At 34.5% G+C, this 62,496-nt stretch overlaps 3 protein-coding genes and 1 long non-coding RNA gene across 4 annotated transcripts; 3 read left to right on the forward strand and 1 right to left on the reverse strand.

Moving 5' to 3' along the window:
• Positions 1-532: 532 nt before the first annotated feature.
• Positions 533-11,898, forward strand: LOC134848903 (uncharacterized). The gene is made up of 10 exons (XM_063866443.1): positions 533-1,331; positions 2,075-2,272; positions 2,509-2,732; positions 3,994-4,934; positions 6,966-7,201; positions 7,873-8,356; positions 8,632-8,781; positions 9,382-9,525; positions 9,837-10,179; positions 11,503-11,898. Exons 1-10 carry the CDS (start codon positions 931-933, stop codon positions 11,850-11,852), a joined length of 3,471 nt encoding a protein of 1,156 aa, XP_063722513.1. The 5' UTR covers positions 533-930; the 3' UTR covers positions 11,853-11,898.
• A 9,043-nt stretch (positions 11,899-20,941) lies between these two features.
• LOC134847898 (remodeling and spacing factor 1-like) lies at positions 20,942-30,456 on the forward strand. Its single transcript, XM_063865160.1, has 13 exons — positions 20,942-21,310; positions 21,680-21,873; positions 22,317-22,522; positions 23,076-23,379; positions 23,685-24,411; positions 24,577-24,701; positions 25,501-25,601; positions 25,814-25,889; positions 26,001-26,230; positions 26,851-27,251; positions 27,405-27,852; positions 29,332-29,525; positions 30,069-30,456. The coding sequence occupies exons 1-13, from the start codon at positions 21,106-21,108 to the stop codon at positions 30,143-30,145; spliced, it is 3,288 nt and encodes a 1,095-aa protein (XP_063721230.1). The 5' UTR covers positions 20,942-21,105; the 3' UTR covers positions 30,146-30,456.
• Positions 30,457-42,976: 12,520 nt separating this feature from the next.
• LOC134848065 (uncharacterized) lies at positions 42,977-45,018 on the forward strand. The gene is made up of 3 exons (XR_010162890.1): positions 42,977-43,164; positions 43,914-44,161; positions 44,523-45,018. It is a non-coding gene; the product is annotated as an uncharacterized LOC134848065 (long non-coding RNA).
• A 6,195-nt stretch (positions 45,019-51,213) lies between these two features.
• Positions 51,214-56,930, reverse strand: LOC134848037 (calmodulin-like). The gene is made up of 3 exons (XM_063865370.1): positions 56,626-56,930; positions 55,408-55,575; positions 51,214-51,604 (listed from the first exon to the last, which is right to left on the reverse strand). Exons 1-3 carry the CDS (start codon positions 56,782-56,784, stop codon positions 51,359-51,361), a joined length of 573 nt encoding a protein of 190 aa, XP_063721440.1. The 5' UTR covers positions 56,785-56,930; the 3' UTR covers positions 51,214-51,358.
• Positions 56,931-62,496: the final 5,566 nt, after the last annotated feature.

Genomic DNA, 62,496 nt, shown 5'->3' on the forward strand with positions numbered 1-62,496 from the left:
AGCGTTAAACCAATTTTGTGCTGCCATTTTGAAAAAAGCTTTAATTTAGAAAATTTTAGATTGTTATTTTCTGACTACTACTGAACAATGGTGTTAGTTTCAATCACTTTTTCAAATCAGTCGAGACTAGATTTTCTGTTTTTGTTCAGGCCTTGCAGTAGGGAGCCTTGGCATTCAGATGTTTCTTTTTCTGTCAAACTGAAATGTTGAACCATGTTTAGCGAGATGCGTGAGAAAAAATTTATGCCAGCGATTTTAACTTAAAAAATGGCGGAGGGTGGTGATGTTAGTTGCTTCAGTTTTTGGCTTGGATTGGGATAATTTCATTTGAGCTTATTTTTATTTTTTTTTAAAGTAATTCAATGGAAATATGTGAGCGTCTTGAATAATTTCAGCGTTCATTCACTTCTTACTTTGCTACGATAACTCCGGTCGGAACATGCTGCCCTTCTTGCTAAATTACCAATTATCATTCCTTGTTATTTTACCTGCGAGTAATCCACTCTTGAATTAGTTTTTTTTTTTCAGAATTGTAGATGGCAGATAAATGATAAGCTTTTTGTGGTATCCTAGCTTATGTCAAAGGGTTTATCGAGATGATTAATTTTGACAGCTAGTTATAATTACAGAAGTAGACGTGAAACTGTATTTAACAGCAGCAAAGATAGCAAATCCTGGCCACCATTATCTGAAGATGAAAAACGTGTATCTGTGAGCTGAGATGAAAGCAACTGAACTTCCATTAATTCCCAAAGGAGTCCATTAACCGTATCTCGCATATGTTGAGTGACTAGTGTTGTTACTGCAATGGTAGTCGCAGTAATGAAGTAAACAAACTTGGATAAAGCTAACAGACCGCTGTCGGTTCAAAGCGATCAGGCAAACTTCAACGAAAATAACTCAAAGTCTACTCTAGTTCTGAGTAACAAAATGATCACCAAGTTGACTTCGGAGTTTTTATGCGAGCAAACTTCGGATCCGGAAACAGTGACCAAATTCATGCTGGAGCGAAACAAGTTGCGAGATCTTCCCTTCGAGCTTGTAGATTTTATTAACTTAGAAACAATTAATTTGTCGTACAATAATTTCCAAAAGTTCCCCAATGTTATTTGCGAGCTGGTTTGTCTTCGAGAAATTATTATGGTCGGCTGTGAAATTGAAGCGCTTCCAACCGAAATGGATAACTTGATTTTTCTGGAAAAGCTGGTTCTGGATTTGAACCATATTCGCAAGATTGGAGACGTGCTGCTTTCGTTGGCGAATTTGACTACACTTAGTTTAGGAATGAACTACTTCTCTGTGTTTTACTCGACGCTTCCAGTTCAGATAAGGCGAGTGTAGATAGTTATAAAGAGTCGATGAACCTTGTGAATACAAGTTTTGGTGATTTTTTTTTTTCAGGCTTTGATTTTTGATATTTTGCTGATATTCTGTTTATACTGTTGGAAAAAAGGAAAATCTGCGGTCTACTGGCTTTTAAAAATGCTTTTATCTGGGACTGTTTTTGGACTGTTTTGTATTGGACTGTTTTTTTTTTCAAAAAAGAGTCAATCTTAAATTGTTCTTGAAATTCAAACAGCTTTAAGGCCATATTTTTTAGATGGAAATTCAAAAGCTGAAGTTTTTCAAAAATTAATCAGTGTTTTTTTTCCGTTTCCTTTCGCGTTTTTAAGTCTCTAGGTGCTTATGATGTCATTTATAATCCTGCATTTATAATCCATGAAGTATAATCCCGCAGTATATCGAATGGGTTGGTAATAAGTAATGACTTTTAAATGATTCTGGTCACTCAATCAGTGGCTGATTGAAGGGGCATGTACACTGTCCTCAGCAAAATAACAAACAAACCACTCAAGGTATTACCTTCGAGAGGGTGAGAGTGTTAAGTTTTAAGAACTGCTTTGATATTTTTCCACAAAATTATCGAAATAATTTAGCGGTAAAGAATTTTTGGTGAGATGAAACATGCCAGAAATTTGCCAATTTGTTTTTTTTTTTTTTTGGGGGGGGGGGGGGGGGGGATTGAGTCGACGTGGACGCTGAAGGTGAAACGCTAATGGGTTCTTTGTTCAAGGGTGTTGAATCTGGACAACAACCACCTTACTTGTTTCCCTGACTGCATCCTGACCCTGGAGAATCTGCAGCATCTCAATCTGAGTTTCAACAGGATCCGAGAGCTGCCCTGGGAAATAGACTGTCTGCGGAAGTTGGAGCAGTTCTCTATTGTGAAGAATAGATTGCAGTCACTGCCGTCTTCCATCAGCAACCTCGAGTAAGCATATTTTCTCATGCAATCTGTGGTCTTGGGATATTGTTGAGTTATTTTGAACTTCAGAATTGTAATGTATGTACGTCTATTTTATGAAACCTAAATCAGGCAAAAGCTCTGTTTTATGGACCGTTTTAAATTTCGTGCCTATTTCTACAAATACAATTCGCAAAAACAATTGGTTTCAATTAATTTTTTTACAACAAGATACAAATTGAAATATATATTTTTTTCAATAGCAAATTGAAGGTGTTGGACCTCAGCAACAACCAGCTAGAAGTTTTGCCAGGTAATCTGAGCAACATGGTTTCTCTGGAAGAGATAAATGTCATCAACAACCCCATGATCCAGCCTCCCAGACACATCTGCGAACATGGCATAGATGCAATCAAAGCCTTCCAAGACTGCCTCAAGAAACAGCTTTATGAACCGTGCAATCGTGCCACCAAAGTATTCATACTAGGTAAGGGAATCAATTAGAGGTGTTTCATTTTCAAGCGTAGAATGGTTAATATACTTAAGTGGATAAAGGTTGTACATTTAATGTTATGAAGCACCTATATATTTACCGCTTTAAATGGGTTAGTTAGTTGTATGTAGTTTATGCAAGGTTTTGTAATGTGATTTTCGGCGACATTTTTAGATGATTTTCAGCTTAATTAGGTGTCGGATATAATTCTGTCGACTTATTACACTTGCGAGAGCAAGTGTATTATAATCGGAACGGGAATTTTTTTCACTTAAACAATTTTTGATACAAATCTTGCTTGCTTTTCCTACTTGCTTTATCATTGAACCATTACAAAATACAGGCTCGTTCTCACTTGTCCGAATGGTAGCGTGGTTGCTTTTGCTCCCTGATGTTGGGGCTCAAGTTTTTTTTAGGATGTATGACGTGAAAGGGTTTTAATTGTTGATCGGACTATCGTAATAATTGAATGGTCGTACTTTCGTTTTGTCGGCTTAGTTGCCACATCAATAATTTTTTGTGCTGTAAGTGATTTTAATTATAGTTTCAAGTGTTCTTTTGGAGTTCAAATTTGTTATGTCGCTTTTGTTTTTTCACTCAGGTATTTTGTTCGAAAAGTTACCCAGTACTTTTCGAGTGGAATGTTGTATTTTTCTTATGCTTTGTGGGGACGGGATGGTATTTCGCTACTCGATAAATGTTTTTGATTACTTATTTCACACCGAATTTCGCATTGATCATCTCTCGAAACAAAATTATGAACTTTTGTGATTGTGGTTTTTCGACATGGTCGGTTTATTGGCTTTCGTTTCATCTTTTGTCTGACAATTGGTAATGCTATGTTTTTGTAGTATCGCAAGTGGTGCGGAGCGCCGCTTCGCCTCTGTGTCAAAAATTGTCGGTTATAAAATGTTCTTGAAGTTCAAAGAGTTAATAGTTTTTCGACCGTTGTAAAATTGCCAATCATAAACAATTCTTGAAATTCAAAGAGCTTCGTGGTTTATTTTTTGTCTTGAAAATTCGAAACTTGAGAAACGCTCAATTCCAACCAACTTCTTGGTTTCCTTGTTCTTTTACACTTTTCAAATTACAATTGGTTAAGTTTTTTCGTATTCTCTGAACTCCTCATTGGCACTTTAACAGCTGTCCGTTGGCTATGTTTTTTTGCGAATTATCAATATCTAGGAGTAGGACCCGAATTGTTTTGTAACATCACGTTTTGTTCCAGTAACATCACGTATATTGCATTGCTTAGGTGCAAGTCGTTCTGGTAAGACAGGCCTTTATAACTTCCTGTCTGGCCAAAAGTCAGAGATGAGTGGCTGTTCTAGCGTCAAACCGAACAAAACGGAGCCTGTCACGAAAAAGAAATTTGCCCATTATTGCAATAACGACTTTGAAAGTCTAGCAGTCACAGTTTTCAAACTCAGTGGCAAAATTGAGTACAATTTCTTGAGTCAAATATTCTTTACGCGCAACGCGCTCTACATTATTTGCGTGCAAATGGATAGATATAAAAATTCGAACTTCAGAAGTTCAGTTCTAAGTTACATTCAGTTGGTACAATCGGTCGTCCCAGACGCAATGATTTTGATTTTGCCTACATATTTAGCAAAAGGTGCTCGATCACCTATTACCAAATTGCAATTCGAGAAAAGTATCACCGATTTACAAAATAGCGCTAAAAATTATATCAGAATTTCAAATTCTAATTTATCAGATGAATTAGATTATTTACAATCGTTGAAAAAAGAACATGGATTTGACTTGTGGTTACTTCATAGGCAAAGATTCCTAGAAAACTTGACAAAATTTTCGCCGAAGATATTGAGTAGTTTAACACCGGGGCCCAATAAGAAGCAATTGGCATGGAAAATATCAAAAAACGACAAATGTGGCGATTTATTAATTAGTTACCTGAAAGAATTGACGCATGTTGAAGAATTCTTTGCTTGCAATTTACAAGACGAGATTCAAAGCTCATGGAAAACTTTGGAAAAATTGATTTCTAGCTACAGAAAGAAGAATTCGGGTCGATTATACTTGAACAGAAACGACATCTTGGAGCCAGCAGTTCAGATTGGAGTTAATTCAGCCGAGATCGATGATGTCATTAAATATCTGAATATCTACGGGGTTATTTTCGTGTTCGATCGAGTGGCGCATTTGAGACAGTGCATGTTTCATGATCCGAAGGTGAGATTTTTTCTATTTGAATGAGTTTAACATAATATAGTATAATTGACTTTTTTAAGAGTAATGAACGTAGTCAGTACTCTTATATAGGTCTTGTTGATTTTTCTGTTGTTTTTTTTTCAGGAAAAAGTCTTGAAGTTTGTTCATGCTCAATTTTGATTTTTCGCGGTTTGACTTGTGATTTCTTTTCAAGTTATGCATTTCCATAGTTAAAAATAAGGCAAACTCCACTATCGAACAGCAAAAATGTAAAATAAAAATTAGTTATTAAGAGTAATGAACGTAATGAAGACTCTTATATAGGTCTTGCTGTTTTTTTTTGTTTTTTTTTTCAGGAAAAGTCTCTAATAATTACAGATGTGCATTCATGCATCATGATGCATTTATGCACATAAGTATATATCCAATTTTTGAGTTCAATTGAAATTAGTCTGCTGAAAGTGACGTAAGTAACACTCTCCAAATATGAACATGAACATGGAAATGGCGCGAAAATTGTGAACGATTTTTAGTTTCGAAAGTGAAATTTATCTGCATCTATTTTTTTCTCTGAAATTTGAAAGTTGAGATTTTTTCAAGAAAGTCACTGTCTTTTTATGTACATTGCGTTCAATACTTTTTTCCAATCTTCGATTGGCTATGTCCAGATTTGCCAGCGAAATAAAAGTTATAGCTATTGATCCAGTTTTCTCGAATTTTGTTAATTTTTACAAACAGTGTCCATCATAAATTATTCTTCAAATTTAAAGAGCTTGAATGGTATCTATTTTTTTCTTCGAAATCCAAAATTTGCAGATTTTTTGAAAAAACTCGTCAGCTGTTTTTCAGTTTCCTTCAGTTCATTACTCTTGGCTATGTTCTAAACGTAGCTTAGAAGATGCTAGGTAAATAGGGCCCCCAAAGAATATATGCATGACTTTAAGGCGACAATTGAGAACAAGGTTAGCTGGTTGCTGTGCAAGTACCACAGAATGTTCCGACCATGTTCATAAAAATATAGAAAAAAAACTTTTTTATTTTCTTCTAGTTAGTGTCTTTTTAGAGGGTGGTGTGATTCGAGAAGTATAGGATCGCATGGAAAATTAATTAATTAGACAGGATTGACAAAATTTGGAAATCTTAATTGTAGAATAAGCGCTGAAAGAAACATCCAAAACTAGTTTTATTGATAATAAAATCAAGTTTTGTGAGCCTAATATTATACAACAAAATAGTTTATTTTCATATAACGAACGTTACTCGATCGCGTTTCTCGCTCGAAGTTGAACTAAAAGTTTTGAACCAGTTTTTTTCGACACTATGAGAATTTCTTGGACATTTTTAATGTTCGAATCACGACTGAAAGGTCTCTAATATGATAGAACACGCAACTCTCTCCGATGATTATTTGTGGTAGCTGATTTTGCGTGGAAAACAAAAAAAAGAAGAAAAAACTAAAATACCAGAACACAAAGCTGCTCCCAATTTTCTATGGTCGAAACAATTATAACATGTTAATTGAACTGTTCCAATACAAGCGAGTAATTTTTCTCAGAAATGCAACTGGAAAATTTGTGTGTAGCGTCATCTTAAAATCCTAATTAAAGCGGTTGTCGTCTTAACAGCTGTCGTCTTATTTGCCGGACACCAGCCTAGAAGGTTACGAAAAGTTCTTTCATGTTCAATACTACGACAATAAATGACTGTTCTTACTTTAACTTAAATGTTAATTAGAGCACGTAATCAGCTGACCGACTGAAGTTTAGTTTATAAGAGTGTTGAGTAAAATTTATCTATTTTTTTTGGGCGACCATTGCCTCGTGGAGAGCAAGTTACCATGGGCGATGTTCCAATTTTGTATCTGGATACTAAAAAATTTTCTCAGCAGCACCTTTATGACGTACCTTTATCTTTTTTTTGTTAAGACAGAAAATTTCGGCTTATAAGCTTTAGTTTTAGTGATTTTTCTTTCTAAACTCTAGTTAGTTTTGTCTGGAAGGCTTATCGGAAATAAAATCTTGCAGATCGTTTCAAACGCATTTTGGGTTTCAGACGCTGGTCGATTTCTTCAATAGTGTTCTAAGTGTATCCCTCCTAACGAACCGAAATGACCCCTCGTTGCAACAATTCTCGCCCTTCGAAATCCAGTCTACCAGAGGTGAATTGAGCCAGCATGGAGTGATTACTGAAGAAATGTTAGTGCAACTTATGAGAAACTCAGTGCCAGAAGCGGATTCTGTAGATTTCAATTACTTCGCGGCGCTGTTGAGAAATTTGTCAATTGCAAGGTAAGGTTGAGGATTCTATACGGATGTGCTGTTTATTTTGAGAAATATACAGTGCTGATTTAAATTAACCGGACGCAACGAACAACATTCGAAAGTTCTAAAGCGTTGTTCTCGAATTGAGTTAAGATTTGATAAAAGGTGAAGAAAACAAAAGTTGCTGAGAATTTCACCAGAATTAATATGGCACATTTTTTTCTCCGAACTTCTCAGCCAAAATTTTACCCCTAAACTGAGTCATTTTGGCTTTTAGAATTAATCACCAATTACGCGACACTACCTAGTTAATTGATGGGAAAATTATATCAAAGAAAGCCTCTCAAACAGTCCAACAAAGTTAGAAAAGTTTGAAAATTTAAAAAGCAAAGATTTCGTTTTTAATATAGTAAAAACGACGTTTTTGGCTATCAACCAAAATTATTTTCTCGTATAGTTTTTTTTTGAAATTTAACCCCTCTAGAACTTCGTTGGACTGTGTGAGAAACTTCTTTTGGTAGAAATTTCTCTCATTAATTACCTCAGTAGTTTCAGCATAATTCTTGATAAATTAAACAAGTCGAAATGACCCATTTTGGGGGTAAATTTTTGGTTGAGAGTTTCGGGAAAAAAATATGGGAATAGTATCGTTTTAAAACATTACGCAACCAATTTCATAATTACTTTTTTATTTTCAGAAAAGTTGACGCAAGCAATATAAAAGAAGTGACCAAATCTCGAAACACGAGATCATCGGCAGTGGTATCCAAACCACAGGCAATCGCTCGGAATCATAAATACCTCACAAAACAAAAATCATCACTCTTCAAGCGAGACCGCAACAAGTATAGCAGACGCTCTCTCATTGGTCGATCAAGTAGCCAATCAGACGAGAACGTGGACCCAATGAAAAAATTAAAAAGCAATCATCACAAGCGAGTGTTTTCCCACAGTGCTCTGCCATCAGATATGTACTATAATTACTCCGAGGAGAACAATTCGACGTCGAAAGTGAAGTACAAGACTTCGTACTTCTTTCCATGGTATATCGAGCAAGAGTATAGTCCACAGCAGCCAGTAGTGTCTGACGATAAGTCACGTGTTATGACATTATGGCCAGGGTATTTGAGGAGTTCGCTGTACAAACTGCAAGTGATATGTGTGTTCAAAAACTTCTCAGATGTAAGTGAAAATTTGAAAATGTAAGATATAGTCAATAATTGAAAAATAAATGTTTTTTTTTCATGAATAGTATAATTTCAGAGTTTATAAATGCATCTCGAGAGAATTGGTTTTCTAACTTGACAAACCATTCGCTGTGTGATTTTTAATTTATTGAGGGTGGGAGGGGGAAAACGGTGCAGTAGATAGGTTTTTCTGTTTTGTTAGTGATAATAGTTTTAAAAACATCAATGAACAGTCCTTAAACCTTGAACTCCTCCTGTAACCTCTTGTAGGCACTGTCTATTCTGCACCGACTGAGTGTGGCCCTGCACCACTGTCTGGACTATAGGGACGACTGGAAGGGAAGACTATCAGCTACAATGGAGTCACTGCCTCTTCTCGTGGAGATCGATACGATCCACAGGGACAACACTGCTACTCAGGTAGGGCAGCTCTATTTGACAGTTTTTCAGTTTGTCTTTTTAAACAGTGGATAGTTCATGAATTTTTGCCCAATACCCTTGCAGTTTGTGTTCTTCAATTTTGTCAAATTCATGTAGGCAATTGCTTAGGTAAACCAACAGTTTTGAATGTTTTGTGATTTTTTTTCATCAACGGGTGGATATGAATTTTTTCCGAAGACGTTTGCAGTTGGGATCTGTCAATTTCGACATAACTCATCTAGGCAAGGAGCAGAGGAAGATATTTATCATTTTAATGAAAAAAAAAGAATTTTGTGGGTCGCTTATCAGATTTGTAGAATACGCTGCTTTTGAAAGGTGCGATTCAATGCCTCGCTAAAGTCATTTTTCAAGGTGAGTCCTTGCAATTAAATCATAACTTTGCTCATTAACCTTTGGTTAGGCCTCTGATTGCTTAACTAAAAAAGTGTAAAAAAAAAACCTTTTTTACACTTTGCAAAATTTTTGCAAAATTTTTGTTCTTATATTATCAAATTAAGGGCAATATTTTCATAGCGTTGTTGTACTAATTCTAAAGATTGATGTGGAAAAATTAGGAAAATAATTGATTTTTTGGCACAGATGACTTCATCGACGATGCCGCCCTTGAACAATTCCTCGAAAAATGGTGAAAGAAAAGGAGGAAGCGAAGGCCTGCCATGTTTGTCCATATCTTCTAAGAGCGAAATTGTCTACTCTCAAGTCATGTGGACCATCATCATACAGGTCAGCTGGTTTTTAAACGCGGAAACTACTATCCAAACTCTTCTTGTTATCGAGACACAATGTCACTTTGTAAGAATTGTTAATCAGCTCTCAAATAATGGAGAGAAATAGCAAAAGGTAATACTTAGCACAAATTTGAAAATCATAATAAGCAACTATGAAAACAAAATATTTCATGATCAAACTAGAAATGCATGAGGTTTGATCCAGGCAATTTTGATCAAGGCATTGTTAAAATATTCGATATACTGCTGCTTCTCTTAAATACTATTAGTCATCTTCATTTCCAACTAATTCGTGATTTGCTTTAGGTCGTTGAATATCTGCTTAAACTTTTCCTTGAGTACCCAGGTCTTAACTACGAACTACAACTTGTCTGCCCGCATTGTCTGAAAAAATTTCCAAACAAGCAACTAGGAGACATGCAGAGATATCCTTGGGAGCAGATTTTCTTCAATTTGAGGGACCCCGATTCTATTGAAGATATCGATGATCTGGGGTTGAGTTGTCCTTACATGAACACAACCGAACGTCTCCCAACTTCGCTTTTGATGCCGCCGCCAATTGAGTTCGACCCCACGTTTTCGAGATACTTCGATGAAATTTTGCCGAGTTTGAGTAGAACGAATTGGAGACAGTTTGCCAAGCGATTAGGTGAGGAATTACCGTAAGAAAAAAGTGTTCCTTAAATGATTAAGAGTCGATCAACGTAGGTCAGACACTTATATAGGTCATGTTGATTTTTTTTCTCAGGAAAAGTCCTAAAATTCTCTAATAACTACAGAATGTACATTCATATATTTTAATGCATTTATGAATGCCCTTAGGCATGCGTGCGCTTTTTAAGAGTCGATGAAATTGGTTCAGACTTTAATATATAGCTCGCGATGATTTTTTATTATTTGTTCAGACTCAAATGTACTTTTTCGCGGTTTGACCTTCGATTTATTTTTGAGTTCTGTTCAGTTCTTTTGTTAAAAGGCAGGCAAAGTCCACTATCGTTTTGCAAAAGTGTGCAGGTCACAAAAAATGTGATCAACTTCTACTTTCGAAAGTGGAATTTAATTTTCAGATTTTCAAGCGAAATATAAAGTTTACCTATTGCTCTAATTTTTTTCTCAAATTGGGTTAATTTTAACAAAAAGTGTCCATCATAAATTGTTCTAAAAGTTCGAAGAACTTTAAGGACATCTAATTTTTTCTTCGAAATTCAAAAGTTCAAGAAGTTTTTTTTTCTGTTTACTTGCGTTCTTTGACTCTTTTGGACTGTCTGTTGGCTATCTTTGAGGTTAATTCAAGTGCATTTGTTAGTAGGTAGGTTGATTGCGCTCTGCAATTGTTAAAGCAGAAATGGCACAAAAAAAACTTGAACCTCTTCTAGTTTCCAAAGTGGACTATAATTTTAATATTTCCCAGCGGAATAAAAAATTTACCTTATGATCCAGTTTTTCTCAAATTGACGGATTTTTATCGAAAGAAAAAACAATCATAAAACGTTCTTGAAATTCCAAAAACTTTAAGTATGTTTCTATCTTGGAAACTCGAAATGGAAGTTTTTCAGAAAACAAGTCAGTGGGTTTTTCTGTTTCTTTGCGTTTATTGACGCTTTTCCAACAGTCTGTTGGCTATGATTTAGCCATTTGCCTTAGAGTTTGTATTTCAAGTATCATAGTCGTTTTGGAGTAAATCAGATGCAGATTCAAGGCTGCTATATTTCACGGCAGCTCTATTTTCAAGGCTGCATTTTACATATACACTATAAAATGAGCTTCGAAAAAAAAATGATTCTGCCGGCTTAATTCAGATATACTTGAAAATCACCAATTCCCGATTTAAAAGCTCATAGAACGAGCTAATGAAAGTTTTCTTTGGAATCATCTTGGGTATTTTTTATCTTTAGTTCACTATTTCCCGTGGAATTGGTGTGTTATTAAACAAGCGTAATCAATTTTTGTCATTAAAAAGTTCTGGGTTTAGGTCTTTCGGACATCGAAACTGACTGCATTAGAGATTCAGTGGCGGCAAGTTACAATTTCAGTCGCCAGAAAGAACTCATGCTAATATTCTGGCACAGATTATTCCTAGCAACTGCCTCGACAACCGATTTAATCGAAGCTTGCAAGAAGCAAGGATTCACTTTCTTAGTCAATAAGCTGACAGCATTACAATCTAAACTGAGAGTTCCGTCTGTTTTGACGCGGCCTCAATTGAGCAGTCAGAGCAGCTTTTCAGCCAATCACGTTGCGTCAACGAGCTCAGAGATTTCAGGATCTATGAGCAATGTTTCGGAGTCATGTCAATCGATATTCGAGGAGCTTCCGACCTAAATAATTTCACGCCTTATTGTAGTTTATCACGCCGAAAACGGAACTTCACGTTAGAAATTAGTTCGTTAGTGAAGCTCGGAAAATACGTTCACACCAGATTGCCAAAATTATATATTCTGCACAATTGTCGTCAATTAAGTAAAACTGAAGGCAGCTTAATTATTTCACATCAAAATCAGTTTCTGCAGCTGCTTTGTCATACATCGGTGCTTTATTTATGCATATTTTTCACAAATCGATGTCGAATTTCAGTAGATTAAATTAATGATTTTGTGTTTAGATTATATGGTGTGCTACAAATTTTTGAGAGATGAGATTATTGTACTTTTTCTGGATATTTTAATGATGAATGACACGCACTAAGTACTTAATGCAAGATCTATGTTTTGCGGAAAACTTCAGACACAATTAAGATCTATGATGACTTAACCGAGCATTCAAATGAGAAGTATGCGAACCTCAGAAGAGCGTTACAATTAGGAACTGCTTAAGTGGAGGAGGCGTCTCAGAAATGCATGGCGACAATTCGTTGCTTGCGAAAATTTTGATTGGATTAACAGAAATTAGATAAATGGGTTAAATTAAAGAACGAAACAACTATCTAAAAAAAATTGAACTAGAGGTCATCAAGTTGCTTGAGAATGTTGTTGTTTGTATAATGTTTAAGGAGTTAAACTGATCTGGATTGGCTTTTTTGTGTTTTGTCAGATTAGCTTTACTTTCTGCGGCAGTTGTTCTGACTAGCTTGTTCTACTTATTTTGCTTTTTTAAGAGTCGATCAACGTAATTTAAGACCAGATTTACTTTTCGCGGTTTGACTGGTTTTTTGTAGTAGTTAGAACATAGTTGAAAGCTGCCCGAGGGAAAAAGAGCCCGGCCTGAGGCTATTTTGCCCGAGGCCATCTTCAACTCTGTTCTAACTGTTGAAGAGTATGTTTTTGCTCTTTCTGAGGGAAAGATGCCAGAAAATTGTGAGGGAGCCCGGAAAATTGTGAAAGAGTCCGTATAAGTGCGCGAGTGCGGCTCTTTTGCCCGAGGCCATCTTCAACTATACTCTAACTGTTGAAGAGTATGTTTTTGCTATTTCTGAGAGAAAGAGCCCGGAAAATTGTGAAAGAGCCCTTAAAAGTGCGCGATGCAAATGATTTCTTTATCATTCATGCGTTCTAATATTTCATTTTTCATTGATGCCTTGTCGTGAAAGAACATTTGTGAAAGAGCAAAAACATACTCTTCTTAAGTTCCGTTCACTTTTTTGCTGCAATGAATACTGACAGCGAAAGTCTAATGGTCGCAAAAAACGTGATCGACTTCCAACTTCGAAAAAAGAATTTAATTTTCGGATTTTGCAGCGAATAAAGAATTCATCTATTGAGTCAGGTTTATCAAAAAGTCAGTCATATCTTGTTCTAGAAGTTCAAAGAGCTTTAAAGCCATATTTTCCCTCGAAAGTTGAGATTTTATCAAAAAAGTGTCTTTTTTCTGTTTACATGATTTTATTGACCCTTCCAACTGTCTGTTGGCTATGTTCTGAGCAATTATCAAAAGGTCAGGTATTACTTGTTCTAGAACTTGAAAGACCTTTGAAGCCATATTTTCCCCGAAAGTCGAGTTTTTATTGAAAAAAAAATGTTTTTTTTTCTGTTTACATGAGTTCATTGACCCTTCCAGCTGTCTGTTGGCTATGTGGATTGAGCACTTTTTTGAACGGTAGGGTGACCACGCTCATCCCACGTGAAACAACCTTTGCGATCTATCGACCGAGTTTTCTTCTTACTTCTACTTGTTGGTTTTCTGCGAAGGATGGTCCTAACCGAAGTTAATTTGAAATAGTCCACATGATCCAGAAAAAGGGCTCGTTGCTTTCATCGCATCTTTCACTGCATAAGGCAGCCATGCAGATTTCGAAGTCTTGAGCTCATGTATAAGTGCCAGAGCAACGAATGTCTTTAGAAACATGTGTTTGTAATTGGCATGAGCAAAATGAATTAAGAATCTTTTTGTGGTGACTCCATTGAAGACATTCTTAAAAGCGTTAATTGAAGCCTTCTCAAAATTTATCTTAATTGAGAGCTCTATACCTGTATTGTTTTTTTTATAGTTAACTGGCGGCCCTAGTGAATTGCTCTTGACTTCCTTCTCTTTTGAAAAAGTAAGAAAGTTAAAGGAATAGTTTATTCCTTAACTACAGCATTAATTTCAAACAATTGATAAAATAAAGCGGGGCTCGCATAAATTTTCCCATCTGCATGCCAGACTTTGTTGCTTTTTAAAATTTTCAACTTATCGTGGGTGAAAAATATAAAATTTGGTTTTTGTCATTCAAACCCGAATAAAAATTGAGGAAATAATCCCCACTCAGGTTCCTGTCTGAATCCAAAGGCACTGCAATATCGTGTTTAAATGGGCGTGATCAGTAATTCGTTACCATTGAAAAATTTTAGGGAATAGTTTGCATTTAAGCGAATTAACAACTGTTTCCAGGCTAATATCCTGGTTCATAAAGTTTATCCTGATTTCTGTTGTACCCTAAAATTTAGTAGTTTTAAAGCAGGCCAAGAAAAAGTTAAATTAGCATGTTTTTGTTCCGCTGATGGGGTGTCAGTTTCCTCATAAAAACGCACGCCTTGCAGTAATGCTACCTTAACGTTTTAATTCAAACTAAATTTAGAAGAATCCTATTTTTGAAATTAAGTCAGCACAATTTATTGAACAATTGTACGCACTTTTTGACTTCTTCCTCGACTTGATCATTTGCGTGACCATATTCTCCAGACAGGCTGACTATTTTATCTGCGATTGTGGCAATAGAAGTCTCAGGAAATATATTTTTTCGGGATTTTTTTTTCATTTCAATTGAAATTTTATTTTTAAAACTGCTACGAATTGTCGCTTGCGATGAATTGTATACTAACGCACTGGAGTTTGATAATAAACATAGATGCACTTCTTGAAACATTTCTATCAATCTACCTGTTTCGATTTGATAGCTTTTAATACTGCTGTCATAGAATAAGAGGTTTGCAAATGACTTCGTATGGAACATTAAACGTGTTTGTACGTTTAGGTTTACCATTTTTGCTTATCTCTATTTTTGAATTCGAAATTCTTCATGAGAATTTGATTGTTTCAGTTACTTTTCCGTAGTGAAGACTCTATGAACGTAAAGAAGACTCTAACATAGATCGACATGATTTTTTTTGTTTGAAAAAGTCTTGAAGTTTGTTGAGGCTCAAGTTTGACTTTTCGCGGTTCGGTGTTTGATTTATTTTTAAATTCACTTCTTTTCCTTGGTTGAAAGGAAGGTAAACTCCACTATCAAACAGCAAAAAGATTAATGTCTTAAAAAACGTGATCGATAGCTATTTTCGAAAACGGATTTTATTTTTAAGAGTAATGAACGTAGTGACGGCTCTTTTGTAGGCCTTGGTGAGTGTTTTTTAGGAAAAAGTTTTAAATCTTCTAACAACTACAGGTGTGCATTCATACATATTAATGCATTTATGATTGCAATTAGGTATATATGCTTCTTTTGAGTTCAATTGAAGTTCATCTGCTGATAGTTACATAAATAGCATTCTCCAAATGCGAATGTTGAAATGGTGCGTAAAAACGTGAACGATTTCTAGTTTCAAAAGTGGAGTTTAATTTTTAGATTTCCTGCGGAATATAAACTTTACCTATTGATACAGTTTTCTCAAGTTTGGTTAATGTTATCAAAGAAGCGCCAATCATGAATTGTCTTATACATTCAATGAGCTTAAAGGGCATCAATTTTTTTCTTTAAAATTCGGAAGTTAAGATTTTTTCAACCAGGTCAATTTGTTTTTTTTTCTTTTTTCTTGCTTTTAGTACATTTTTCCCACTGTCATTTGGCTATGTTATAGATTTTCCTGCGTAATAAAAATTTTACGTATCAATCCAGTTTTCTTCAATTGAATCAAGTTTATCAGACAAGTGTCCAGCACAAATTGTTCTTGAAAATAAAACAATATTAAGTTTTTGTTGAACGAATTGAAGTTTTAATGTCCAGGTTTCATATGTTCTTGCGGATTTTTTTTCAGGGAAAACACATAAGCTATTCGGCACCCAAAATCAATTTTTTGGCAGCTTGGCTTTGATTACATAAATTTCATTTGGTAAACTTTAGATCGACCATTACCAGGTCCCTTTTATTGATTTGATTTCTAAAGCCAGTGTCTTTTAAATGTAGAGGTCATTGTTTTTTGTAACTTTTACAGTTCAAATCAAGTGGGAACCAATTGTGAGAAACTTACAGACTAATGTTGCATCATTACAAGATGGAAAGTTTTGCTCTTTAATGAAATTTCCTGAAATGCGCAAGTACTTGATTTGGGAGTTTATTGGTTCCAAAATTGCAAATCAGTAGCGATAGACTGAAAAATAGTCAGCGTGTCTCAAATTTAGTCACAGGAGTCTGAAAAAATGGGTCATTAGTCTGAAAGTTGTCGGCATTAGTCTGAAAATTAGTCGCAATAGTTGGCAAGTTAATTGCTCTAGTCGAAAATTTTGTCGCGATGCTCTAAAAATGATTCTAGATAGTCTGAAAATGAATCGTGATGGTCTGAAATTTAGCCGCGAGTTCAAAGCTTGCTTAAAACAGGTTGCATATTTGGTTCAGACTCTTGTTCTCTTTTTATACTTTCGTTGCGTAAATGTAGGTCGTAATCATTTTTTAGCATCACAACATAACCACTGTTTTCTTTTTCTGTATATCTTTGTGACGGGAATAAAAAGTTTTTATTTGTAGAATTTTGCAGGCTACTTTTTGAAAAAGTAATTAGAGGCCTAGAAACGTATTTAGAGGTTTTTTTGCGCAGAGGTAATATCCATGCCTGATTAGACAACTGTCTTGTCATGGGTTAGAAGCGTACCAAGACTTGTTCTTCTTGCAAACTGAATCCACCAGTTTAAGGCTACGAGTTGGTTTAGCTATTAAGACTATTTGAAACGTTTCACTTAAAAGCCAATTGTCGGCCAATCTTTTGTCTCATTGTTTTGACTTAGATGTAACATCATGAAATTTTCTTAGGATTTGAGCGATTCTCCTAAAAATTAATATTTTTGAAGTTTTCTTGTCAAGGTGCAAGTAAATAAGGCCCAAGAGTTTTGACGGAAATTTTGATTCAAATTTTTCTCAAATTTTTCACGATTTCACCAAAGTTTTTGTTTCGTTTCTTCTCCCAGTCACAAGAAATCAATAAAGGCAGTCTTGTCTCGATATTTTAAGTTTGGCATCATAAAATTGTTTTAAATCATGATTTACTCTGATGCAAAATGTGAAAAAGAAATACACTTTCCCGCTTTCGCAACTGATTCCTTTGCCTGGTTTGTTTTCCAAATTAGCTTTTATGAATCATTAGTGGTTTCGAAACTACCTGGATCATGCTTATTCTCAAAATTTTTGGAAGTGCTTGGTGTCGCAGATTGTTCTGTCATTATTACTGCAAGTTTTTAGGCATATTTTAATACATTGTTTCTACCTCTGCGGTGAACCTTGTTCAGGGCTAAAAGTTGGCTTGAGTCTGAATAAATTTCATTTCAAAAATTTAAGTACAGCCGGTTGCAGTTCCGAGCAGTGGAAGGTGTTTTTTTTGGTAAGGTTTTTGTGGGTTTTTTTGAGATTTGGTATACATGAAGTTAACAAAGTTGTTACAGAGCAATTTATCATCAGTATTTGAGTACTATATTTGTTCACTTGAATAAATGTAGTCAAAATTTTTGAATAAATGTATGTCAAAATTTCAATATATGTTGTCAAGGTACAGGAAATTGGTCAGAAGTGTAACTAGAATTTGCTAGCATAATCTAAGGTTCCACCAAGGTTAACAAACATACCTCCAGGAAATTGTGAAAGGACAGATATAGGAGGGATGTTATACTTTTCCTTTCCCTATTAAAAAGGTATGTCCGCATGCCTTGAAATTATTAAGCGACCGTTGTACGAGAAAAGTTGATACAAAGAGCCGATAAAAATGAAATTACATCTACCAAGCTTGAATTTGAGCCAAGCACAAAGAAGACTTTACAAACAGAAACAAGTGGGTCGTTGATAGATTCTTTTGTTTCAATTAGTAACTTGATGATAGATCCTTTTGTTTCAATTAGTAAATACAGTTATAAATTTCCGGTTTGATTATATCATAGATCATGGTCAATCTGGTCGATACAGTTACAATGATATAATGATAAACAGATAAATTGAAAGGGACGATTAACTAGAAATGCTTAAAAATTATTCACAACTATACATCCATTCTTAAATTTTACCAAGGAGAGGGGAGTTCTATTTTATTAACTTAATGCTTGTCTCTCTCGCAATATTTTGCTGACGAAAAGTGGAGACAAGATGGTAGCAAGTTAGTGTCCCTATGCTCGTCTAGAAATGGTACGATGTCCGTCGTCAGTTGAAGAAGTGTGACCGACCAAAAGGTGGTTGTTTCGGTGTTCGTTAGAATTATTTTTCAATTTAAGGAATTATTTCACATTAAATTTTAACTATTGAGTGACTCTGGAAGAAAATAACAGTAAGACAAAAAGAGTTTTCATTTTTAAAGAAAGATTAAACGAAAAATAATAGAAAAATTCAACCGTCTGTTTGGGTTAAAAAAAATTAGAGTCACTGAAAAATGCAGGTCGGCTCATCCGAAATATTTTTAGTTTGGTTTTCCCTGCTATTAGACTTCAGTCCTCTTTTAATCTCTGTGTCTCTTCGTGATCAGGAGGCCGTCATTTGCATTTTAATTGATTTTTCTATTAAAAACCCTTTATTTTAGTTTAACTGGGGGAACTTTTAACATTTCACCTCTTAATTATTTTACTATTCAGAGCGGTGGGGATTCAACTGTTATCAAAAGATGAAACAATAGGCACACTTGGCCTGACTGGGGTCGTGGATAAATTTTAAGTTCCATCGATCATCCTTTAATTTAATTTGAAAAGCTCGGCTTTTTCCAAGGTTAATAAAGCTGAATGAGGAATAAAACTGAAAAGAATTTAAACAGTTAGATATTTGGATTTGACTTTTAAAATTATAAGTTAAGTTGTTCGGTTGAAATCTGAATTGAATTATAAATTAAAAGCTTTCTTATCTTAGAGTGTGAACGAATCTAGAATAGAAAAGAGTCCTTTCGAATTTTATCTTAACAGTTAAAACAGTTAGCCTTTCATATTAGTGTTGCATTTCTAATACTACAACTCACCCCTTTTTTAGATGAACAGTTGTCTAAGCAATTCTCAAATAGGCACTGCTTAAAAATGAATACAGTTATGAGCTTACATGTCCAAAATAACAAGGTTAAGGTAAGCTTATAAGAACGAAAATGGAAAACTTTTATAGATGTTAGTTGGAAAAAGTTTCAAGTTTCTTCTCCAAGGCCGCATTGTAGTCTCTTTATTTTCTGATCTTTTTTCCGGCTCTCTCTTATTGTTTCTGCAACTATTTTTTGCTCTCCTTTTTCTCCTGTTTTCCAATCGCATTTTTTTCTATTGTTTTTTCAGCCGGTCCACGTTCTCTTGATCGTTCTCGGGAAAAGCCGTGATCCCGCTAAAAGGGACGAGCAGATATGTCTCTCCAGAGATGACGAGCAGAGATGTCCAACTGATGTCATCCACATACTCCCTGGGAGTTCTCTCCTTAAGTTAAAGGAGTTGTTCTGGGTATTTGAAGAAAAATATTCGCCATTGAATAGTTTTTCGTCGGACAGCGTGGTGCTGTAGTCCGTGCCATTTTCTTCGCTTCGAAGCTTACACTTGTTGCACTCCGGCTTCAAGGATTACTTCAGAGACGTAATGAATTGAGGTTTATCGTGTGATTAGTTCATTTCACGATCTGTATGCGTAATCGCTCAGCTACTTCAGCAAATTTTCCTCCTTTTGGTAGGCGATCTTCCAATGACAGAGAGATTAGGTTCCTGCGCTTTTTTTTGATTTGCCTCTTTTGCAAAGACCTGCCGTTTCTGCTTTTGCAAAGACCTGCCGTTACTGGGTCTTACTCCATTTCTAAATTTATAAAATAGTTTATTTTGTTTTATACCACTTTGGTAAGGTTGCTTTTATGCGCCATTTAGACAACATCATTTATACAAACGGGTTTTATAAAAGCAAAGTAAAAAAATGGAAATTTCCTCCTGGGTTCATCCACAGACTTACCATGGCAACAGGAAGATATTGGCGGAACCGTACCGGCATTTGCAGCCATTCTGCCATGAAGTATTAACTTCATATTATATCTTTACATTATAACCTTGTTTTTTAAAAGGCCTGTGAAATGCAACGCCTAAAAAAAGCGAACAGTTGGTTGAATTGTTGATTGCAACTATCTACCCCATAGCCAGATCATTTTTTCGCTCATTACGACATGTTGTCATCATCTAATAATCTACGTTCCTAAAAAGCTCTCCTAGAAGTCGATTTTCTTGAGATGCACAGTAAAAGTAAGGCTACGAGTTTGAAAACGATACCCTGGCTTTTCAAGATAGCGCTAGTTATTTTTTTTTCAGAAAACGGTTCAAAATTGTCGCTCTGCTTTCTCAAAAAAATGCTGGAAAATGCATTGTGTTAGATCGACGTTCCAAAAAAGGTTGTGATTATGATGTGTTCGTCATACTAGATCTTGTATTAACCTACTGGTTACCTGCAGTTTATTTAAGCTCAAAGGTCGTTTTATTTTGTACTTCCAAATTTCGAATAGGGATCAGAGCTCCACTTTATCATTATCTAAGAGTAGAATTAATCAAACTATATTGATCAAACCCTTGTTTATATCGAATCATATCTGACATCTTGTGTTGGAATACCCATAGTAATTGATTTTGCAATTTTTTGTCCGACATTTTTCTGACAAATCTGATCCCGTTCGGAATCACTTTTGAAAATGAAAATGAAAATCAATCATAGACTATCACCAATTTAAATTGTGCGTAGAATAAATTATTGGTTTATTATTTGTCTTTTCACAATAATGGAGGCTTGTTCATGAGGAAATTTTAATATTCAAATAAACAATTGAGCCATATGTTAATGAAGAGACCAAGCTTTTTGAAGATTCGATTTTTTTCCAGTTTTTTATTTTCAGGTTTGCTGTTTGCTTGAAAATGAGACCCTGTTCTGAAAAAAACTCAATGTATTAACTGCATTCACACTGTACTGTCTGACAGAACGTTTCTGATAGCACAACAAATTAGTTGTGGTTCTTGCTCATATCACCAGGACAAAAGAACCATAAACAATTATGAATGGGCTGCGCTTGGATTTCAACAGTAGTGAGACAGTAGTGCAGGATATTTCGTCTCCTACCCGCAACAGGAAGAAATTGCCGGAACAGTACCCGGCATTTGCGGCCATTCTGTCCTTTCTGTACCACTATGCTCTGTTGTTGGGGTGTGTGGGCGATATAGATATCAAGAGAATATCGCAATGGTTTCACAATGATACACGTAAGAGTTGCTTAGGGAATGTTCAGAAAACAGCCCATGTATTTAAAAAAAAACATTTTTTAAATAGTTCACTTTTAAAATTAAGAGCGAGATTGAATGTTTCGGTATTTTCCGATTTTTATTGCCAGTTTCGGTCCCTTTTTGGTTAACAAAGACCAACCACCGTTCACTTGTGGCTGATTTAAAGTTCGTCTGTTGTATCATCTGTTTTCCCAATGAACCAAGAAATTTATCCTCTCATTTTCCAATGAACCAACAATTTTATCATAAATTTCGAAATAGACTGTTAAAGAAAACAAATGTGGAAAGTGCATGAAATGAAACTCGCGGTATTTCAAATAATTTAGGATAATTTTTTTCTTTTTTCAGCCATAGGGGAAGACTTGGTTGACTTTGTGATGAACCTACTGAAGAGAGTAGGCAAGAAGGTGAACAAGGACAACTGGCAGGATCAGCTGGGCTCGTTTTTTCACAGACAGAACGAGTGGGACTCTTGGATGCTGAAGAACAATAGCAACGGGTTCCTCAAACTCACAATGAACAGTCGACTGAATGTTATAAAGGTGAATATTTTCTCCTGACTTTCGGAATTTCCGGGTCAAATTTGAGCCCAATTGTTGTTTTGCTGCCATGAATTATTAACTTGAATTATATCTTTACATTATAACCTTGTTTTTAGCCTTGAAGCTAAAACATGAAAATGGTTCAAAAATGTTGGGTTTGCGAGATCTCGCAGTATTAGGGTTTGTGACGTTTTTGAAGAAAAAAAATGCAAGTTTTTTATTCACTTTGAGCTTGGTGTATTTGAAAAGCCGTTTTCTGTTATCTACGGTGTTTCAAAATTAAGTTTTAGGAATAAAATGTATACCTTATCGGAGAAAAAATCTTTCCTTGTGAAAAATGATTTTTTTTTTCAGTTTTTGAACATATTATGACCTTATAAGTTTGTTTTTTAGATCTCCTTTAGATTATATTTTATTCGAGATCTTTATGTAGTTGTTTTTAGTATCTTCTCGAGAGGCAGTTTGATCGCAATGAGAAATTCCGGCAGCTAGTTGAGACACTGCCAAGTGAGGATATGCGAATACTACCAGTAGGCAGTGATGAGAAGGGACTCATCTACTGGTACTTTGAAGACACTCACTTCAATGTGTTGCTTTACAGGGAGGAACAGGATGATCACAATGAGGATAGTTTCACACTGCTAGCACGGTCAGTTCATTCAGTTCTAGTTGTCAAAGAAACTTCCAACTTGTTGTTCGGACCACTCTTGAAAGGCTGGGAAAAACTGGCGTAGGTGGGTTTGTCCGCCACGATTTTGGTACCTGGAGGAAAGCTCATAGATGGCTAAGTGTGGTATCATATTAAAGCTCTTTTTCAGTCGTAATTATGAACCTACAAGGCATTTCAAACTGTGATCGGAACATGGTGTTCCGTGAGCAGCAACCGGAATCTCTTGTTGTTCCGCCCACTTCACCAACTGTGAAGGAACTTTGGGGTAGAGTTTTATTTGCATCACAGTTTGACTACCACAGAGAAAGCTGGTCGAGTTTAAGTGTGGTATCATAATGAAATTCTTTCAGTCGTAGTTCGGATTTGTCAAAAACATGAAAAAAGGCGTCTCAGTATCAAGACAACTCGCCCTTTCCAGAAAAAAATAACACAAAGTTTGAACAGAAAGTCGAGAAAAAGTTTAGAAAAGGAGCCATTTTATATTAATTGATCCTGGATTGCAAAAGGAAACTAAAATTTGAGCATTTTTTAGTTCTGTGGAGCAGTTCACGTGTATTCTGACGAAACTTGAGAATCGGGACTTCTCATTATTGGATATCAAGGAACTGAAGCAAACTGCAACCACGCCCAAAGTAGAACCCCAAGAACAAATTTCCGAAAGTTATCTGAATAGAGCAGAAGTTGAGTTTCCAAATGGAAAAGTGGAATCTCAAATTGAGAATGAAATAACGGAGACATTAAAATTGGTTTCTACAAATCAAGAAGATGAAATTTCAAAAAATACACTTGAAGAACCAAAATTGGAGTCAATTGACATATCTAAGGAGGAACCGAAGGTAAACGCAACCGTTTAAGACATGAATTCATTTAATTAATTCAGTTGTGAGAGATGATGGATTTTAAAGGTGGATGATACCCATTTATCAATTTTTTTTATATTATCATAATAAAGCGTTTTCCATAATAGTAGATTTATATCATCCTTACAATTTGTGGCTCATTGAAATTGATTCTGTCCATTATGGCTTCGTTCATTTTGAGTTTTATTTAAGTTACAATCTAAGTTGAAATCCGAATCATATTGATTCATTTTAAAATAGTTAAATATTTTGATATAATCTGATATTAAGTTTTATTTAAGATGCTCGCTGAGGGTGAAATAAAGGAAGAGACTACGGAAAATGCAGCTAGAACAGAAGCTCCAAGTTTAGAAGCTTTTCAATTGAAACAAAACGTCTTTAAATCGGAAGAGCTTAGTGTAAAAGAAGAAACCAGCGCTATAGAGCAAAAACAATCTGAAGCTTTTGAAGGTAATTGCGAAACTAAAAACAGAGCTGAAAACGAAAGTCTCAATGAAAACGGCTTGAAAACTCCCAACAAAATTGAAACCATAAACTGCGTGCACAATAGCTCAAAACGAGGCAGTCCTCGAAAAAAAATTTTCAATGAAGTTTCTACTGAAAATCAACAAATTTCGACTGAAGATTACGAAAAACGCAGATCTTCAAGACTGAGTCGATCTGCGAAGACATGCTACAGTGTAGAAGATACGTTTAAACTAATATACAGCCAAACTCAAGTTACGCCACCTCCTAAAAAGAGGAAATTAAGTGCGAAAAATGAGGATTCATTGGAAAAACACGAGGATAATTTAGTTTTAAACTCAAATGAGGCAAGTGAAGACGTGCCATTGGCGAAGATTGCGAGTAGTCTTGAGAAAAAAGGCAATAAAAGTAGTAAAAGCAAAAGCAAGAAGGGAAAGAAAAGTAAGAAAAAGAAAAAGAAAGAAGATTCGGATGATGAAACTGAAAGAGAGGACAGATCTGATTCGGAAGATGACGAGGAAGTGATTTACCCAGGCGAAGAAGGTGATTTTTTTCAAGCAATACTTTCGAAATGATATTTAACTCAATAAAAAAGTGTTTCTATATTTCTATTGAAAATAGAAGGGTTTGCAATGTAGTAAGTGTGGGTCTGAATAATATTTAAGTTCGCAAGTAGCTTTTAGTAACAGTATCTTTGTTCTTTTTCAGACTACGAAGGCTGCAAAGTGTGTTTGAAAAGGAGCAAACCGAACACGATCCTTCTGTGTGACTCATGTGATTCGTCCTTCCACATGGCATGTCTCAGACCACCTCTCTTCGTCATACCTGAACAAGTCAGTAAATGCCTGTGTAAAAAGTATCCTCAGTAGCCTTTGTAAAAATTGCCTCGGTAAAAGATTATTTGACCTGTGATTTTTTGTGTAGTTATGGAAATCTTAAGCAAATTGAGATAAACATTTTGTGCTATTTTCAGTAACGCGTCCCGCAACCGGTGAACAATCCGGCTCAGAAATCATTCCGGACTCAATCTTTGTGGTCAAAATAATATCACATAAAAACATATCTCATTCTATTCAACATGGTTTGTTAAGGGGCTGGATATTTTATTTGAAAATTAACAAACTCTACTTTACTTTCATTTTGTCGTCATACGAGCAGTCTTTTAAAGAGTAATGATCGTAGTGAGTACTCTTATGTAGGTCTTGCTGATTTTTTTTTCAGGAAAAAGTCTTAAAATTTGTTCACGCTCAATTTTGATTTTTCGCGGTTCGACTTGTGATTTATTTTCAAGTTCAGTGCGTTTCCATTGTTTAAAGGAAGGCAAACTCCACAATCGTACAGCAAAAAAGGTCACGAAAAACATGATCGACTTCCAATTTCGAAAATGGAAATTAATTATCAGCTCTCCCAGCAAAATAAAAGTTTAACCTATTGATCCAGTTTTCTCAAATTGAGTTAATTTTAACAAAAAAATGTCTATGATTAATTGTTCCACGAATTCAGAGAGCTTTAAGGACATCTGTTTTGTTCTTCGACATTCAAAAGTTTTTTTTCAGTTTCCTTGCGTTCATTACTCTTTTCCAACTGTCAGTTGGCTATGTTTATCTTAGAAAAACGTACTAAATTTTGTAGGAGTGGTTCTGCCCGTCTTGTTGCCACGAGAAACTGATCGTGGAATTAAGGGCCATTCTAGAAGCAGTGCAGCTGCAGATTGCCAATACCAACAGGAGGAGGTTCGTGAAGAGATTAGTTGTGAACACTGTACTAATTATCTGCAAGTATTAATGTGTTTTGAGAGCCCAATTAACAGAATATGCATGTATTAATGTTTATTATATAGAACTCATGTAGAATAGATTCATTTCGATATCTCAATTCCGAAGTTTTCATTTTTTGCTTCTCTAGCCCTGTCATATATGAAAAGTGGAATATCCAATTGTTTTAGAAAGTATGTATCGTCTCATGTTCCTTTTGGATTCCCTTCATATGTCAACTTTCAACAACAACAGTCACTTGAAGAGGTAAAAATAATAAATTTCCATGGCTTCTGTTTTTGCAAATTCACACACAGATTGGATTTTTTTTTCGTAAAACAACTGAACCAAAGCTCACTTTTGAATCTAAACTTTTAGAAACAAGATTTTTCTCATCTCTTTGGCCATCAAATGTCTCCGATATCACAAGGTCGAAGTCTCAGAGAGAAGAAAAGAGTCAATTACGGCTACAACGACTTCGACCAAGAGATCAAAGCCGCAATCAGGGCACATAACTCACCGATGAAAGGAGAATCGGTTAATGGGTACTCCTCAGACAATTCCTCATCTAACAGGGCAGAGGGTTCACCGTCCAAATATGGAATGCGGTGAGTTTTCAAAAAACAACTTTCTAAATAACTCTCATCCGTCTAAATGTACAGATAGTTATTGGGTACAGTTCTACAATGGGGAGCGGTGGTGAAGTGGTTACCTCCACCGCTCAATCGAAAGGTAGGATGTTCGAGGACCACCATGAGCCGTGCTCGTTGCGTGAGACGACATTACCTAGCCCAGAAAAATAACCAAAAAAAATTGCATGTTCTTAAGCAGGGGCGCAACAGCGGTTCTCCGTAATGAGCTGTACAGCTCCTATGTTGGTCCATTCCCTGGTGGATAAATTGTCTTACTGAACTATCGTGAACCAAATTTTATCAGGTTCTAAAATAGTGGTAATTTTTGTTAACAGATTTGTGTGTTATTGGTCGAAGGTCTTTTGAAATCCAGATTGAGAAGGTTTTGTTAAGGGTTTATTTGTGATTCTTCTAAATTCCTGTTGATTTATTCGGTATAGACGTTAATTTTTGAAAATAACCCTTAATTTTTGTATTCAATTTTTGGATTTTACCTGTTGACTTGTTTTCTGCGATAGCTACTCTTAGTGTAATTTTTGTTTGAAAAATTTACAGCGAAACATGCACAAAAAGCGTGATTACTATTCGTGATTTAGATCTTCAAGGCGATTGAACTTTTTGCAACCGGAGTCGGAATTCAATCAGGATGAAGACTCAAAACAGCAATATAATTCCAACTACAATTCAGAAGCCGAAATCGAAAATGCTAACGAGAACTGCAATAGTCATTCCAGCACAGACGAAGCGAATGTTGACGAAGACAATTTCCCGAGAGAGCGAGATGTTGCGAGAAGTAGAATTGATAATCATTTAGTGCCCAGCTCGGAAATATTCTCGAATTTAATTGCGGAAACGAGTTGTGATGGAGATCGGAAAACATCCGAAATGCCAGTGGAACCCAACTTAAAATCTTTGCAAGAAATGGAGTCGAAACGAATAGAAACTGGGCTTAATGGGTCAACTGTTCACTCAAATGGTAGGCGATCACCAGTCAAAGGTGAGTTCTATCCTTAGTTTGATTAGAAATGGATCAAATTAGAAGATAATTTTTTTTTATTCTTTAAATTTAATCGTTAGATTCAAACTTCTTTAAGAGATGTAATATAGCCTAAAATGCCATCCTAACTTTTCTACTTGCTGATATTTTTAGTGGGGAAAATTGCCAAACTTGAAAAACTTCGCCATATGCATTCAGACCCAACTGCGAGACACAATATAGGTGAAACTCATGAATATACAGAAAACCCTACAAATATGAACCGCAAAGACATGTCCGAAAAAAAGCTACAACATGATAAAAGTTCTCACGATCTGGAAAAACAAGTGTATATCGAGAAACCTAGAAGACCACTTTTAACACAGAATGATTACGTATACTATGACGATGCCGAAAGTGATGTAGAAAATGACCTTGAAAAAGGAGAAGATCTTCATGATGAATGTAAAAGGACACTTGATTGTGATGTAAATGAATTTGAAAAGAGTGTGAATGGGTTTGATGGAAGATGTAATCGAGAAAAAAGACAGACCTCAAAAGGTACAAAATACACAGTAGATGAAGATTTCTGTGCAGACGAATTCAGTGATGAAAAATTAAGGTAAGTTGCACATTTTTTTATTTATTTTTTTCAGCAGTACTGAATCATTTAATCTAAGTTAACAGAATTGTTCTCACTTGCGAAGCAATATGTTATAGTACGAACTTTCTTTTTTTCCAACCTAAGTCGCAAATATTGTTGCGACAAAGTCGCAATTATTGTTGCGACTTCAAGCAACAATATTTGCTGCGTCGAATTTGCTGCATCGAATTGAAAATATGATGTTTTGATATTATGTTGCACCTTGATATGTAGTTGCACCTTTGCAGCTTATTGATAACATGTGCTTTGACATTCAAATAGTTAAAAGTTTACACAGTTGATGCATTTTTAATTCATTTAGTGAACAGAAGAAAGCTATTTGTTTCAAACAATATAACAATAATAAAATCTCGATTTCAGAAATTTTTTTTCTTAATATATCTCGCAATTTTTCGAAATGCAAAATTTTTACATAATGTGACTTTATGATTTGCGATTTTTTTACATCTTTTTTACAAAGTGTATCTTTTTGTATGTGATGCTACTTTTGCTGCATCGAATTGGCAATTTATTAGCATATGTAGCTGCATTATTGGTGGCTAGTTAGTGGGAATTTAAGCATCCGTGGCTGACTGGTTAGTGCATGAGACTCTAATTTGCTAGGTTGCAGATTTTTGGTAATTCGAGTTTTTGCTTAGCCTCTAGTTTTTGCGAATCGAGGCTTATTTCTACTTTTTTTTAAGTTACTTGATAGAGCTGCTTTTTGGTCGCGTTCTCGCAAGTGTTTGCGAAGCGCAGCTTCGCCTCTGTGTTCATGTTTGTTTTTTTAATTAGGTCCGTTTATTTTAAAGAGTAATGAACTTAGTAAAGACTCTTATATAGTTCTTGCTGATTTTTTTGTTTTATTTTTCAGGAAAAAGTCTCAAAATATTGATGCACTTAGGTATAATGCACTTTTTGATTGAAATTCATCTGCTGAAAGTGACGTAAAATGCACTCTCCAAATACGAACGTGGAAATGGCGCGAAAAACGTGAACGGTTTCTAGTTTCGAAAGTGGAATTTATAATTAAGATTTCCCAGCGGAATAAAACTTTACCTATTGATCCAGTTTTCTCAAGTTGGGTTCATGTTATCAAAAAAGCGCCAATCATGAATTGTTCTCGATATTCAAAGAGCTTAAAGGGCGTCTATTTTTTCTTTGAAATTCGATAGTTTGAGATTTTTTCAAGGAAGTCAGTGTTTTTTATTATGTTTACTTGCATTCATTACTCTTTTCCAATCTTCGATTGGCTATGTTTGTTAGGTAGAAAGTATATACAAGAACTTGATTTCCTAACTGGGATCCGTTGCTTTCCCATAATTACACAATTAATTTTTTCATGGGCTTAGAAATTAGCGTGACTCTTAAACAACTCCGGCATCTTTAACAAAATAAGGAATGTATTCTTTTCTTTTCAAATCTAGTTTTCTTGCTTAAACTTATCAAGAATTTCAGCTCAGACGAAGAACTCTCAGAAGAGGAGTTTGAAGACGATGAAGAGAACCCATGGGGAGGAAAAAAGAAGAGGGGTAGAAGGGGGAGACGAGAGGCTGAGAAGAAGAGAAAGAAGCCAGAACTAGAGCCAGAGAGAGTTAGTTCACGTCTGTCTAGCAGGACGAGAGTAGCTTATTCAGAAGATCCATATGCAGGTATGTAATAGGTTTTAGATGTAAATATTTCCAGCTTATTGGTTTTGACTAATTGTCGATTCACGTAGTGAAGACTCTTGTATAGGTCTCGATTGTTTTTTTTAGGAAAAGTTTTAAAATTTAATGAGGCTCAAATGTACTTTTTCGCCGTTTGATCTTTGATTTATTTTTGGGTTTTGTTCATTCCCGTCAAAAGGAAGGCAAACTCCCCATCGAACAGCAAAAGTGTACAGGTCACGAAAAACAGGATCGACTTCTAGTTAAGAAAGTGGCATTTAGTTTTCAGATTTCCCCAGCGGAATAAAAAATATATCAACTGATTCAGTTTTCTCAAATTAAGTTGCTCATATCAAAAAAGAGTCGATCGTAAATTGTTCTTGAAATTCAAAGATCTTTAACTCTATCTATTTTTATTTTAAAATTCGAAAGTTGAACTTTTTCCGAAAATAGTGTTTTTTTCTGATACTGCCTGAATAGTTACTACCATAAGCGGGATAAGGCGGTACCATTATATTCAGGAATAAATAATTTGTTTGTTAATAGATGATGTTGAGAAATATGCAATCGACGGAAGCAATCGTCCACCAAGAACAGCTCGCCGGTATTTCGACGGCCTATAAGCAAATACGATAGCTTTTAAGAATGGGATGAACAGAATTGTTTAACCAAAAACGAACCTTTGTCAAAGTGAGAACAGAAAGCGTCTTCTGCAAATATAGAGTAAAATGTTTCCATGTTTTTGAAATTTCCGTGATTTAGTTTTATCAAGTTTACAAATTAGTTCTACGTCTTTTTTGTTCATTATTTAAAAAAATGTTTATTAACTATCTTTTTTGCCGAATATTTGTGAAGATTTATTGTAAATTATGTCTATTTCATTTTATTTGTTCCAAGTATGGTAATGTTGCCTAGCTGAATTACAGAATTAGTTCAACCGTTTTATTTTTATTGGTTCATTAGGGGTGTAGGAAATTAGACGTCAAGCAAATTAGGCGATCAGAAAGTAACTGAATTTAGACGTAACTTGACAGTAACTTAAGTGCAAATTGCGTGAAAATTGTTTACAGACTTAAATTAACTTTTGGATGAATAAACACTAATTGTGCAACCAAAAATCAGGCTATTGATGTCACAGTTCGATATAATGTTTTATAATTAAATTAAAATATAAATTCTTAATCAGCTCTGGAATAATATACTCATTTTGTTTTTTCTGTAACTTTTTTCCCTGTAACAAACTTTCTTCACAGGATCTCTATTTTTAGCACGTTGCACGCTTAACAGCTGCAGTTAAACAGCTGTTCCAGAGCTACTGAAAGGATACTGAGTCTACAGCCAAAAAATTTTTTTGATATAAACTGGTTTTTTTGTCGGCTCGAATGATTTCGACTCAATTTTTGTCGGCTTGCCAGGTTTTTAATTCTGCAAATTTTTTGGTAGAATTTTCAATAACTTTTTTCTTTGTCAAGTTTTAAATGCAGTTCATGTTTTTCTGGTTCTTATACGCGCCGAAATTTTATGTTAGAAAAGAATTTTTTGAAACTTTGTGCTAGAATTTTTTTTGCATTTGAATTTTCTGTTTTTGTTTTTGGAGGCCAGGTTTTTGCTTTATTTTCTTGCTCTACAAGTGCATAGAATTAGTAAAGGTATTAATTGGTTTGGTGTATTTTAGTTTAGAGCAGTTTTACTCGAAATCAATTCAAGTTGATGGCATAGCGTATTGATTTCATGTCTAATTTTACTCGAAAAAAATTCATAGTTTTTCAGAAAGTTTGTTTTGCAATTTTGATTTGACTGTTTTGTGTACGAAAGGTTGTGACGAGTTTCGCACGAAAATCAGAAGTTCGGTTCTTTCTGGCGAAAATGCTAAGAAAAAAACCATTTCAACAATTGCCACCAGTTCAATTAGTCCTGTGCATAAAGTTGTTTACGGGAAAAAGTCTAGTACCCGATTGCAATACTCTTGCTATTGCGAGGGTAAAAACTTGAAAAATAATTGCAAGTTTTAAACAATTTCCGCAAAAATTGTTTAAAACTTGAGTTTATTTTCATTTTTTTACCCTTTCGATAGCAAGAGTATTGCAATCGGGTACTAGAATTTTTTCCCGAAACAATTTTATGCACTCGACTCATTGAACTGGTGGCGATGGTTGAAATGGTTTTTTTTTGCGGCAATTGCTTAAAACTTGATTTTATTTCCATTTTTTTACCCTTGCAATAGCAAGAGTATTGCAATCGGGTACTAGACTTTTTTCCCGTAAATAACTTTATGCACTCGACTCATTAGACTTGTGGCAATTGTTGAAATGGTTTTTTTGCGGCAATTGTTTAAAACTTGCATTTATTTTTCATTTTTTACCCTTGCCTATAGCAAGAGTATTGAAATCGCGTACTAGACTTTTTTCCCGTGAACAAAATTATGCACAGGACTTACCGGACTGATTGAAATGGTGGCACCTTGGTGCATAATGAATTCAAATTTTGTAGAGTCTCTTGCTCACTTAGCCTGGTGGAAACGAATACGCCTGGGATGGCAAAGGTCGAGGGTTCGAATCTGACCAGGACCAATTTTTTTTTTTTAAAGTAATTGTTCCGGTTCAAAAAAACTTCGGCCCAATATTTGTCTCCTTATGTGTTTTCGGCTTAGTTGCCACATCAAAGAATTGTTTACTTTAGCTGTAAACAATTTTAACTGCAGTTGTTTTTAGCAATTTAAAAATCCGTATGAATAGAAGTTCATTTTTCACATTGGTTAAAGTTTCTGTTTTTTTGTCTTTCTTTATCGGCTTAATAATTTCGGCCTAATTAATATCGACTTAGTGGATTTTGTATGCATGTGTGAGCTCTGAGGGGAAGGGACTTGACATTTCCTATAAGTTAGAGTTTTTGTATTTCTTTTCGGCTTGAAGGGTTTTTTCGGCTTTGTTACCGATTGGTAATTATAAATTCAAATGGAATCAACCATCCGGCGCATCTGTCGTAGAGGTAAAACAACTGCTTGAGACGGCAAAGATTTGCGGTTCAATACGGACGGGGCCTTTTTTTATGCAAACTAGAGTTTTTTCTTTTTCGGATCATCGTCCCTCGGTTTGTTTTTGTCGGCTTAGTTCCCGTAGCTTGGCTTAGCTTTGTTCCAAGTTGCTGTAATCCCCATGTTTGAGACTTCAGACGACAAAGACCGGGGGATTGGTTCCAACTGAGACATGTTTTTCTTTGTCTGCTTGGTTCCGCAGAAAGGACTATTTGTTTGGAAACTTGGCTTCTGTATAGCGTTCCCAAAGCTCTTTCTATAGTGTCTGACGGTGCAGGCAATTTGTTTAGGCTATTTTGGGCTTTTGTAATTTTTTTTTACAAAAACGATTTTTTTCCGTTTGTTTTTCATAGTCATTCGTATTTGTATTGCAAGTGGTGCGAAGCACAGCTTTGCCTCTGTGTTCATTACAATCTTACTTGATAGCACATAATATATTGGGCTTTTTTATCCTCAATTCTTCTTGTAAGATATGCAGGTTGTCTGGTTGCAAGAGTTTAAGCAAAGTTTTCCTGTAAATTTAGGAATTTTTGGATCTCGCTTTTTTTATCGTTTCCATTTATTGGTTATGAGAAAAAATGAACTAAATTTATGACGTCAGAATCTGTCTTATGTTTTAGATAATTGGTATTTATATTATTTGCAAAAAGGTTTTTCCTGATTTCTTTGCTGAGGGTTTCTTCAGAATTCATTCAAGATTTTCACTTTTCGTTTGAGACATTATCTTTAAATTGTTTTTAAAGATTTTATTTTGTATCGCCAGTGGTGCGAAGCTCAGCTTTGCCTGCGTGCAAAGTTTGTATTTCTCAAGAATCCTATATCTGAAGCCGAATAGCGTTTTAGTTTTCGTTGTTTGTTCATTTTTCACTAAGTGCTCATTCACTTCCCAAGTGTAATATGAATTTATTGTTCATGAATTAAAATGGTGAGGAACGATTATTAAAAAGGGGATAACCGTTTATTAAAATGGGAACGAACTTTGTATTCAGGTGTGTTTTAGTTTTTCTTTTTTTTTCACCACACAAAATCAGGTAATGCAATGGGGTAGTAGTCTTTTCCCCATATCTATTATCTATTTTATGTTTAAATGCGGGCTTCACTATCTCGCCATGTTTAAGCTTTTCAACGTATTATTTTTGCATGTTTAAGCTATATTGTGTATTGCAAAGGTTAAGATTTTTTTTTCGATTTTCTAATTTGATATAGTGGTTATTTTACCGAGTTTAAATGAAGCAGCCCAATATCGAATTAGGGATTGCGAATTTGGCCTCCAATTTTGAATGCTCGAATCATTTTAGTTGACGAGACAAGACAATTTTTTCAAAAATTTTCAGAAATTTCAAAAAACAAAATAATTTACAAAACTTGAAGTTCCCAACCCTGTAGTTGGGGGCTGTCAGAATACTCTAAGGAGTTACAAATCTTGCCTCCAAATATGATTGTTCAATTCCTTGTAGTTCTGGAGATATGACGTTTTTTGTGATTTTTTCAGGAAACTTATCTTAATTTTTTTTCGCAAAATCTGAAATTCGCAACCCTGTAATTGGGTCCTGTCAGAGTAATCTCAAAAATTGTGAATCTTGCTTCCAAATATGACTGCTCAATTCTTTGTAGTTTTCGAGATATGACGTTTTTTGTGATTTTTCGAAAATTCTCAGAAAACTTAAGTTATTATCAGTTTTTAAAAATCTGAAATTCCCAACCATGTAGTTAGGTCCGGTCAGAGTACTCTCAAAGATTGCGAATCTTGCCTCCAAGTATGACTGCTCAATTCTTTGTAGTTTTCGAGATATGACGTTTTTTGTGATTTTTTCAAAACTTTTCAGAAAACTTATATTATTATTATTCTTCAAAATTCTGAAATTCCCAACCCGGTGGTTAGGTCCTGTCAGAGTACTCTCAAGTATTGCGGTTCTTGCCTTCAAATATGACTGCTCAATTCTTTGTAGTTTCCGAGATGTGACGTTTTTTGTGATTTTTTCTAAATTTTCAGAAAGTTTAAATTCATTCTTTTTTTCAAAATTCTTAGGTTCAAAAAAACTCACAAGAATCCTAACCCTATAGTAGGGTGCTCTCAGGGACTCTCAGTGGTTGCAAATCTGGCCTCCGAATTTCTCCAGAGCCTCATTAACTTTTCGAGATGGTGCTTTTAAAATGGGAATTGAAAAAAAAATTAAAAGTTCGAAATTACCAACCCTGAAATTGGGTGCAGTCAGAGTACACTAAAAGTTAGCAGATGTTGTTTCCAATATGTGCGGTTTTTCATGAGTTGTCGAAAAATTTCGAAGCCCCGAAGGTGCATTAAACGCTAGTATAATTTAATTCTGGACAATCTCCAGTTTCACCCAAGTTGCCCTTTTAGCAGCTCTAATTCTTGGTCTAGACTTAGTGTGTTTCGAGTTAACGAGTTACTGGGTCTTCAGCTTTGATTTTTTTGTTGGCTTAATTGGTTTCGTTGTTTTATCCATTAATATCTATATTTCTATAACTATCTATCTATCTATCTATCTATCTATCTATCTATACTAATTTTGCATGTTTAACGAGAGAATTTTTTAACGGTTAAGCTTTATCATATTTTGCAAGGCTTAAGAAAATTTTTCAATGAAGTTTCCGCAAGGTCATCAATTTTTTGAGGTCAAATAAAGTTTGTCTGTCTGTATACCTGCTTTTTCATCTATCTGTTATCTATCTATTATATATTTAAATGCTGGCTTAACTCTCGCCATGCTTAAGCTTTTTCAACGTATTATTTTTGCATGTTTAACAAAAGAATTTTTGCACGTCTAAACTATAACGTATATTGCTATGGTTAATTTTTTTTTCAATTTTTCTGTTCAACTTCAGTGTTTATGTCATCAAGTTTGAAGTAAGCAAACCAATAGTGGGATTTTGTCAGGGTTTACCAGGTTTTGCGATTTTGGCCTCCATAAATGAATAACCAAATCCTTTAAGTTTGCGAGATACGGCAATTTTCAAAATTTTTCTGGAAAATTCAATTTAAAACAATTTCTCAATGCTTGAAATTTCACCCTGTGGCTGGGTGCTGTCAGAGTGCTCTCAGGGGTTGCAAATCTTGCCTCCAAATCTTACTTCTCAAATCCTTGTAGTTTACGAGATATGATTTTTTTAATGATTTTTTCATTTTCAAAAAAATTAACTTTAAAAATTTCCAAAATTTTGAAATTCTTAATCCTGTTGTTGGATTTCGTGAGGGCACTCTCAGGAGTTGCGAAGCTTGTCGTTGAAATTGGCTGCTCAAGTCTTTGTAGTTTTCGAGATATGACGTTTTTTTAGGATTTTTTTTTCAAAATTTTTCGGAAAACTTCGATAAATAAATTTTTTTCAGAATTTGAGATTCCCATCTCTGTAGTGAGTCTCTGTCAGAGTACTCTCAGGAGTTGCAAGATTTTCCACCAAGTATGACTGCTCAAATCCTAGTAGTTTTCGAGATATGACGTTTTATTTTTATCTTTTCAAAATTTCTCAAAAACTTAGATTTTGAAAAATTCCAGAACTTTGAAGAACTCAATCCCGTTGTTGGAAATTTTGAGGGAACTCTCAGGGGTTGCCAGTATTTTCTCTGAATATGGCTGCTCATATCCCTTTAGTTTTCGAGATGTGACGCTTTTTAGGGTTTTTTGAAAATTTTTCAGAGAACGTAGATATAAAAATTTTCACTAAATTTGGAATTACCATCTCTGTAGTGAGGCTCTGTCAGGTTACTCTCAGGAGTTGCGAACTTTGCCTTCAAATATGACTGCTCAAAATCTTGTAGTTTTCCAGATATGACGTTTCTTGTGATTTTTTTTAAAAAATTTTCATGAAAATTAAATTTTTTTTTCAAAATTTGAAATTTTAACCTGTAGTTGGGGGCTGTCAGATTAATCTCAGGGGTAGCGAATTCGGCCTTCAGTTAAGAATGCCCAAATCTTTTTAAATTGAGAGCAACGACAATTTTTTGGAATTTTTCAGAAAACTCAAATTACAAAATAATTCACTAAAGGTAAATTCCCAACCCTATAGTTGTGTGCTGTCAGAGTACTGTCAATGATTGCGAATATTGCCTTTAAATAGAATTGCGCATATCTTGCTAATTTTCGAGATGTGACATTTTTCTGGTTTCTTAAAAAAAATACCCTTTTTTTAAGAAAACTTAAGGTTGAAGTTTCTCACAATTAGAATTTTCCAACGTTGTAGCTGGGTACTGTAAGAGTACTCTCAGGAGTTGCAAATCTTGCGTCCAAATTTGACTGCTCAATTGCTTTAAGCTTCCCAGATGTGGTGTTTCTTAAATCATTTAATTTTTTCCAAAGAACTTTTATAAAACTTTACACAAAATCTTATGGTTCTTCAAAAATTGTATGAAAAACTTTTAATTTTCAATTATAATTTTAGTGATTCGAGAATAAAATTTGCTTTCCATTTAGCAAACAAAGAATATATTCGAAACAAGTATCAGGTATCCAAAAATGTATAGACTAGTAACCGGAGTACAACTGCACAATTTAACAAATTTTGGGTGAGAAAATAGTTTATGTGCAGTGAGGAGTGGGACCGTTAACACCTATACCTGGCCAGCAGTAACGTCGCATTACCTTTATGCAAAACACGAGCAGCTGCTTGTAAAAAGTACGTATCAGCTAGCCTGTGGTCACGGTTTGCGGAGCGCAAGGCAGCCATAGAGGCGACATGGGCGGAGATTCTTGGTGGCTAACGGGGACCAGCAACCGAGAGTTTCAGCGGATAGAGGAATGAAAGTGACACCTACCTCATGCTTGACAATCATTCGTTCGTCAAAAATTTCAAGTTCGTAACCGGCTGAAGTTCCAGCATGCGAGAGGGTGCCAGGCTGCTCGGAACTTATAACGGTGACGGTAGGGCGGCGGGACGACCGTGAGACCAGCAAGGTAGGAAAATGTCACCTGGACGAGAACGCGATTCTATGAGATAAGATTTCTCAAGGACTGGAGAAAGGGCGGCTTTGGAAGCAAGGTTGTGAATAGTGTCGCGTAAACGGTCGTGGCGGTGGATGCGGTCACCACCGGAGGAACAGGCGATGGTGTGGTCGCCGAAGACATCCAAGCTCTTGAAGCACTAAGGGCATGAGGACTCTTCGCTTAACAGGGGTATGCCTAGTCGGAAGCTAAAGGCGACTCTGAACGCAGCGGCAGACAAGGAGAGACCGAGGGCCTTTAAAGGGACAGCCGAAAGCCAGTCGCCACTATTGGCCAGACAGCAGGACAGCAACCTGGCTTTTTCCCGTTCCGTGGTAGCCGAAGAAAAAACTAGAATAAAAACTTTGCAAAATTTGTAATACGAGACCTATAATTGTCATAATATCTTTATTCCAATATATGCGGTTTTATATGAGTTGTTGAAAATTCGGAGTACGAAGGTGCGTTACACGCTAGTTCATTTTAATTTCGAAGAAAGTAACTGTAACTATATTTCATGGATTTTTTTGTTCCTCTGCACACTAAAACTATCAGTTGCAAAATAAATTTTAAAGCTGCTCAACGGCATAATTTTTTGAGCAATTTCATTTTGCATCCATTCAAGGTGATGGCACAGCGCAATGTTTTAATTGCCAAATTTTTCGTTTTTTTTCCATGAAGCTTTGTTGTGGCATTTTGACTTGACTGTTTTGTCTACGAAGGCATTATTATAAATTAATTCAACCATCTGGCATAGAGGTAACACACCTGCTTGGGACGGCAAATGCTTTTAGTTCGTATCCGTCCGGGACCAATTTTTTCCAAACTAGATTTTGTTTATTTTTGGCTTAAATCACGTAGTCCAAATTTGTTGAAGTTTCAGCTTTGCTCTAGGTTGCTGAAACATCAATTTTTGAGACGACAGCGCCCGGGGGTTTGATTCTTTTTGGGACCCATTTTTTGCAAATTTATATTTTTCGGCTCTCTTAGAGTATTGTCCATCTTCTTATTTTTCTTCGTCTTAGTTCCCGTAGAAAGGATTTTTTAAAGTTCGTCTTCTTTCTAGCGTTCCAAAAGTTTCAAATGGAAAAAGTAATTTTTTCCGGATATTTTGGCATTTTTTGCAATTAAAAAAAAAGTTTTGATAAAATTGATTTGTTGAAGTTTTTTTTCCAATTTTGTATTTTTTTTCCAATTTCAATGATAGTCGTTCATTTTTTTAGTGCAAATGGTGCAAATATCAGCTTCGCTCCTGGGAAATTTTTGATTCTTAGCCCAAATTCGAACAAATAAAGCAATCGAGCTGATTTTTTTTTTAAATTTGGTGATTTTTTGTTTCTTTTGTTTACAAAATTGTTGTCTTGTTTGCCAGTTTTACTATGCCTATCAATGTTTCCCAAGTTCTACTTTTTGTTCAGATCACACCCACCTCACAGAAAAAAAACGACACTAATTTGAAAAAAAAAAAATCTTTTTGTATTTTATGACAATGGTCGGAACAGTTTATGCTACTTGCACAGTTACCGGCTTTTCTTGTTCATCTTTGCTTAAGATTGGCCTGTTTGAAGTTGGGAAATCGGAAATCCTTGTTGTAAATTATAAAATTCCACGAAGCTTTTTTCAACTTGCATGAGTTTAAGTATCTATAAATTTGTGAACACATGAAAAATCTCATGTTTGAAATGTTGAACTTTCAATCTAAAAAGCCATTTGATTTCGAAGATCTTCAAAGTAAGCGTACAGCAGAAAGCTTTAACATGACTCCATCTTCGTTTTTGAGATAACTTAAGTGGTAATGAACGAAGAGATTTATTTAAGAAAGTCTTATATTAATTCACTCTCAAATGCAATTTTTACGGTGTGATTTTCGGGATCTGGTCAAGTTCGATTCAAATTAATTCTCTGCTGAAAGGGAGGCAAATTATGCTCTCCAAAAACAAAAGTGCAAAAAAAAACGAAATGATTTTTAATTCGCAGGCGGATTTTAATTTTCAGAATTCCCAGAGGAATGACAATTTTTCGATTGATCCCATTTTCAGTTTTTTTCTTGGGCTACTTGAGAATATCCATGTCGTCTGCAATTTAATAATAATCATGAAAAATTATTTGCAAATTAGATTCCATTCATTGCAAAAGTTACTACATTACAACCAAACGAAATCTCATTGCGAGAACGCCGTGGAACTATGCAGCCCGTTTTCAGGCGCCTCTGATCCTGCTATGACTTCTGCTATTTTTTAATATCGATAGTTAATCGAGAAATAAAAAAAAAGATTTAATGATTTGGAGAGAAAAAAAAAATTTTTTTGAAGCGAAAAAAGGGAAATTTTTAGCAGTATACCTACCCTTGACAGCAAATCTTTTTTTAAAATACCAATTCTACTCAAAAATGAGTTAAACAGTTGATAATTTCCTAGAATAAAACTGTCCAAAAACTCATGGTTGAAAAGTTTGTAATTGACATTGTGTGCAGCTCTGAATCTTAGTTACAAAATCTGGGTAGTATTTTAGAACAAAGTTGGAAAGTTTTCTAATTCTAACTTTTACAGAAGTTTTTTGATTACCCTTTGATTGCACAGGTATCTGCCTAGCTAAAACTCTCTTATTCAAAATTGTATTCAAATTTGTCTCAGTTACAGTTTCCTGGACAAAGGCCGATATGCACTCTTTTCTCAAAACCTTACATAGTAACTTATAGGTATGTAATTCCTTTACGAAGTATATTTTGCGTTTTTGTCTGTTCGATGCTTTCATTTCTTCTCTTAAAACAAATAATTTTTATAAGCCGTTTAATTTTAAGTTCAATTGTTTCTAATTTCGTTTCATCTGTTGACGCAGCCAAAACCCCGTACTGTAAAATGGGTTTCACATAAGCGTTATTTGCTTTCAATAGTTGATCTCTACCTAAAACTTTCCTCAACCTGCAATAGAAAACCTCGACAATTTATTTTAAATTTTTGTAATATGGTCAGTAAAGGAAAGGTTAGAGTCAATTTGAACACCTAAGTATCGGAACGATTGTTTTTCTTCAATATTTATTCCATTCATTTTGACATCTGATTTACCGCTTCTCTTCTTAGATAGTATCATTGTTTTTGTTTTTATCTTCATTTAAAGTCAGCTTTGTTTTTTTTTCTAGTCAACTTGCTGTTTTGTCCAACGCTTCTTGGTATTTACCGGTTAAGTCACTGCTTCTAGCTATTGTTATTATGACACTGTCGTCTGCATATAAAATCTGATTTTTTTCACTATTTTCATTTAGCTCAATATCATTTATATAAATGATGAAAAGAAGCGGGCCTAGTATGGATCCCTGTGGTACTCCATAATTCACATTTTTAATTTGAGAGCGTTTGGTTTTAGTGGCAACGTATTGTTGTCGGTTTTTCAAATAAGATTTTAGAAGATGAAAAACAGGTCCCCGAAAACCATATGCGTCACATTTCTAAGTAAAAGAATGTGGTCAACTGTATCAAAGGCTTTTATAAGGTCAATGAATCTGCACTGTGTCTTCGTGGTATTAAAATTCCAATCTTGACGCACTTCTTCTATTAGGGTTATCGAAGCATCAATTGTTCTCTTTTTTGATCTGAACCCAAACTGGCAATTTTGTAGTAACTGATACTTAGTGAGATATTGGTTCATTCTGTTTTAATTGACCCGCTCAAAAATTTTACCTACAACTGGTAAAAGAGAAATTGGCCTGTAATTTAATGAGTCTAGATCATTGCCTTCTTGGAAAAGAGGTTTAACTTTGGCAGTTTTAAACTGTCTGGAAAAACGTGTCTATCCAAGCATTTTTGTAAACGTTTTGTCAAAACTGGAAGCGAAACGGGACATTTTTTTTTTCAAGTAATAGTGATTAAGTCCATATGTATCCAAACTAAACTAAGTTTTTAGCGATTTGATTATATTTGAAATTTCACTTCGCGTTATATCAGCTAAAAACATTGAGTTAATTTGATTTCTGACTTTTACTTCTTTTAAAGTATTAAAATTCCGCGCCAGTTATTCTCCAATATTTGCCAAGAAGTCGTTAAATTCATCAACATTTATGTTTTTTCTTCCTGGTCGTTGTTTTTAGTAGCACATGTTAGGTCATTATACAGACGGAAAAATTCTCTGCTGCTGTTGTTCGATTCCAATCGTAATTTGTTTTGATAAAATGCTTTTTTTTCTGACTCAGCATTTTGCGAACTAATTTGCTTTGAGATTCAAATTTACTTCTGGCTTTAGTGGTTCCAGTTTTTTTAAAAAAATTCTTAAACCGGTGTTTTTTCGATGCTGCATTTTTCAATTCATTGTCAACCCAGTGCTTCGAAGTGTTTCTAATTGATGTTTTTTTCTGGTAAAATGATTCAATGTTAATTCTGAGCTTTTCGTTCAACAATAAAAAAAGCTCATCGCAATTAAATTGGCTAATTTTTGCTTCAGCATCAAATAAATTTTCATATAGAGACACATTTAGTTCTTTCAGAAAAGTTTCCATGATTCAAGTTTGTACCATGGTCGGTTTTGGTAATAAAAGATTCATTTTTGCATGTTTGTGATGTTGCGTTTAAAATTAGTCCATAATGATCAGTTACCGATGTTTTGAAGATGGTTACTGTTTTTTTACATTGAAAAAAAAACAGATCTATACAAGTCTTACTGGTCTTAGTTTCTCTGGTTGCTTGATTTCCATTTTGTAGGAAAAGATCGTTTCCATTTAATATACTTATAAGTTCAGAGAGTCGTTTACTTTTTCTTAAAACATTAATGTTAAAGTCACCACAAAGTAAATGATGTGTAGATGGTGCTACTATAATATCATCCAAAACCTTTTGTGGTATAAGGAGTGTCTGAACTTCTGTTTTTATGTCCTGCGTTGGCTATCAAGGAAAGCTGTGGGTATCTTAAGACATATCGTTGTGTAATCGCGTGAATAATAAGTTAGTTTGTTTTTACTCAGAGAACAATTCTAAAAGGAGATATCTCTAAGAACACATACTCAATATATAAGATCAATTTGTGCTCAAAATATAAGGTCAGATTGTGCTCAACTTTGCACTCGATTTCGCTGGTGAGCGATTTATTAGTGTGTTTTGTACGCTTTATTAGAGCGCCTGTTTTTTTCTAGATGTGAAAATTCTCTAGGTCAGCTAGGACAGTTCGCTCAAACTGGAAGACGACTGCTGCATCAACTAGAGGTGCTCGGTTGAAATCGGGTCTTCTTTTTTTTCAAAGATTATAGACTTAATTTTTCAATTTCTTGCATTTTGGAAGTACCTTTTTTGCTCATGTTTTCGTTTCGACTGAGTCAAGAGTTTTATGTAAAGTAGTTAAAAGGCCATTCGAACCACTCAGGGTTTTTATACTGAAAAGCTCAATCTGTTTAAGCTTTCGGACTAATTCGTTGAATTCAGTTGCGTGTATATGAGTTTGCTGTTGACGTAAATATCAAAGTGGCGATGATTAAGTGATATGCTTATAATGTGATAGAATGTGTCTTTCAGGTTTCGATGAGCCAGTCGGATAATGACTTGGCCACACAAATAATAGATTGTTGTGTTGCTAGGAAAGTGAAAGTGTTTGCTTTTGACTTCGATCTCACCATCGTCGGCATACACACTCAGGGCGCATGGATGGGATCTGCAGAGAACCTGGTGCCATACATTCAGCCATGGGCTAGGTCCATTACTTGTTTAGATGTGTACAATTTCGGTGTCACAGCGATTTGTCATTTTTTTTTCTATTTAGGCTTCGTTTTTGTCAGTTTTGTGACGATTAAATCAAAGTTTACCCTTTGCATTTCCTCACATGATTTTCATCTTTTCTGGCTTCTAAATATCAAATTATTTTTCATTCTGCAATATATGAAATGACAAGGATAGCTGGTTGCTGGGCAAGTAGCAACGAAGTTTGAAAATTGGGGAAAAAATGTGAAGAGTTTCGCGTTTTCTTTTCTTTTCCAACATTTCGGTTTTTTTAGCTTATGAGAGAGGAAGGAAATGGTCAATTAGCGTTTGCAATATATAATAAATTGCGAAATAATAGGACTGGAAATTCAGACTGAAAAACGGAAAAATGTATTTGTTTCTTTTCGGAATCTGATGCACGAATGAAAGGTCATGACCACACTTGACACTTACAAGCATTCTTTGAGATTTTTAAGATTGTGCCAAAATCCCACCCTATGCCATAGTCCTTCCCACTTGGTGAAGTGGGCGGAACAACTATGGAAACGAGTTTTTGCTAATCAACTCTCGGTAATGAAGTTTTATCTCATTTTTGAACTGACAATTATAATTTTCTGATAACTGTTATTTAACCGAAAATCAGATGGAGGTACTATGCAGTTTAGCTGGCTTCCATGTATGATTTACGCTACGCAAATTTTTTACCTAAATGTAACACTTCTAAACGAGTAATGTTTCTCAGAGCTCTGATTCAAAATGTCCTTAAACGCAGTGATGTTTGCATGGCCGTCGTTACATTTTCATCACAACCTCTTCTAATCAGAAACGTTTTGAAGAAAGCTTTTCCAAATTTCACGGCGAAACTCAACAAGATCGCTATTTGCGCTAATACAGGGCTACAATGCGTACCTTATTTCACTATGAATCAAGCCACTATGGGCAAAAATTGTCATCTTAGTCTAGCTATGGACCATATTGTTGCAACCGAAGGTCGGATCTATTTACTTGATGATGTTTAACCTGCGAAACAGTTATATCAATTCAGATAATACGTAAAATTTCGTGGGTTTTTCTTAGCTTTTGAAAAATAATTTTAAAAAAATAGTTTTAGATGGACCATTTTTAATCTAAAAAATTGAAGGATCGGAAAATGAATAGGCTCCTAAAAAGCCAGCTGACCATCAGAAGATTTTTTTGTTGCACGCTTTTCGACAGAAAAAATGACTTTCCCAAAATGAGCGTCAAAAATAATGAAAAGCTAGTTATAATTTAGTTTTCTGCAATTTTATCTTTTCTAGGTTATTCTTTAAATCCAATTTGAGTCAAAAGGTGAATAGATCCAATTTTGAAGGATTTTCGGTAACGAACCCAAACGTCTTTTTACTGGATGATGACCCAAACAACGTTAAGGGTGCTATAGTGCAAGGCTACAAAGGATGTGTCGTGACGGAAAATTTCACTCTCCAGAAATTGCTAGATCACGCTATGAAGATTCCACTGACGACTAAGCCAAAATAGAACTTATTTACGAGTAGACGTAATATATGTCATCTTTATAACCAGCGCCTCGTCAAGTTAAACCCTTCAACTAAAAACTTGTCACCATTTATATCAGCTCCGCAATTTAACAAACTTCCAATTTAACTAACTCCTGTGTATCTCAAAGGTTCAGGTTAATTGTTACAAAATAGCTTGAGGCGCAGGTTATGAACAGCCTTCATATCATACTTCAAATGTTAGATAGATAGTTCACTTTCGGTATCACCTTACTTATATTTTTGTCAGATTTACTGTTTGTATATTTTTGAAATGGATTTATAAATTCTAATATATTGTTGTCATTTGAAGTTTTAGCGAAGGTCAAGTACATCTTGTAGGAAGGTTAACTATATCCGGTTGATAAATTATCCTAAAAAAATTGCTTTTTGAACTAAATGTTTCTTAGGCTAGCAATAAGGTTTTGGCTAGAAATTTTTTAAAAATCATACAGGCACTGAAGATTCGAAACTATTTTTATATGCACAGTCAGGTGATTTAATAGTGTAAACCTAGATGTAGATCTCTGGGAAGATTTATTTGCCAGTTAAATCTATAGAGGGAGAATGTTTTAAATCATATACCAAGAAATGAAAAGTAGTTTTTCGGCTTTACTGATTCTACATTGAGCAGGTTGACTTATTTAGGTAATGTTTTTTTTCAGAAAGTCTAATTTTTTCAAAATTGGATTTACTTTTTACATTTAATGGAAAAATAAAAAATACCATTTGAATTGGAATAATTGTCATGGGCTAACTGTATTAGTTCATAGTGAGTATTTAATCGCAGTTTTCAATCAGAAAAGGTCACCTATCAGATTTAATTTTTTTTGCAAGTATTTCAGTTCAGTTTATCAAAGCTTACCGATAGCTTGGCTTAGTTCTCCAAGATATCAAGATGTCGAAAAAAGTTGTATTCATTTTTTTTTATGTCAACTGAGATAAACATCACGGAAGTTGTCTTGGACTAAATGAGGTGTCTTTTAAGGCGTTTTCATTCGTTATGAGAGCAATATCGACCACTCGAACAAAAAAAGGTCACGAAAAAAGCGATCGAATTCTAGTTTCGACAGTGGAAATTAATTTTCAGATTTTCCAACAAAATAAAAGTTTAACCTATTGATCCAGTGTTTTTAATTGGGTTAATTTAATTAAAAAAGTGTCAATGATAAATTGTTCCAGAAATATCCAGTTTCGAGGCCATATTTTTTTAAAATTCAAAATTTCTGTTTATTTGCGTTTATTGACTCTTCTTAGGCCAGCGAAGGTTTTTCTAACATAAGTCGCAATTAAAAAAGCTCATTAGGTGGCACTTTTGGCATATTTCAATTTGTTCATATTTAAGCTTATTTAAGAAGAAACAATTTAGTGGCATATTTTGCTGCTTTATTTTTGGCTAGTGTTAGATCCTGTTTGTAACACACATGTAATGGAGAAATGTATGGATTTTGTTGTTTTTAAAAGTAATGAACGTAGTGAAGACTTATATAGGTTTTGGCGATTTTTTTTTGGTTTTTTAGGTAAAAGTCTTAAAATGCTCGAATAACTACAGAATGAATGCACTTAATTATATGCATTTTTGAGTTCAATTGAATTTCAACTGCTAAAATTTTTATTTTTGATCCAGTTTTCTCATGTTGGGTTAATGTTATCAAAAAATGCCAATCATAAATTGTTCCGGAAATTCGAAAAAGTTAAAGGGCATCTGTTATTTTCTTTGAAATTCAAAAGTTGAGATTTTTTCAAGTCAGTGCTTTTTGTTCAGTTTAAGTGCGTTCAGTACTCTTTTCCTGTCAGTTGGCTATGTTTCGACGCTTTGGAATTTTTTTGACGCTTTCGCAGAAATGTCAGTTTTTCGTAAAAACTAATGTACCGATTTTCACAAAAATGGTGCCAATGGAAAAAACGGCTGCTCTTCTAATTGCCTGCATATTAATTACTCTTTTTTCATTTTACCTCAAGTGCTACAGCCTTAGAAATTTTCAATAAGGCGATTATTAATGGCCTATTTATCTTGAATTTTTCTGTCTTTAACGTTAAATTCACCAATCTGAGATGAAGGTTTCGACCAAAAGAACGAATTATGAGGATTTCCCCTACGCAAGCGGCTATTCCCTAAATTCGGTAGAAAAAAGTTATGGCCTCAAATAAGCCCATTTTCGACATTTTACTTAATTTATAAAACGTTTTGACTTTTCTCAAAAATTATTCTGCCAAACGAATCCTCCCTGCACTAGCGGCCATGTCCTGCGTTATGAAAAAAATTGGCCGTAGAAAATACCCAGTTTTTGAAATTTTGACCCTTTTTTTGGATTTTTTTTTCAAACTAACCTCATGATTCAGAGGTTGATAGATCATCAAAATTAATATGATGCCAAGATTTTCCTGTTTAATATGTTCTACCTTGCTGTTTTCATAGAAAATTTGCTATAGACTACGGAAACATTCCTTTTTCATCTCTTACCGTTTTTTTGTGGAAAGTTGTCACTGTTCTCGAAACCTACTAGCTAAATCTGTTATTCAGGCTTCAAATAAAAAATCAGGATGCGGAATTCCTCATTCTAGAAATCCTGAGGCTGATGTTTTAGTGGGGAAAAGATTTGGTTTTTGGAAAAGTCTTTTGTTTTGAATTTTTGAATAATTTTTGGAATCTTTTTCACTTTTTTTCGAAACTACCATGCCAAATCTGAGATGAAACCTTCAACTGAAAAACGGAGTAGTAGTTTTCTCCTTTAAATAATCGGTTAATCCCCTAGTTAAGCAGAAAAACACCTAGGTTAAACGTAAAGTCCATTTTTTGAAATTTTGAAAATTAAGCGTATCCGTATCAGAACAAGATTTGATTAAAAATACTAGAACAGATAGGTAAATCCGGCATTAGCTGACCCACTAGTTTACTTCCAAGTGACTGTGTGCCAATGTGAGGGCGTGAGACTCCTAATTAAAAGGTCGGGTAATCAAAACCGGAATATTTAAATAGTTTCATCTTTTGGTAGAATTTTGGTTGCATAATATTGAAAATGTAGCTGCTTTATTGGTAACCAGTGTTAGTTTACTTACAAGTGGTCGTAAAGCAGATGTGAAAACGTGATACTCTCAATCTCAATAAATTTTTTTCTCATTACTTATTTATGTACTCTTATTTATTGCGTGTGTGGACTGTGTTAGAGCTCTTTTTTGCAATTATTGTTTGTGTTTGCAAAGCACAGCCTCGCCTCTGTCTCCAAATGTCTCTTGGCTCTGTTTGTAACTAAAGCAGTTTCATTTATTTCAAATTCAGTGCATTTTTCTATCAAATTTTTTTCTTTGAGCTTTGTTTGCGCAGTGATTGCCTCGAAGAAAGCAAGATGCCTGCATTGATGCTTCTCTAGTTTTGTATCTGAATATAAACATTTGTTTCCCTTGAAACCTTAATAGTCTACGCAATTTCACTTTTTTATATCTAATACAAAAAACCGGCTATATATAAACTAATTGGATCTCCCCCCATCTGAAATAAATTTTTGGGTTATGATGATACAATTTTTGGTGTTCCTCAATGCGTTGCGGAATCTGATGCATGAACTCATATAGAAGAAAAATAAGAATAATTCATTTTTCCATAAGTTACAACAAACAACATCAGCATAAAACAAATTTAGCCTTATTACAAATAAGAATTTTATTCCATTGTTAAAGGTACCAAACTTTGGAGTGGATAGACAAGGACACAGATCGCCGACTAAGAGTCTACCCATTTAGCATATCAAAAAAACTTACTTTCACTAGTATTTTAGATGGTTTTATTTAAGCAAAACTTAAATTTTAAAATTTATATCAAAAGATTAGAAATTCTAGTTTAATTAGACAACATAGAAAAAATGCATAAAAGTTAGACCATTTTTAGGAGCAAAATTTAATGTAAATTTAAGTTTAATGAAATTTTTCTTCAAAAATTATAGAAGTTGCGATATCTCGAAAATTACGAGGATTTGAGACTTCATTTATTCAGCCAATGTTTGCAAGCCTAAAGCAATTGTCTAATAGCATTTAACCAAATCATTTTTGTAAGAAAAGTTAAAGTAAATTTCTATGTATCAAGATTTTTTTGAAAAACCAGTAAAATCGCGATTTTTTAAAAACTACAGGAATTTGAGAGGTCATTTTTGCGGCCAAGATTCGCAATCCTCAAACAATTATCTGGTATAAATTAACCAATGGGTTTGAATTTTGTTTGCAATCGACAAATAAGAGACTGAATTTGTATTTCATCAAATCCTTGTTTCCTAATATAGTTACCTTTAAGTTTATGAACGAAACAAGATTCTTTATTTTGAGTCATAATTTCCATATTCGGGGATAACAACATTTTTTAAACTCTTTACTCATCTTTTCTAACAATTTTTCACATGCAAACTGTTACAGCGAAAATAACGAGTTGAGCAGCCTTGATTAATCAATGATTAATCGATCGAAAACGGAATTGTAGCAATTTGTTAACATAACGCTCATTTAGAGTTAGAACTTTGTTATCTAAAAAATTTTGAATAATGATATCATACTTTTTTGAATTATTTAAAATAGTTTAAAATTTTTGCTGCAAAAGAGGCTTTTACCTTGCTGTAGAGAAATGTTGATAGATTTAGGAAAAGTCAAACTTTTGATTTTTTGATAGTTTTTGGAATTTTTTTCACATTTTTCGATAACTTCCCAGCCAAATATTAGATAAAGAATTCAATTGAAAAAATTAGTAGTAGTTTTCGCTTTCAATTAGATATCTGATCTCCTACCTAAGCAGAGAAATTACTAGCGTTTCGTGTAAAGATCATTGTTCTTTAAATTTTGAAAACTTCGGTATCAGTACAATATATGATTAAAATAGGTGTATACAGCATTAAGTAGGCCTCTTAATTTACTTCCAAGCGACTGTGATGCAGATGCGAGGACGTGAGTGACACTCCAAATAATCAGGTCGGAGATCTAAAACCGGAACATTTAATTAGTTTTTTTTGCTCGAATGTTTGCTGCTTCATTGGTGACTAGTTTGAGTAAAATTACAAGTGGTTGTAGAGCAGTGTGCAAACGTGATACTCTTAACCTCAAAATTGATTTTCATAATTTTTTTCATGGTGTATTTTTTCATGGAGTTTTTGCCTCTTTAGAGCTATTTTTTTTTGCATTTTCCTTGCTTTAGATTGCAAAGTTCAGCTCCAAAAATGGTCAATGGCAACCAAAATTCTTCACTACCAAACTTGATGTTTCATTCATCTAGTTGCCAAATGATCTTTTGTTGTTCTACCTATGCAAAACATGAAAAATACATTGTTTCAGGCAACCACTCCTCCATTCCTGTTTTTTGTTTTATTTTTTTTAAATTCAAAGATACTTTAAGTTATCTTAGATACGAACAAAACTCAAACGTACTTTTATCAAACAAAACTCGAACAGTTTCATGGGATTACAAACCCTGTGAGACAAAACCTTGGCTTTGATCTGCTCAGAAAGTTTTTGATAATTTTTTTGGCCGATAGATCCCCATTGTGGGCGAACTTTCAATATCGTTTCGGAGAAAGAAACACTTAGTTCAATTTCAATATGTTTCTGTAGAAATATGGAAACCAATTTCAATCAAACCCAATATCTTTCAAATAATTTGCATAAACGAACCAAATATGAAGTTTGAGCAAATATTGCCAATTTACTCAGCATCCAAGAAGTTGGACATAAAATCATTTCAAAATCAATTTTCGAAAGTTAAATGTTTCTCAATTAGGAGACAGTTTTTCATTTTCAATTTACCGCCACCAGAAGCGAAGGTTAAGAAGTCTTCATCATTTTGCGAATGCTTGGGCTTTTGATGGATTATATATGTCGAAAGTTTTAGTTCTCTCTCACGCTCAAGGGTTACCACTTTTGAATTATTTCACGCTACCTCTGTTTGATCAAACGATTTTAAAAAAAAATAACTTTTGCTGTTCTTTTTTGCTGTTCTATAAAGGAGATTGCTTTCCTTTTAACAAAGGAAATGAACTGAACTTGAAAAAAATCAAAAGTCAAACCGCGACGTCAAAAATTGCATGCGGCGCTGTGGACAATTTTGTCAAAAGAGGGTCTAAGTAGTCATTTGAGAGATATCGGAAAAACAAGTTGGTCGACCTATAGAAAAGGCCAAAAAAATTTATAGAAATTCTTTTTAAAACACAACCACCCCCCCCCATAAAGAAAATCCCAGATTCGCCCCTTCTTTGTAATCCAGGTGGAAAAAAACTTCAGCAAGGGGTAGCAAGTTTCTTCCTAGGCTCGATATTCTGGTTCAATGTTTGAAATAGACTTCAAAGCAGCTTTTTGAGAATTGTAGTTTTAGAAAAATTTTATTATAAATATTTAAACTGAATATATCTGATTGGTTTTCAGATACCGAAAACGAGGAATATCGATTACTATAATTCCACTAAGCAGACATAATATTTGGGTACTACGAAATTAGAAGACAAGCAAGTTAGAAGTGACTAAATAAATCAATTTTTTTTAATCAATAAATTTTGTTGGCCCTTTGCTTTTCGCCCAAAATGCTAGCTTTGTTAGAGCAATTATCGTCTAAATTCCAATTCATTTGTTAAAAACGTCTAATTTCCTTGCTGTCTAATTTCCCGCCCCCATTTTTAATAATATTCTATTGTGATGAATAGCTGTAGTTTTGTCCTCCAGCTGAAGTGTACTGGTACTGTTCAAGCGCTGCTATCAATTCGCCCACATCCAGTTTGTGGTTGTTGTCTTTGTCTGCAATCTGGAGGAACGCGTGCACTTCCGCCTCCTGCAATTGGTCATCGCCCAGCTCCGCACAAATCTGGCGGAGTTCGTCCACAGTCAGGAAACCGTCTTTGTCCGTATCGAAATATTTGAAAGCAAACAGCAGCTTCTGAAACAAAAGGTTGCGCATTATCTTCTAGATGGTGGGCAGCCGGGTAACCCATGCAGTATTTAGATGTTGGCTCTTTCAGTCGGATCTTGTTAACTACACTCATGGCTCAAAATTAACAGCGGATATCAAGTTTGAAATGTTGACAATTTTTTGATGATGTTTTTTTGTAGTTTTATACGTGTGCGCGCTCTGAAACATAAAATGTTCAAGACAATTTGAAAAGATCTGTTTACACGCGATGTCGTGAAACAAATTTTGTGTTTCGTCTCAGTTATTCATCTTGCGGTGTTATGTCTGACCGAAAAACAAGAGGTCAATATTGGATGAAAAATATTGGAACTTAATGATATCTTTGGTTGAAAACAAAACAAAATTGATTGCATCATAATAATGGGAGAGTATTTTAGACGCATGGAACATTATTGTTTTTTTTTCGGATCTCTTAACAATCCCACATCTAAATAAATACAGTAAACTAGCACGTAGCTTTCTATTGCGAATTCTAATTTTGCTGCATTCTGATTAGTCGAAACTTCGAGTGTTTTAATCTACTTAACAATCTCCTCCTTTCTTAAAAGGGGGAGACCTTTAAGTACATCGGTTTTTTCCTTTAACCAACAATTGAACGAGTCTCTGAATAGGCCAAAAAAAGTTTTTACGGTATTCTCTGTTTCTGTTTTTTGAGAGAATTTTTGCGGGTGTCCACCTCTAAATAAATACAGTAAATTAGCACGTAGCTTTCTATTGCGAATTCTAATTTTGCTGCATTCTGATTAGTCGAAACTTCGAGTGTTTTAATCTACTTAACAATCTCCTCCTTTCTTAAAAGGGGGAGACCTTTAAGTACATCGGTTTTTTCCTTTAACCAACCATTGAACGAGTCTCTGAATAGGTCAACAAAGGTTTTTACGGTATTCTCTGTTTCTGTTTTCTAGAGATATTTTTGCGGGGGTCTGCCTCTAAATAAATACAGTAAAATAGCACGTAGTTGTCTATTGCGAATTCTAATTTTGCTGCATTCTGATTAGTCGAAACTTCGAATGTTTTATTCTACTTAACAATCTCCTCCTTTCTTAAAAGGGGGAGACCTTTAAGTACATCGGTTTTTTCCTTTAACCAACCATTGAACGAGTCTCTGAATAGGCCAACAAAGGTTTTTACGGTATTCTCTGTTTCTGTTTTTTAGAGATATTTTTGCGGGGGTCTACCTCTAAATAAATACAGTAAATTAGCACGTAGCTGTCTATTGCAAATTCTAACTTTGCTGCATTCTGATTAGTCGAAACTTCGAATGTTTTATTCTACTTAACAATCTCCTCCTTTCTTAAAAGGGGGAGACCTTTAAATACATCGGTTTTTTCCTTTAACCAACCATTGAACGAGTCTTTGAATAGGCAAAAAAAAAGTTTTGACGGTATTCTCTGTTTCTGTTTTTTGAGAGAACTTTTTGCGGGGGTCTACCGTAGTTCCTTAGCTTTTCAATGGACGGTCCAGCTATTTGAACTTTTTGTCCTCCTTTTTTAGACCATTAGCCAGCAGAGACAATTTGCCAGCAGAGACATTTTTGAGCCACAACCCCATTTTTGAAAAGATGAAAATTTACAGGGTAAAAAACAGCTTGTGATAAAATTAATAATCATATTAAGATTGAATTAAACCCGCAAGGCGGGGATTAGTTGCTCTTAGTCAATGATAACAAGTTAGTAATATAAACTTAAAAACCATGACTGTGGATAAATTGGGTATTTATATGTTTGCAGTTTGTCAACCAATGAGAGGTTCAAATTCTTTCTAAAGATTACAGGGTATTGAAAAAAAATCATAGCCAAGCAAACTGTTCAATCTCGCGAAGGTGCTGGAGATTTCTGCGACACGATAAAAAGATTCACAAAATTTGCTCCGTGTTTTCATTGGCATTCTCAAAAACGTTTTGTTTCCCGTTCGATTTGAATCAGGGCCATTGTCGATTGTCCAAAAATCAAAAAAATTTATCGACAACTCGTTTTTAAGAATGTTATTCAGCAAAACTAAATAACGTCAATGAAATTTGCAACAGCTTGCTTTTATTCAAGAAAAAAGCATAATCCTCGTCATTCAATTCATGTTTTTGGTAACACCATTTTTTCATCGTCGTTGGAATTTTTCTATTCGCTTACATTGTTTGTCAGTCGCAAACCAAACTGGAGATGCAAATAAAATTACTGATAGTTTTCAACTTTTAAGAAGCGAAACCCGAACAGAGCTATTCAGTGAGTTTGGCGAAGATCTTTTAATGCAATTAAATATGCTTAATCGCCCTTTATAGACGAGGAAATTCATCATGAGGGATGTATTCATTGATGTAATAGTTAAAGTGATGCATTAGGTTTTACCACTGTAGTAGCCCTTCTATTTTTTTTTTTGTCAATTGGACAGTCTACAGTTGCAAGAGTTTCCCTGTGCTGAGTTCTCCGATTTCACTAGTAGTTGCAATAAATTCAAATAAAAATGAACTAATTTTAAATTATGTTTGAAAAATTGAAAATTATTGAAATTCAGCTTCGGTAACTACATAAATTGGCTGAAAAACTTTTTGAAAAATAAGCAAGTTGTTAATTTTTTCTCTACATGCTCTTCAACTAATTCAATGGCAAATGTTTTTTTAAGTACAAAAAATTGTCAGAAATAATTTTTAAGATCGGAAATTGCAATAGAATGAAGATAACTAAACACAAAACTGCAAAAAAAAGATAAGTGTTGGCCATCTGACTCCTTAAAAACCACCAGTAAAAAACAACGTTTGCTAATTAAACTTTTTCTGGATTGTCATAACTTTCATTTAAAACTTCGTAAACCATTTGTTATCAGCAACAGAAGCTGCAACTCATAGTTTTCAACCAATGAACTGAACGAAAAGTATTTTTCATGGTTTTTTTTTCGTTTACTGTATAAAAATTCGAGATCCACGATTGACTCAAGGGTCAAATGGTTAAGCCAGATCACAATTAGAAACTTTTGTCGAAAGTTATCGGAAAATTCTAAAAATCTCTATACTAAATTACTAAAATCAGAGTTATTTTTTACTTTGTTTCTGAATATTTTTCATTTGATGTTTTCATTATTAAGTGAAATTTATATGCTGACTTTTTCCTTGGTTTTCTGATGAACAGTTTCAAGACCCAGATAGTCAGAATTGTTTAGCTTCAATTATGATTAGCTTAACAACGTCTTGAGAACACTTTTTTTTCAAATTTTGATCTGGCTAGATCTTTTCGAACACTGGCTAGATCTTTCTAGATTTTTTTTACATCTGGTTAGATCTTTCAGCCAGCATATGCCAAAATGGAATCCTTGAATCAAAAAATGGAAAAGAGAAAACGGCATAAACGTTTTTAAAAATTCCGTTCATTTTATTGGTTTGAATTAAAAGTTTTTGTGCAGTAACTGTAGTTTTCAAAAGTCAACTGGCTTCTAAGTCGGAAAAACCACAATGCATTTAAACGTGTATATACTATACTCAGCTACTCATTTTAAGATCCAAAAATGCGATTTAATACCATGAAAGTAGCTTTTTATGTTGAAGTAGTTTTTGTTTTTTTTTCTACCGAAGTTTTTGGCAATTATTGAGTTATTAAATATCAACTTTATGCTTTACACTAATTGAATAGCTTATTTAATACTCAATTCAATTCTTTGTCAAATTTTAGGGGAGCTTTCATTCCATTGCATCTAAAACTTCTGGGAGGGGGGTGACAGTTTGGGTGGATGTTTAGTTGACTATGTTAGCTTTTTCCTAAGTAAATTATGATCCATATGCGTACCGTGAAGTAGTTTTGAGAAGAGTGACTAGTTGAGCTGCTCAAAGTGCTCTTGATGCTCTTTTTGAACTCCTCGAAGTTAATTCCGCCGTCCGAGTCCCTGTCTGTCCTCCGGATAAATCTTTTCACGTCCGAGTTGGAGGGGTTCTGGCCCAGTACCTTCTCGACTGCCTATTATAAACTCAAGCAGATATACAACGATAGATATCAACTGATAAAAAGTATTTTGAGCTTCTTAGTTTTTTTTGAATCGCTGATAGTCGATGGCGCCCGGTAAGGCTTGTTAATACTTTCAATATATTTAAATCGTAAATCAGGCGCTGATCTAGGATTTTCTCGAGCGGGAATATTTTCAAAAATAAACGAAATTTTTTTTATTTAATCTAGGTTGGCCAAATTGAGTTCCCGAACTCCCAAAAATATCGAGGCAAATTTTCAATAGAAATAGGTCAAAAACGACAGTTTTAGGCACTTTTTGAATGTTTTGTTTTGACCAAAAGTTGCGAGTTTCTGGCGCACGCTTTTCCTCCTCAAAATTAGTAAAAATTGGCACCAAAGGCGATTTGGAAAAAAATTTAGGACAGTTTAGCCAAAATTAATGCCGTTAAATAGTACAAAGGGGGTTTTTCAGTGGTTAAGGGCTCGAACCCTTGAGTATCATTATGAATTTTTTTCAGCCGTCGATATGATTCAAAAAAATCGCGACGGCCGTATAAGTTTAACTCTTATAAGCGCTCAGCATGATCTGTAGCTTTTGAAATGTACCGAGTGCTGACACTTTCCATTTAACAACCAACAATCTTCGAAACCAGCTTCTAAAGTTTTAGTCAATAATTTTACAATAATTTACACCTTTTTTTACACCATTTTTCAATTTAAAAGAGTTCCGTTTTGAATAGATCTCTCATCCCAAAAGTTGATCAATTTTTCTCTTATTCAATTGTTTTTTTTTTTCAGCGTGTCAAAAATCAGCGAGAAGAACTTACTTTGTGCTACATTTTACCCACTCAACCCTATGAGCATCAGATTAAAACATTTTTTAAGCGTCGATCTGATTCGGAAATATATCAGAAGACTTCCTGAATCTCTAAATTACAGAAAAAAAGTTAGAGAAAAACATTTTGAAATTGAAAAACAAGTTAGAGAACTTAATGTTAACAGGAAATTTTTGAGTGAAAAAAGCCTGGTTGTAATTATTATAACTGCTGGTTAATTGCATGCCTGTATCTCGCTGGCGTCTATCTTCCCGTCCCCGTCCCGGTCGAACGCCTTGAACGCTTTCTTGTACATCTCTTCATTCGGCTCCTCGAACATGTAGTCCACTGAACTCTTATTGTCGTGATGAGTGGGAGAGTGTTTCTTCCTCTGTTTTTCAGACATTTTAAGTTTGGTTTTAGCAAAAGTAATTCCGAACAGCGAGTTTAGCTGATGTTATTCTGTAAGACTATGGTTTGACGCGCTTTTTAAATAGTAATGGTTCATGTGCGCGATTCATTTTCTTTTTTGTTTTATGGCATTTGGTTTTCAAAAAGCGTTGTATCAGTTTGAACATGCTGATTCTTATCTATTGTTTGTTTTTTTAATGATCCTTTTCAATAGTGCCAAAAACAAATTTCAGAGAGCAAATTTAAAGATTTTTTTCAATTTGAAGATATTGTATTGATTTAATTATTATATCGGCAAAGTCAAAGTAGCCGGCTTTTTCTTCTTTGGTCATACAAAACATTGTGCAAGAACATTTGAAAAAAATTGATGCAGAAAATTTCAAAACTAATGAAAAATTGTTCAGAGAAGATGCTACATGAAATTAAACTTCAAAACCTTGTTAAAGATTTCTATCAGACGCCAATTATTTTGAGTCTTGCTTCTAAATTCAAAGGTTAAAAAAACAAAACTCAATTAAGCAAATGAACAAGGATAGCGCTGCTGTAAAAGTAACACAGAATGTTCCAACCTTTTTCTTACGAAAAACACCCAAACAGTTTTTTCAATTTAGTGATTTTTTTTACACGTGGTGTGGTCGAAATGATTTGAAAATGTTTTCCAATTTTTCTGCAGAATTTTTGCAGTCAGGTTAGCAAAACAATGCTAAAAAACTTCAAAAATTAATTTCATTTGTGTAAAACCAAATTTCCAAGGCTTAAATTAAAGCTCAAGCTTTATCCTACTGAAATTAGCTTGCGCCCTTTCTTTGTTCAGTAAAACTATCTTCCGAAGAATTGTTTTGCTTGAGGAAATAAACCATTTTCAATTTTATTCTGAAATGTGATCAATGGTTGAAGAGCTGTGCAGCAAAATGGTTTTGTGGTTTGATCAACTGATCTCGCAAAAAAATATTTAATCAACTGATCTCGCAAAAAAATAGTGTCGTAATTTACATACAAAACTACATTACCCAGTCAGCCAGCTTTTTGGTAACAAGTTGAAATTGTGCTTAGAAGGTCAAGTTTGCGTCAATATAATTTCTTTAGTACTTCCAGTTGGGCTAAAGCTTAAGAGGAACACCGACCATTTCAAAAATACGAGATTCTCAGCACCCTCTAGTAAGTTGAATTGTTCTATCGAGATCTAAAGCTAGTTTATTTCAGATAAGCAGCTAACCGAATATTGAGATCATCGTGAGCAGTATTGATATTAGAAAAACTAGATCCGCAGCTGATATTCGTATCGTCTGCAAAAAAAAACACTTCTGCAACTTTGCAGGCACACGGCAAATCGTTAAGAAATAAATAACGAAATAAATCAGAAATAAAAGAATTCCTAATCTGAACCATGTGATACTCCACAATTATCAGAATAACAGAGAAACTCTCAAACCATCGAAGATAAAACCACGTATTCTGTTAAAAGCTAGTTTTCAAGATTTTGTGATGATCTATGGTAACAAACGCTCTTTTGAAAGCAAGATTATAAAATATAAGTTTTAGATTTTTACTCACGCTCCAGCTTTTTGGTTATTTTGGCAAGAGCTTCAATTGTGCTATGCTTTAAAGAAAACCCAAATTATTTATCGACCGAACAATGTGATTTTTTTTGTACATTAGGCATTCGAAAACCTAAATCAGAGAACTCAATAACTATTATTTACATTCATTTGTCACGTAAATTTAAGGAAGTTGGAGCTTTTTTGGTTTGAGAGTTCTTTAAGAAAATATACTTTTTGCAAAAGACAGGTTGCATAATTTTGCGAGAACTGGTGAAATGAAATTCTTTGAGCCTTATTCAAGCGATTGCAAATGTTATCACCAGCAGCTGATTTTTGTTTGATGAAACACATATGCAATTTGAGGTTTCAATTACAAAAATTTCATGCAAATAGAACGAAAAACACTGCAATTCAGAAAGGATAGGGTCTAACGGTTTCCGATTTTTTGTGATGATTGAAACGTAATTTGGTTAAAAAATTATAAAAAGTTTCTGCTGTCTTGCTTCAAAAAAAATTGCTAAACTCAGCGCACATTACAGCAGAAACAATTTTGCACTCGAATTAGCCATCTTTTAGATCATTTAAGAACTTATACGTCTGTCTTGAGTCTTGATATATTCTTAAAGTTTTTCCAATAAAGTTGTTTCTCAGCTATCAATATCTCTTTTTCAACTTAACAGGGCCTTAATTTGAACTTATTTACTTTCTTTTGGTTCGCCTTATCATTCATTCACTGTCTGTGCGCCTGATTTCGTTCAATTTGAAAAGTGTTTGCGGTTATTAAACAATTTAATAGCTGATCCCTCTTCTGTTTATCTGGACCATGAAGGTTAGCTGCTTCTAAGAAAATTATGTTTCAAAATCGTTGAATTAAGCAGTTGAATTGTCGGATACAACTAGCAAGCTCAAATTGTGGTGTAGCAAAAAAATTTGTTCCACATTTTGATTGAAATATTTTGGAGGAGAAGCTATAATCTCTAAACATTCAAATGGGCTGTCAAATACATTTTAAAAAAAATTGGTTGGATATGAACAGCTGAAGTGTGCATAATTTTTTTGCAAGTGCATTATCTTAACTTGTGATTGCAAAACTGTCAATACATGTAGCCATGTGTGATCAGTTCTGCCTGTCGGAGCTATTAACAGTTCAAACTGCTTCAATTTGACTGTATTATTGTAATTATTTGTTGGGAGATCTTGTTTTCACAAGTCAGTTTTATAATTTCTACACAAACTGTTCGGTTTTATTTCTCACGAAAAATTTTCCAATTGATTATCCAAATTTTCAGGAAATTGCATTTTTTTTGGTTAATTTTAAAAAAGGATTAAATTCAAGCTCAAACTTCTTTTAGTCAGACAATGCGTCGTCCATTGACATAGAAGTATTCTTCATAATGCAATATACTTTAAGTGTTTGTATCATCAAACCCCCTTCTGTAGTCACGTAATTTTGATTTGAAATCCTTATAAACTCCATTTCGATTTTTTGCCATGTCTTAGACAGACAAAAATTTTGAGGTGGAGACTTAAGACACTAACACTCTGATAAATTTTGAGGTGGAGACTTAAGACACTAACACTCTGATAGTTTTTATTGAAAGGATTCCACTTTGACAACAGGGTTTTTGGTGGTTGGAGAGTACTTGTTCTCCTGGTTGTACAGAGCGGATGATTGCTGGTGCAAACCTTCTGTTGATGCTCTCTGTTAATTTTTCTGCTGATCTTCTTTTTTTTTTCATCTACTAGAAGATTTTTTATAGTGCCTCGTTTTCACTGCAAGGACGGATGTTTCAGTGTCTCTAGACTGCCCGTCCAGCTTCTGATATTCATTGCCTTGTCGCCGTTGTCTTTTTTTCCCAGCAATTGACTGATGAGGTAGTTCTATGGCAGTTTTAGTCATGCACGGACTGATTTCATCTGGAGTTTTTGTTTTCTTCGCATCATTAGAAAGGCTAACGTGTTTCCCGACCTAAGAATGGTTTCTGGTAGTAGACTTGAAATCCTAGAGGCGTTGCTTGCATTTTTATCTGTCTATCACCTGGTGCTTCTATTCTCCAACAATGATTGAGTTTTTGTCTCCATATAAAATCCCTGTACTCATGAAAACAATTTTAACAGTATTAGGTGGTTTAGGGGTTACTACTCAAGGAATGGCATCAGCTAGAAGGTTTGGTCCACAGATTCTAAGTCCACAAACATCAAGTACAGCTTCCGTGCGTATTGCTCTAACTCTACGCTTTAATCGGAAAATTTGTGAAAATTGATCGTATTATCAACTGTTTTTGACACTGTGCTATTTTGCTTCTCTTCCAGCATTTGAATTTTTGTTTGTTGGATTTCAATGCGGTTTTGTAGTTTCTTTATCGAGTCGGGAATATCCTTTTTTTGGGGTTTGAGCTGATAACTTCTTTCATTTCTTGCACTTCGAAAACTTCAACTTGATGATAGTCCATTTCTATTTAACAAGTATAACTCAACAATTAGGCTTATAAGTAGAAAAGTTATTCGAGGTTTCATGAAAACAATTGAACTTATAAGCTATTAGATTCCATGGAAGCAATTCAGGTTTGTAACATCGTCTTACATTCTTATTTTAATAAGATATGCATTGCTGTTTTTAATCATCCAGAAAAAAACACATGAAAAACGAGTAACTGTACACGTTGGTCTCAAACGGAACTTTTGACAAAAACTTGTCCGAATTTTTACACAAAAAAACTGCTGTGGTTTAGTTCAAAAAGTTGAAACCAAAATTTCAAGCTTCTCAGTACAAAAAACTAAGCCAAATTTCACCTCTTAAAATTCGTGCTAGCTGTACACTTTTTGTCTAACGGTCAAACAGCAGGTTTCCTACTCAAAACAAGGAAAATTTATTTAAAACAAGGTTATTTTTGACATGAACAAAAAAAATTTTCGCAAGCGATATAGGAGGGTCATTTTGATCCAAATTATTTTGACCCAAGTCATTTTGACAGATTGGACCAGGAGCTCTGTAAAATTTTTGATCAAAAATATTCATCCAAAATAAAGGACCCGTTTTAGGTGATATTTTTGTTCCTGATTTTGCTTCATGAGAGTTTTTTGTTTAAAAATATTTTGGATTTATCGCTTTTGGTTCCTTGTGGTCTAACGGCAACCCAATTTGAAAAAAAAACGCCTTTGAAGTTTCAAGTTTTGTTTTTTTTGTTCAAGTTCATAGCTCAAATTAATCGATTATATAAATTTCAAGATTTCGTGATTTTTGATGAAGAGATTTTGCAACCCAATAAAATCTTACACAAACTAACTGCATGTGGAAAAAAAAAGTCCCGGTTCAAATTTCGTAGTGTCTAAATCTGATGTGTCGAAAAAAGTTTCATCTTGATCATCGAAATTGGTCTGATGAAACAACAGCCCTGAATGAAACAAAAACTCCGTTACATTCCAGAGTTCTTCTTACTTTGGAATAACATTGGCAACGCTGAAAAAAATTTGTGAAAAAGTGAAAAACCAGCCGCAGATAAAAATGGTCAGTTTTCATTCACTAGGTTGAAAAACACAGTGAAAAACATAATTTTTATCAATGTTCATGCAAACAAAAGTCTTTTTCTACACACACTTTTCTTCTGACTATTTAGCATGTAAAGATGCAGATTCATAGATCTGCCAGAAAACATTGTGCTCAAAAAATAATTATTACTAAATTTAGAAAAAGTTTATTTGATGACAATGAAAATACAAGCTACGGAGTCTATATATGCGTTTGAAAAGTTTTAATTCATATCAAAATGTTGTTACACTCTCTTTCTATCAGTATATCATCTAATCGCAAATCTTATTAAATTTGCAAAACTAAATTAGTCAAAAACGTGTCCCATTTTTTCTGTTTTTTTTTCAATTTCAATTTCATCAGTTCTATATTGCCTCTTAAAAAACAATTTTTTTTACAAAATTTTCACGGATCCTGTCATGGTTACAGTTGGTTTTTAAACAGCAAAATGATGCTTGGATTAATTTTATTTCTATCGCTGTTCGCACGCTACTACTTTCAGAGTCCGTGCAGTAACGGAGTCAATATCATCGTTAACGCTACAATCGAGACCCAGTACATAGTATCAAACAATTGGATGACAAGCTCCTCCCAATCTGTCGGAAAAGATAAAGATTTTCCTGGAGGAAGTTTTCTT

This window comes from Symsagittifera roscoffensis, chromosome 6 (assembly GCF_963678635.1).
Source record: "Symsagittifera roscoffensis chromosome 6, txSymRosc1.1, whole genome shotgun sequence".
Classification (NCBI taxonomy): domain Eukaryota; kingdom Metazoa; phylum Xenacoelomorpha; order Acoela; family Convolutidae; genus Symsagittifera; species Symsagittifera roscoffensis.

Excerpts from the sequence above, each read along its gene's own strand:
- LOC134848903 (XM_063866443.1), top strand. The coding sequence starts at position 931 with ATGATCACCAAGTTGACTTCGGAGTTTTTATGCGAGCAAACTTCGGAT. Across the intron at positions 4,935-6,965 it reads GCATGTTTCATGATCCGAAG|ACGCTGGTCGATTTCTTCAA; the intron begins GTGAGATTTTTT and ends TTTGGGTTTCAG. Across the intron at positions 9,526-9,836 it reads TGTGGACCATCATCATACAG|GTCGTTGAATATCTGCTTAA; the intron begins GTCAGCTGGTTT and ends GATTTGCTTTAG.
- LOC134847898 (XM_063865160.1), top strand. The coding sequence starts at position 21,106 with ATGAATGGGCTGCGCTTGGATTTCAACAGTAGTGAGACAGTAGTGCAG. Across the intron at positions 22,523-23,075 it reads AGTTTCACACTGCTAGCACG|TTCTGTGGAGCAGTTCACGT; the intron begins GTCAGTTCATTC and ends AGCATTTTTTAG. Across the intron at positions 23,380-23,684 it reads TATCTAAGGAGGAACCGAAG|ATGCTCGCTGAGGGTGAAAT; the intron begins GTAAACGCAACC and ends GTTTTATTTAAG.
- LOC134848037 (XM_063865370.1), bottom strand. The coding sequence starts at position 56,784 with ATGTCTGAAAAACAGAGGAAGAAACACTCTCCCACTCATCACGACAAT. Across the intron at positions 55,576-56,625 it reads TAGACGCCAGCGAGATACAG|GCAGTCGAGAAGGTACTGGG; the intron begins GCATGCAATTAA and ends AGTTTATAATAG. Across the intron at positions 51,605-55,407 it reads CTTCTCAAAACTACTTCACG|AAGCTGCTGTTTGCTTTCAA; the intron begins GTACGCATATGG and ends CTTTTGTTTCAG.